Source organism: Copadichromis virginalis, linkage group LG14 (genome assembly GCF_057382275.1).
Source record: "Copadichromis virginalis isolate Kocher_CV1m ecotype Utaka linkage group LG14, C_Virginalis_male_GT1.1, whole genome shotgun sequence".
Classification (NCBI taxonomy): domain Eukaryota; kingdom Metazoa; phylum Chordata; class Actinopteri; order Cichliformes; family Cichlidae; genus Copadichromis; species Copadichromis virginalis.
This window is the reverse complement of record NC_140631.1, coordinates 8,010,942-8,083,030: the sequence shown is the minus strand read 5'-3', so window position 1 is coordinate 8,083,030 and position 72,089 is coordinate 8,010,942. Positions and strand designations below refer to the sequence as shown.

Sequence of the window (72,089 nt, the reverse complement as noted above, 5' to 3'; positions counted from 1 at the left end):
ATGCACTCTGCATCAGTTGATGATCAGGCAGAGATTTCACATTCACACCTGACACATGGCAGTCCATTTACAACACCACCATCTTTCTCATCAGGTGTACATGGTCAATGGTACACTTATAATTTCATAGAATAACCAGTTAGCTTAATATGCAAGTTGTTGGACTCTGGCATGAAGGCAGAGCACCAAGAGAGATATAGTGCTTTTTTTATTTATACAACATGCCTCATTCTCCCATTTAACCAAGCATTTCTTTCTACACCTAAATGCTTTCTATCTAACATCCATCCATCCATCAATTTACTTCCGCGTATCCTTTTCAGGGTCGTGGGGGGTACTGGAACCTATCCCAGCTGTCATAGGGCGAAAGGTGGGGTACACCCTGGACAGGTCACCAGTCTGTTGCAGGGCTGACACACAGAGAGAGACAACCATTCACACTCACATTCACTCCCGCATTCACACCTATGGCCAATTTAGATTGATCAATTAACGTAACCTCACTAAGTGCATGTCTTTGGACTGTGGGGGGAAGCTGGAGCTTTCTATCTAACATTCAGACACATTCATATTCTAATGAAAATATTACCAATCAACTTTGGTCAGTGTCTTCCCCAAGGATACTTAGGCACAGAGAATTGGGCAGCTAGGGATCGAACCACCAAGCTTGAAATTAATAGAAATTAATGTACACAGAAAGGCCACCGCTAACCTACATGTTCAAATCAGGAACCTTATTGCTGTAAGGAAACAGTACTAACAACAGCACCACTGTGTGCCCTAAATTCAGCTACAGTAAAACACAATCTAGAGAGTCAGACTTTTTGGAAATGACTGCACCATGTTTTTGTTTGGGGAGACCAGAGGTCTCTTTCCGTTTCTTCCCCCGTCTTTCTCCCTCTATCGTGCTCTCAGGTGGAGAAGTGGGCAGGCTTTTTTGTGAATCCTCCAGTGGGTGGAGTCTCCTCCTTCCCAGTCTCATACACCTGCCATGTGTTACAGACTGACAGGCGCAGCTGTTCTCTGACAGATTTTTGTCACCAGTATGGCGGTAAACTGATGTGTCTGAATTCTTGTGTGTCCCAGACAGTGAATCATTTTTCTCCTCTTTTTCCACATCCCTGCCCTAAAGCTCAAGCTGAAGTACCCAGCTGGAAATTCTCACGCTGTATGATTTTCCAGCCACACCTGCTGTGCTAACCCAGGTCAAACTGCTGAACAAAAAGCTAAAGACTTACCTGCAACTTATCTGATTCTCACTAGAATTCAACCCGCTCTCATTCCGCCAGTCCGTTTTCTGGAAATCTTCAAGAAAGAATTCTGAAGTGTGTCACAATTGTTGTAGTTCTCAGTCACTCCTGGGTCACTGCTGTTCACCTGTTCTCTTCTTCTACAGAAACCTCAGTCCCGTTCCCGTCAGAAGACCCCAGTGTCAAGTCATTTCCCAGTTTTTCTGCTGTGGCTTCAGTAACCTGTTCAGTAATTCACTTTTACCTGCCAACAGTTGTTTGTCTGCACCTTGGGTCCAGATTGCACTCAACCATGACATAGAAGATTATAATATGATTACTAATCAGGCTTTACCACTCTGAACACTTGACATTATGACCATCTTAAAGAAATGTAGCATGAATAGTAGTAATCTAGCTGTAAGTATATTCCCACATCATTTCATATCTACTAGATAATGTCACAATGCCTTGTGGCAAAAATGCCTGACTATTTCATGTATGCTGTTTGGTCCTTTTTATCTACATCCCTGCTGTTGTGACAAATGGTCCCTTGAGCTCCTTTTTTTTCAAGAGAAACTTCTGTCAGCCTGAAACCCTCAGAAACGCAACTCTTAATGCAACATGAGGTAAAGCCTTCTGTTTTTGAAGCCTGAAATGTTGCTTGTTGTCAAATTGAGCTCCCTTTAGTTCATGTGAAGTTTATCCATGCATCCTTGTCCATGTGTGAAATGAAGAGCTATAGTCAACTGCTAATTATAGCTGAGTCATAGACAATAGACTAATAAAATACTAGATAGAGCTTCACGATCCATAAATGACGCACTTTATTGAATAGTCTTTATCATATATTGATCAGATCGGCTTTTTTTCAGCTGCTCCCTTTTTAACATGAGGTCACCAGAGCGAATGGCTCTGCATATTTAATTTGGCAGATTTTTACACCAGATGTCCTTCCTGACACAATCCCCCTCCCAAGGGATTTGTGTCTCCTCCTGGTCTCAAATCAGTATCAGTATCTAGTGTAAGCAACTAAACTTTGAAGCCGCATGTATTGATCTGATAATTCCTTTAAAAATGTTTTGAAGGCCACCACCAAAAGCAAAGACGAGGCCAAGCTGACAGTGATCAGCTACAGCTGCCTTTGGACACCTACTAGCAGTAGCACTTTCTGTTATGTTTAAGGCCTGCTACCTAGAACACAATGAGTGGGTATCATCAGTAATTAGTAATGGTGATTACTAGGGCTTCCCTTGGAAAAACCCACGACCTGTTACAGTTTTTCTCGATTGCTTAAACACATTTCTTGAAACTATGCCTCATATTCACAAAACAGTAAACACAAATCCATAACATCTCACCCAATTTCCCAAACATCGCATTGTCAGATCAAAATGAAGCTCTACACTCAAAACCATTCACACACAAAGCTTCAAAAAACACACACCAAAACATAGTCTTACACATTGGAGCAATAAATGTAAAACAATATTCCCAAAACTGGCAAGTTATGTTGCTTGTGGTTCTTCCCCTCAAAAATCTTATCACATGATTACAGTTTTTCTCGATTGCTAAAACACATTTCTTGAAACTACGCCTCATATCCTCACAACAGTAAACACAAATCCATAACATCTCACTCAATTTCCCAAACATCCTATTTCCAGGTCAAAATGAAGCTCTACACCCAAAACTATTCACTCCAAACCAAACTTTGCCCTCAGACATCAAACACAAGCCCTCAAAAACACACACACTACAACAGAGTTTTGCACACTGGTACAATTAATTCAAAACAATAGTTCCAAAACAAATAGGTTGCTTATGGTTCTCCCCTTCAAAACCCTTGTCTCATGATAAACACAAAAGACGCAACCAATGTATGTACAGTGGCACATTGTCATTCATGTACTATACAGTACAACACACACCAGAAACATTATCCCACCTCAGCATCTTGTCTTTGGTCTGGGTCAGGCCAGAGAATCTCATCCACATCACAGGCTATATTGGCCCCAGCCAGGCAGCGGGGGTAAAATCCTCTTGCATGCCTGATCCACCCCTGGCATGCATCTACTGATATGTCTAGGCAGGCCTCTTCCATGGCCTGAAGGAGGTGAACACGGACATAAGGTTCTCGGTCATACACTTTCCACCGCCATGCCGAAAATAACTCCTCTATCGGGTTTAGAAAGGGAGAGTATGCAGGCAGAAAGATATTAGAAAACCTTGGGTTATTGGTAAACCAGTCACGAAACAGAGCAGCGCGATGGAAGCTGACGTTATCCCACACAACAACGTAGTGAGGCTGCTCTGGCTGTGCTGGTTCCCTGTAGTCCAGCTGGAACATATGTTGTCTTAAACCATCAAGAAAAGCAAGGAGAAGCATAGTGTTATAGGGTCCTAGTACGGCATGGCGGTGGAGTACCCCTCGTTGGCTGATGGCTGCGCACATAGTGACATTCCCCCCACGCTGACCAGGGACATTTACAATAGCCCGATGGCCAATTATGTTCCTCCCCCTTTTCCTTCTTTTGGTCAGGTTAAAACCTGCCTCATCCACAAAGATTATTTCATGGGGAACAGGCCGTCCTTCAATCTCAAAGATTCTCTGCAAAACACATAACACAGTAGAGTCAATCGGTACCCTGAACCACAGTTCAAGAGTGCTGAAATGGCAGCATAAACTGCCATGCTGTGATGGTACACAATACTTTATACAGTATCAAAACTCATACCTGAAAATATTCCATACGTTGGTTTTTCACTCTGTCAGAGTTTCGTTCGAAAGGGACTCGGTATGCCTGTTTCATCCGGAATTGATTCTTTCGGAGGATGCGGTCAATTGTGGAGAGGCTGATGGCATTTATGCCTCGAAAAAGATGATCATCCTCAATCACTCTCCTTTGAATCTCTTGCAGGCGGATTACATTATTTGCAATTACCATGTTTACAAGTTCCCTCTCTTGCTCCTCCGACAAAAGCCTTAACCTGCCTCCACCAGGTGGTCGTCTCTGTGTCCTACAAAAATAGAAGCACTCATTACTGTAACTGTCACACATTCATTTTACAGGCAAATAATGGAAACATACTGAAACTCAAGACACATAAGTTCAGTAACTTAAACGTTACTGTACCAGTCTTACTGCAAGTACACCTACCTGTTTTCCTCCCTGAAGGTTCTGATGATGGAGGCAACAGTGAAGCGACTCAAATTTGGTTGTACTCGTTGCCCAGCCTCCCTCATAGTCATCCCATGGACAAGGACATGGTCAGCTAAAGTGGCTCGAATTTCATCCGAGACTGACTGTCGTCTTGCCTTTGCTCTTCCCCTTCCTTGTCGCCGTCGTTCTCCACCTCCACCTCCTTCACCACGTCCTCCTCCTCCTCCACCTCTCCCTCCTCCTCCACCACCTTCCTGTTGTCCTAGGTTTTGAAATTTTAGTTTAGAGGCCTGGTTATAGTGTTTAAGCAATCGAGAGAAACTGTAAGACAAAAAATGCAACCAATGCATATCCAGTGGCACATTTTTATTCATATACAATATAGTAGGACATACATACCAAAAACATTATTCCACCTCAGCATCCTGTCTGTGGTCTGGGTCAGGCCAGAGAATCTCATCCACATCACAGGCTATATTGGCCCTAGCTAGTCAGTTGGGGTAAAATCTTAATCTTCTTGCATGTCTGATCCCCCCTGGCATGCATCTACTGATATGTCTAGGCAGCCGTCTTCCAAGGCCTGGAGGAGGTGAACATGGACATAAGGTTCTCTGTCGTACACCTTCCGCCAATATGCCGAAAATAACTCCTCTATCGGGTTTAGAAAGGGAGAGTATGCAGGCAGAAAGATGTTAGAAAACCTTGAGTTATTGGTAAACCAGTCATGTAACATAGCAGCGCGATGAAAGCCGACGTTATCCCAAACAGCAACGTAGTGAGGCTGCTCTGGCTGTGCTGGTTCCCTGTAGTCCAGCTGGAACATATGTTGTCTTAGACCATCAAGAATAACAAGGAGAAGCACAGTGTTATAGGGTCCTAGAATGGCATGCTGGTGAAGTACCCCTCGTTGGCTGATGGCTGCACACAGAGTGACATTCCCTCCAAGCTGACCAGGGACATTTACAATAGCCCAATGTCCAATTACGTTCCTCCACCTCCACCTACTCCTCCTGGGTGTCCTAGACCTCCTTCTCCTCCTCGACCTCTTCCTTTGCATGTCTTTGGATCCATTGTTTCAAACCTGAATGAGCTGAATTTGGCCCTTTTGTCTATCCATCAGAGTTTCTGATTGGTGTGTGATGCATTTTGACTCCTAGTGTTTCCACTTGGTTAATTGTGTGCTAATTGAGCTAAAGCTGTGCTGATGTGAGTTAATATTATTGCATGCTAGTGCTTTCTAAGTGACCACATGGTGTCAGCACTGACAAAAGAAGGGATTAGTGTGTAGAGTTTTGCAGTAACAGTTCACCACATCTGACTCATGTGGTAAAGCAGGGGCATGGTGTTTATAGCTCAGGGAAATGGGTGTGCTTTTTTGGAATTATGAAAACTGAGTTCACAAGATTGGTTATAGTGTTTAAGCAATCGAGAAAAACTCTAATCAAACAACATTGTTAGGGATATATATTGAGGTGCCAAACCTGGTCATTAAGAGTAGCACCAGGCTACACCAGCACTTTTAATATGGAAGTCTTTTGGGATTGGCTCGCTTTTGGAACCAGCCTCAAGTGGCCAGAGAAGGAACTGGCAGGGACACTGTTTTCATTGCCATTTGGATCTAAAGTGCATATTAAAATATCCATACTTGTAATTTCAACAAATCAAATTTGCAAAAACAGCTGTAATTTGATCTTTAGTCCAGCAGTTATGAATTATATAATACTGTATAATGTGAGACACTAAAAGGAGAGTTTCCCTGCCAGCCAATCTCAAGAGCTGCTGGAAAATGAAGAAAAGTTTTTAATTAAGAAAAAGCTCCAAGAAGGAGGCACAGGGCTAGGCAGTGACAGTCAGCTCTTAGAATAATTTTCATTGTCCATTAATCTGTCAATATTTTTATGATCAAAGGGGACATCTTCAAATACTCCATTTGTAATAGTATTAAACAAAGGTACTGTAAATCACTTCACTTTAGAAACTGAAACGAACACATGTGACATACATAGACAGCATCAAACATTGTTTTTTTGTGACTTTGTTATTTATGGTTCAGGTTGAAAAAAGAAACCCCCAGTCCTTCTGTCAAATGAAACCCTTTTTGTTTCATGTAGAATCAGCAGGCTAAAAGCAAAGCTTGTTATTCTTATTGTAGCAAAGATGACATTCTAGAAATGCAGGGCTTGTATTTAACAACAACTGTATGCACATATGCTGAGGAGTCGGTTTGACTTGCAGTCATAGTGAGTGGGTAATGTGAAATAAAATGATGTTATTATAGCCATCTATGCTGTAATTATGACCTTTTTATTTTAACTTAAATGTACTGCAGGTATGAATACTCTAAAACGATCCAAGCATATCTGGGTTTAGTCACACAGGAAAATGCCCGGAGGACTGTCAAGAAAATAATCACTCCTTAATATTCAACTCCTTAATGCTGTCTTTCTCATAAGTCACATTTGGCTGCAGGTAATCTCTCTTCCAGAGAGTTCATTTAGGCTCATTCTAACCTCAAATCAACTGCAGAAATTAAATATTTACACCTGAATTGCACCCACATGGACTTTCTGGAGTGATATGAGCTCACTATAAATTATTTCATTAAATTAATGTTGTTAAAGTTGAGGGTGGATATTTATATGAAGAGGCAAGGGGCCCAAGTGATAGGAGAGGCTACAGTGTTGATTCAAATAAAGTTTTATATGCTCTAGTTTTTAAGAACTGCCTCTAAGAATGATTCATTTCTACATTAGATATAATGTTTATTACCAACCTATAGCTGAACACAATGTCAGTGTTTGTTCTGTTTGTCAGTATGAGTTATGTTACTGCTGAAAACTGGTTGGAAACAATGAATGGTCTACAATAAGACGAACGTTGAATTCAGATCAAGGCATGAAATAATTATGGCTTCTTGCTGGTTTAGCTCGCTGGGTTGAGCTGGTGACCCATTTCTGCAAGGCCAACACAGAGACCTGGGTTAGAATCCACCCTGAAGCCTTTTACTGCATGTCTTTCTTTCAGCTTTCTAGTCTTTGTTCCTCTGTCCTAAAGGCTAAAAAAACCCCCAAACAATTATGTCGTCTCAAAGCTGCTGCTGGGTATTAACCACAATGTTTTCTTTGGTAGTAATGTGTGGCATGCTTGATTACAGTATGTTGCTCCCAACTTATTTTTCAAAACAAGAAAAAGTAGTGCCACTAACACTAAAAGACAGTTTGAGGAAAATGTTGACTGGCACATGGCAAATGCTAAAATGAAATTATGTGACATCCTGGGATGAAAATATATCTGCAGTTCATGCATACAGACCCACCAACAGTAGGAAAAATCTACCATTCATAAAAATGCAAGACTGATATGAAAAAAAGTTCAACTGCCAACCCAAAGGCAACCAGTGAATCTTGCTTTGATTCCCTCTGGAAACAGAAGCAGAACTGTTAGAAATTAGGTACGACAGATTTATGAACTGCATGTTTTGCGAAACTAAAGAATTCTGTAATCAAATGTATCATCAACAAAGCACTTTTAAAAAAAGGATGATGACTCGAATAGTAACACTTATGTAACTACAAAGTTGATTTTGATAAATCAGTTAAGAATCACATAAGATATGGATGCTGGTTAGAATGCTAACATTATCTGGGTAGATTGTGCTAACAAGCACAGTTGAATTTATAAATGATTTCAAGAACTAACAAGAAAATCCAACCTGTCAGTTGGTCAGATCAACTCAGAGAAAGACTAAAGTCGATAGGATTCATCCTCAGCAACAACATGTATACTGAGGCACGATGATCCTTCACATTGCTCTAGCAAAAAACCCCAAAAACAAACAAAATTAACAAAATGCCATGAGAGCAACAGTGGAAAAGTTGATCTGACAGTGAACATTCCTGGAAACATGTTGGTTGTGTGACTAAAAATATACTTAAAGCTGGATATATATGACAAAGTGTTAAGAAGGGGATTTGTCAGAATGTATCATTTGGCATGCGGTTCCACTTTTGTTCATGTCACCTTATTTAAAGTGCAAAAGATGCAAAAATGTTACAGATATAGTTTTTTCTTTTGTATTTGTTGAAAAAAAAGAATGGAGAACATTAGGGTCTATCCTCTGAAAGAGAGAAGGAATAAATTGTGATTTTTTTTAGGAACTGATAACACAGGACACTGTCACAAAATATCCTTTTTATTTTTTTAAATAAATAGTAGCCACTGCTAAGTTATTACCCAATAATGTTTTATATTGTTACTTTAGGTACCTGTACCTTTGAAATGTTTTCATAGATATTTGAAGATATAAATGTTATACCATCATGTAAAATATGCTTTGCTAAAACTTTAATCTACTGAAACATTAATTAAAAAAGTGCACAAAAGCACTTGTGTAACATTATTCAGTAGTAACTCTTGGAGACTTAGAGATTTGTTAATCATCTGTCTCTCGGCCTCACATTTTGTGCCTCTGACAAAGTCATTTCTACTCACTGATGCCATAATGTCATTCAGGAGAGTTGCTTAGTCACTTATGATGTCATAATAGAAGCAATGATTGATTTTTGCCATAGAGTCATAGATGCTGTAATTGGTCCCAAGAATAAATCTCCAAAGTGGGCTCATTAATTAAGACGAAGCGAAATGACTCAGCTAGAATTTAATGGCTTAGTGAATTAAGCCCCAAAGAACAGTTGAATACATTTTGAATACTTGAAGAGCATTGATTTATCTCAACTTCATATAGGTGACACATTTGCTGTTGTAGCAGTTTAAGTGTCTGACAAAAGAAACAAACACACTTAAATCATCTGAATTCTAAAAAGAGACTCCAGGGGCGGATCTAGAGAGATTAGAGTGGCGCAGAAATCAAATAGGGTGGCAAAATCAAAACCATTTCTTTACACTTACGTACATACATTTTGTAATCTGCATTATATATTATTATAAAATAAATATACACATGTTTCATACAAACATAGTCTGTAACTTTTTTGTTTTCTTTAGCCCACATAATTAAACATTTCAAATACATGAAACATGAATTTTGATTTCATGTACTGTATGTAGCTCAATAAGTATAAAATCTAGAAAGCTACATGTCGTGAGGTGGTTCAGTTACAAATACAAGTCTAACTCAAGTTTCACAATCTTTTTTTTTATTAGAAATAATCAAATTGTTACATGCTTAAATTTACACAAAATGCCAGAAATTTGCATTGTCTTGAACAAATTTTTTGATTTACTGGATTAACCCTCTGGGATCCAGGGTGTAAGAATCAGAATCAGAATCAGAATCAGAATACTTTATTGATCCCTGGGGGAAATTATTTTTTGTTACAGTGCTCCATTTTAAACCAACATTAGGACAAGACAGACAATACGCTAACTAAGAATAGTACAATATATACATATATATACATACATACATACATACATAAGTCACTTATAAATAAATATTTGGAAAACAAACATGTGTAGTTGTAGCAGCAAACAGTGTGTTAAGTGGATGCGTTGTACAGGGAGATGGCCACAGGCAGGAATGATTTCCTGTGTCGTTCAGTGGTGCTTTTCGGTAATCTCAGTCTCTCACTGAACGAGCTCCTGTGACTGACCAACATGTCATGGAGTGGGTGGGAGGTGTTATCCAACATTGTCTTTATCTTGGACAGCATCCGCCTCTCCGACACCACCTTGAGGGAGTCCAGCTCCATCCCCACAACATTGCTGGCCTTACGGATCAGTTTATTAAGTCTGTTGGCATCTGCGACCCTCAGCCTGCTCCCCCAGCATGCAACAGCATAGAGGATCGCACTGGCCACCACAGACTCATAGAAAATCCTCAGCATTTTCTGGCAGATGTTGAAGGACCTCAGTCGCCTCAAAAAATAGAGACGACTCTGGCCCTTCCTGTAAAGTGCTGTGGTGTTTTTAGCCCAGTCCAGTTTATTGTCAATGTGTACTCCAAGGTATTTATAGTCCTCCACAATGTCAACACTGACCCCCTGGATTGAAACAGGGGTCAAGTGTTTCCTGGTCTTCCTGAAGTCCACGATCAGTTCCTTGGTCTTTGCCACGTTGAGCTGCAGATGATTCTGCTCACACCACGTGACAAAGGAGTCGACCACAGCCCGGTACTCTGTCTCATCATCCCTGCTGATGCATCCAACCACCGCAGAGTCATCAGAAAACTTCTGAAGAAGAGGCCATTTTTCACTATTTTTGATTTTACCTTTATACTTCACCTTTAAAAACTATTTGCCCTTGTATCACCATTTTTAGCACAATCTCATTGTGGCGTGGGTGTGGTCTCTGGCCGGCTGCAGAGGAGGGGTGACGCCGGCGCGGCCGCATTCCCCAGCAGCTGCTCCGATTGCTGGCGAAGCAATACCAGCTGGTGGTCCTGCGTGGCAGCCTGACGAGCCGCCATCGCCGCTATGTCCAACATCATCTGGCCCAAGATCTGCAGCGGTTGGGCGGGTGGCTGGCCAGCTGGCCGGCTGGGCAGGCGGCAGAGCCGCCGGGGGAGCAGGTGGAGCGGGCTGGGGATCGGACATCGTGCCAGGGTTTTGGCACTAGTGTAACGTTTGTCCTGTAAAGCATCCACGGGACACAGGTGTGGGGACAGCAATACTTTTATTAATACTGTGGTTTCAGGTTCTCTGGGACACAGTCACTCCCGCTCTCTGCTGTCACGTCCGCTCTTCCGCCTCCGACTGTCACTACGAACATATTGTAGGTTCGCGGAGCATAGAGAGCGGGTGAGACAAACGACCGCGGATACGGCAAGAGAAGCCGGCTTTGCATCCTCTCACCGTTCAGGTGGCCGATAGAGCTCGTTGGGGACTTCTACAGCAGCTGGGGGTGTGGAGAAAGACATGCCGACGTATAGAGGCACTTTCCACGCTTCCATGAAGACCCCCAGGTATGATGGCAAGGCTGACTGGGAAGCTTTTTATGCACAATTTGAACTGTTGGCCAGGGCTGGTGGGTGGTCTGCTGAAGAGAAATCCCTGCAGCTAGCTATGTGCCTTACTGGCAATGCCCTGTTTAGCTTGCTGCTTTTGAGCCCAGAGGGCAGGGGGCATTATGATGCTTTGGTCGGGCTCTGAAGAGGCGATTTGGTTCTTGCTCTGCTCCGAGCCTACTGCGCTCCGAACTGTGCAGCCACCGCCACCGACCAGGAAAATCCATTAGGGACCTAGCTAATGACATTGATGGGCTGGTCCACCGCACCTATGCCCACATGCCCCCCACCATCCAGGGTGAATTAGCTTGTGACCACTTCCTCCAGGCCCTGTTACCAGATGAGCTGCGGATCCAGACACTGTTAGCTCACCCTAAATCCCTTCAAGAGTCCCTTGAGCTGGCTACAGAGGGAGAGTTACTGTGTGCTGGGGCTGCTAAACCCCTGACTGAGCTGACCAGGCCACCGGAGACGGGGTCTACAGGAGGGACTGCACCGGGCGCCGCAGAACCCGCATGGGCGGAGGGATTGACCCAAGTGGTGAGAGCTCACACTACGTGGGGTACAAAGGCCGAGAAGAGGGCCGAGGGTCTGCCGAGGGGGGGCAGTGGTGTTGTTCGGATGTTGAGGCGGCCACCCCAACCTGATCACCCTGCAGCCCACGCCCTTTCTGAGCTGGCAGCTGACTCCTCCCCGGTCCTGACTGGTAGTCCGGCCGCCCCCAAGGACCCACTTACACTGACCTCAACCGCACCCCATGCTGCTCCTTAAGGAACCTCCGGACAAGGGTGGTAGAGTTTCAGCTGTGAGGGAGGAGAACTGCGATGGACTGACTGCTGGCGAGCATGGCCTGCTCTGGCAGCTGCTGCTGGACTTCAAGGACTGCTTCTCCTTCTCAGAGTATGATATGGGCCACACTGACCTCATTCAACATGACATCAATACTGGAGATGCACAGCCCATTCGGATGAGGCCTAGCCACCAGACAGGCTGCAGCGGAGAGGGCTCTGCGAGAGATGCAGCGTGCTGGACTCATTGAACCATCCACCAGCCCCTGGCCCTCCCCGGTTGTTATGGTTCCAAAGAAAGTGAAGGATGACTGCCGGTTCTGCATAGATTTCCGGCCTTTGAATAAGGTGACAAAGAAGGACCCATATCCTCTACGGGTATAGATGAGACCCTTGACACTGTGGCGGGATCCTCATGGTTCTCCTCCCTAGACCTACGCACCGGGTACTGGCAGGTACTTCTTGCACCAGATGCCAGATCAAAGAATGCATTTATTACCAGCGGAGGCTTATGGCAATTTAAAGTTCTTCCTTTCGGCCTCTGCAATGCCCCTGCCACGTTTGAGAAACTCATGGATAAGGTGCTCACTGGAATTCCCCGCGGAGAATGCGTGGTGTACCTGGACAACATCTTGGGGCCCTCAGACTGGTCCTGGAGAGGGTATTGGCAGCAGGGCTAAAACTCAACCCAAAGAAATGCTGCTTAATGCGATGTGAGGTTGCGTTCCTGGGCCTGGGGGCCGGGGGGGTCGGCACCATAGATGATAAGATCCAAGCTGTTAAGGACTGGCCCACCCCAAAATCTGTGCAGGAGTTAAAGAGCTTCCTGGGCTTGGTGTCGTACTACAGACGGTTTGTAAGGGGTTTCTCCTGCATAGCCGCGCCACTGTTCCACCTGCTCCAAAAGGGTGTGACCTTCCAGTGGACAGTAGGCTGCCAGGTAGCTTTCACCTCACTGCAAGAAGCCCTAGTGGGGGCCCCAGTGCTCTCTCCGCCTGACCCCACTCTGCCTTTTGTCCTTGACACAGATGCCAGCAGTGTCGGATCTGGTGCAGTGCTAGCCCAGGTCGGGCCTTCAACAAAGCTGAACGCCGCTATTGTGTCACAGGGCGGGAGCTGCTCGCAGTGGTATGTGCCATATGCCACTTTAAGTACTACCTCGGGGGCCTCCACTTTACGGTCAGAACTGACCATGCTGCCTTGCAGTGGCTCATGTCTTTTAATAAGCCAGAGGGGCAGCTAGCACGCTGGATTGAGGAGCTGCAGGCTTATGATTTTGAGGTTGTGCACAGACCTGGGGCCCAGCACAGAAACGCAGATGCGCTTTCCCGCAGACCCTGTGCCCAGGACGGATGCCACTACTGTGAGAGGAAGGACGCTCAGGAGGAGGACCAATTGGTGCCCGATTTAAAGTGTGCTGTGACGGGGGGGAGGGGGAGCCATCGAGTCAGAGGCTGGTTGCTGTGGATGCAACGGAGTGGAGACATCAACAGGAGGAGGATGCTGACATCAAGCCAGTGCTTGGGTGTATTGAGGAACAGCGACAACCCCAATTGGAGGAAATCGCCATGTTGTCACGGGCCACAAAGGGACTCTGGTCCATGTCTAATGCCTTGCGGCGGCACGATGGATTGCTGCAAAGGGGCTGGAAGGAACCGGCTACGGGTGAGATGAGGTGGCAGTTGGTTGTCCCGTGGGCCCTGCAGTAGATGGTGCTTCGCGCAGTGCATGGGGCCCCAGGGTCTGGCCACTTTGGTGCCACCAAAACACTCCGCCGCCTCCGGCAGGGGTTCTATTGGGCCCGACATAGACGGGATGTAGAGGACTTTTGCCGCCGCTGTGACAGCTGTACAGCACGGAAGGGACCCACAGTCAAATCCCATGCCCAACTGCAACAGTTTCCGGCAGGGTACCCTATGGAGAGGGTGGGGATGGACATCCTGGGTCCCTTTCCCCGCACAGAAAGGGAAAACCGCTATATCCTCACAGCTATGGACTATTTCACAAAGTGGCCAGAGGCATACAGTTTACCTGACCAAGAGGCCGAGACAATTGTGGATGCTCTGGTGGAGCGGATGTTCAGCAGATTTGGGGTGCTTGAAGTAATCCAAACGGACCAGGGCAGGAACTTTGAGTCCCGTGTGTTCGCAGCCATGTGCGAGAAACTAGGCTCCCATAAGACCCGTACAACACCCCTCCACCCACAGAGTGATGGACTCATTGAGAGATTTAACCGTACACTAGCAGAGCAACTGATGCTAGTGACGGCTAAACGCCAACGTGACTGGGACAGTCATGTTCCCCTGGTCCTCATGGCATATCGTTCGGCGGTCCAAGACTCCACTTCGTGCTCCCCTGCCCTCTTGATGTTGGCCAGGGAGATCAGGACTCCAGCGGAGATGATGATGGGCCAACCCCCCGATGCTGATGGGGACCAACCAGGTCCTGACTATGCGAGGAAGCTCCAGGATCGCATGGAGTCTGCTCATAACTTTGCTAGGAGGAAACTGATAAGTGCGGGGGCGCGGCAGAAGAGGAACTATGACGTCCATTCCAGAGGCCGACATTTTAACGTGGGGCAACTGGTCTGGGTGTACAACCCCCAGAGGAAAAAGGGCAGATGCCCTAAGCTGAACAGTGACTGGGTTGGACCCTGTGAGGTTCTGGAATGTCTGGGGGAAGTATAGGGGACAGACTGGCCCCCTATTGGGGTGCGGCCACTTCACTGGCACAACAGAGTGGGCCGCAGACGGACCTGGACTCCACCCCTACAGACTCTGCCACCACCATTGTGACAGACCCTTCTGTGAGCCCTGTGAGCCCTGGGCCCACAGCCACTTCGGACGTGGCCCCTCCTCCACCTCCCCCTGGGCGCCCTCGCCCAAGGAGGCACCATTCACCACCAGGCCATCTGAGAGACTTTATCTGCCCTCGTGGGCGAGGGACTTTGAGGGGTTGGGGTAGTGTAACGGACTGGGTTACAAGTTAGTTGACTGTTGTGTTATCAGTGTTTTGTGTTCAGAATTACCAGTTACTTATGGCATAGTTGGACCACACCCGCAGCATGGTGATTTACTGAGTGTCCTTAAATGTGCAGTAGTCTAGAGGCCGGTTGGCCTGTCAATCAGATCAGCTACCAATGACTGAGAGTCTGGAGGAGAGCATGTGTGTGGTTGGCTGAGAGTGTTCGGGGGGCGGGGGTTGGAGAATGGGGGTGTGTGTGTGGCGGAAGAGAGGAGAGAGTCGGGGTTGTTTTTGTTGCTGGAGAGCCCGCTTTTTCCCTGTTGTTTTGGCGTTGGCTACGGCCCACAGTAGCCCGTGTTACTATTCTGAATAAACACCGATAACTGGAACGCTGATCGTCTGTGTCTTCTGTCTACAATATAAAGAGTGGCAATCACCTTCACTTCCCAGCACACCTGTTCACCCCGCCCCTGCGCCGCACCGGGAGCTCACTGCGTCACCCCTCCTCTGCAGCCGGCCAGAGACCACACCCACGCCACACTCACATGTCTGAATTTACAGCTATGTTTTTATTGATGTGCTGTATTAACACAATTGATCTAAAATCGCACAAAAAGCAGAATCAGAATCAAAATACTTTGATAATCCCTAAGGAAATTATGTAAAAGATAAAAAATTTCAAAAATTGAAACGCAAATATACATTGGAAATTTAAAAACCTATGTAGGGGAGACCGGGGATAGTTGTAACACTTCCAATCTCTCCAATCAGGGCTAAGTTTCAAATGATGTGATTCATGTGAAACATGAGAAAAATTAGCACATTTTGGCAAACACAGACAATTTAAGAAGAAAAAAAGTAATTTGTATGCCAAAACGTAAGTTTTTTGTTTGTTTGTTTTTTTTTACTTTATTTCAATGTTTAATAGCATTATCTGCTTTGCAGTTAAACTCATCAAACTTAAATCATGTTATTTGTATGAGTATGGGGATATATTCTGTGTAGGTCTTTAGTGCTAATGTTTTAGCCATTGGCTGTAATGTTAGCTAGTTCATGGCTATAGGAGTCTGGGTCATTTGTAACAGCAACAGTCTGGGTTAGTTGTAACAATAATGCAAATGTTACAACTTACCACACTACTACTTTAACTTATATTAAACAAGTTGGGGCAATGACATCAGCAGAGAGGTTCACTGGTCACCTTTGTATATTCGGTTAATGCCATTGGCAACACAATTCCTCCAATGTTTGTGTTCCCACGCATACATTATGCAGACCACTTTGTCAGAGATGGGCCAGTAGGAAGTATTGGTAGTGGAAATAAATCAGGATGGGTGCGAGAAACTGATTTCCTCATCTTTCTGAAGCACTATGCAAACCACACCAAGGTAAGCCATGAAAAAAAGTAATTCTTCTCATGGACATCGCAATTGGTGCACAACTACATTTTTTCAGCTTCATTGTTATGTTCAAAAGTTGGTGCAAGAGCTGTAGGTTAAAATACCCACTGAGCCAATGAGGCCAAACTCAAGGAAGACCAACCAAAATTAATGAAATATTCAGTTGTTGAAAATAAATAATTGTTGTTGAATAAAAAAGATTACATGTTAAGATTTTGTCAGTACCCATATTTCATTGCATTACATTTCACCCCAGGATATGTTACAACTAACCCAGACTATGGGGTTAATTGTAACATTTCACTCTTTGTGTTTGAGACCATACCATGTAATGGGTAATTGTGCTGCAGAGAAAATAGCTGTACTTTTTAGTAGCAGAGACATGTAAATACTTTGCATTACATTTTGAATCCACTACCTTAAAAGAGCTCCAAGCTACAGACAGAAATGTCAAAAATGTTACAACTATCCCTGGTCTCCCCTACACATTTTGCAAACAATCAAGTTATATTCAACTACCTAAAAATTTAGCCAATGCTTCAGGTGTTTTTTTTTTTTTTTGTACAACCATTTAAAACTGCTAAACCAATACAACTAAAATTAAAGAACAATCAGGTGTCACAGTAGGATGCCACACTAATTGTTTGTGCCACTTCAAAAAATAGGTTGTCCACAACGAGACAAAGGAGAACATCACAGGCCTGAAACCTGCAGGTCTAACAACAGGAGAGTGTATTGCGCCTGTTCTCCACCTGGATGCATCCATAGACCCCAGAGGTGTAATAATTTTCTCACCTTTTAGCTAGACGTGTTAATGCTATCTTGTTTTAATTAAAAAAGTCCAACACAGATGGCATAAAAAGTCTCCTATTTGTATTTGCAAAGAGCGGTGACAACGTTGCGTTTAAGAGGTGAAAACTCAACTCACTCATTGCATATGTATTTCTGGGAATTCCTTTCTATAGGCACAAAATACAGAGAGGGAATATTTAAATCCAGCATGCAAAGTGATTTACTAACATCTTACAATTTACTGCTAATTGCAACGATATTTAACAAAGAAAAAAAGCATGCCTAGCAAAACATTCCAACAACAAAGTGAAGTTATACAGTAGTGCTGAAAAGATGAGGAATGTCTATAAGCACGTCTTCAGGTGTAATTCAAACATTTTTCAAAGAGAACAAAAGAGTTTAAGAAAAAGGAGAACGGCATCACAATGTGCACTGTGAAATAATGCAGTACACAGCAAATTCTCTCAAGTCATGAAATTTACAGTTTATGAATTCTGGCACATCCTTTGTTCTGATTAGGGCCTCAGAACACTGTTTATTTATAAAAGAGGCAGGACTGCTCAGTAAAAGCAGATGTGTGAAGAAGTATTTGCTCTTATTAGAGAAAGTTTTCCATGCCAATCCATTGTGCAAAAGGAATTCAGGTTCTCGTGCATTAATAATATGCTATTCAAATTGTATTCAGTGTAATGAATAAAATAAACAATGTCAGCTCTTCAGCTTCTTGAATACTCAATGGTTGCAGTGTAGCTCAATGACTTGTCAGAAGCAAGTTCATATGGCTTAAAGTGGAACATTAATTTGTTTGTTTTAAACTAAAATTAGAAACGAAGCGTGTCGAGTGATGATTCAGTATGTCCATTACCCGTGATAACTAACAGTGATCTCTTGTCACAGAGTTCTACCCAGAACAAAGGGTATGCTGAGAATGTTTCCCATAATTTCTTTCTACACGTGAATGCTACCATTTTAATGAAGACACAACTTTCATAAACAAATCTGAATGCAGAGATCAAAAGTCTTTTAGCTGTAAGCAGTGTGGAATGGGATATTTCAAGTCATTCAATCTTACAAATCCTAGTCTCTGTCTGTGCTTTCAGACACCTGTTTCTAAGGCAAAAGTATGATCCTTTGTTGCTTACTGGGACTCTCTTTCCAGCCATTATCCCACTGAACACAAGAGTGAAAGACAGTTTTATGCCCTGGACTGAGCCCCCTGAGGATGTGCAGGGACTTAAAAGAAAACCAGAAGTCAGACTCTTCTTCTTCATCTAAGCTAGGGAATGCTTTGGTACAAGGTAGCTCCTGCTCTGTTAGGTGAAATGCCTCATTCGCAGCCTAAAACATCCCTAGAAATATATTGATATGAGCATCAAAAATGTTGAAATATTGCCCATCAATCACACAAATCACTACACCACTATGTACTGTGAGCTGCCACCTGTGGATCCTTTAGTGATTCCTTCTGTGATGGGAAAAGATGTTTCTCTCACTTCGCTTGCATGCAGAAAAAAGTTCAATACACAATGTCGATACATCTGATTTTAGATAAACTACAACACTCTTTAAAAAAAATATTGATGTGTGATATTACCTCTTTTTTTAAAATATACAATATATACAAATATATATATTAGATGTTTTTAATATTTTGGAAACATGATTTAAGCAATTCAAAGAGTGCATTTCTAACTCCACTTCATCCGTCATTCACTTTGTAAGCATATGACAACCTGTCTTTCTCTGGTTAGGTGTCTGATTTAACCACGAGGTGTGTGTTTGATCATCAAACGTGGCAGCTGGCTCCCAGAGGTGCTCCTGAAATCAGCTCTGCCTGGGGCTTCCTGTTAGCTCAGTGCTACGACAATACACAGTCCTCTCATGAATGTGCCAGATCAAACAGAGCCTTTTGTTGTATGTTATTATGGGATGTAACATGTGAAGTGCATGAGAGCTGTCATTCGTGGCTTTGGACTGAAGCTTCAGAGGTGAGAACAGTATTTGAGTGAAAAGCAGCACGAGAACTTGGATTAAGTCAAAGTGAGTTTCTTCTTCTTAATTTCTGTTAATGAAATACATGACTGATCCTCAGGCCTGGTTTGTAACCTTTTGTAATGTTTTTTTTATTTTTGGTGGAGGGGCGGGTTGTAATTGCTACTACAGATCAAGTCAGACTGGTTTCAGAGTCTTACATATGTTGTTTGCAGCCTCAGGACATGCTGCAGTTGGTACCTGTGGTATTAAACAAACAAAATGCATCAAACAAGTACCATTAAGTTTTCAGAATTCTGGCATTGAAAATATCAGCAATGGTGACGTCCCCAAAATCTATGGTATGTCTAGTCCTATTGCAGCGTAACTAAGGGAGGATTCAGGGTCACCTGATCCAGCCCTAACTATATAAAGCTTTATGACAAAGGAAACTTTTAAGCCTCAGAGGGTGTCTCTCTCTGGGATCCAAACAGAGCTGGTTCCACAGAAAAGGAGCCTGGAAGGTGAAGGCTCTGCCTCTCGTTCTCTTTTTAAATACACTAGGATATTAGTATTAGCGTGATATCCAATCACAGTGCTTTCTAATTCTTATATATGCTTCCTCTGCTGTCTGTCCTTGATCAAATATTTACTTATTGTTGTAAAAAAAAAAAAAATACAGTCCATAATGTGACCAATACATCTGTTTCTACCACCGCTCGAGGAACGCAAACAAAATGTGAAACCTCTTGTGAAATATCTGCTAGACTGACCAACAAAACCAGGCAGAATCGTCAGCTGTCCCAACTGTAACAACAACCTGAGTAAACTCAGTCCCACATTGGTGTCTTAAAAAATAAAATGAGAACAGCCATTACTGAACTAGACAACTCTTTTAAGTTTTATTCAAAGGGTTATTAAATCTTGATTATTTAAGTTGTTTCTATATTTTTATGAAGCAAATTAACATATTTATTCATTCATATTCCCCCACAGGACTTCCAGGGCCTTGTAGTATTTCATTATAAAAAATAACATAGATAGTTGGGATGTCTCCAATACTGATATTTACAATAACTTTCAATGCCTTCGATACCAAAATTCTGAAAACTTGATGGGGTTTTTTTTGTTTTGTTTTACTTTGTCTTGGGGTTTTTTGCTTTCAAATGCCACCGATACAGCAGGCCATATATGCACCAAGGCTGCAGTTTTTCCAGATGTGATAGGTGGCCTACAATTGTTCTAATACATCGTTACATGCAAAAAACAATGAAGAAAGATGTCTACAACAAATGCACAAGAACTTGAGCAATAGAAATGCAGTATCATTCTGTATATTTTCCTTCCACGTAGCCAGACTTTGTTGTACTTTTCATGAAGTGGTTTGGAATGACAGCTATCCAGGCTTTCTGAAAGTCATTACAAGTTGTTCTTTGGACTGGCTGCTTTTAATTTTTTTATTTTGTTAAACCATTTAACACTGGTGGCTGTCATTATGCTATTTTTAAGACCAGGACATATAAAGAAAAGGATGAGCTATTGCAAATTATCCAAGAAGTGGACTCAAAATCGGTGTGAAAGGTCTTATTGGGTGACATATTTGTCACGACCTGCAGGATCGGCAAGGCGCTGATCAGCATCTCTCCACTCCTAGCCCCCCTTCTCTTCTTTTTTTTCTCTCCCTCTCCCCTGTTTTGCCCGGGTGGAACTCATGGCAGGTTCACGCCCTCGGTTCACGCCTTCCGGGATCGTGCACACCTGGGCCTCATCAGACCAGCTGGTATATTAGAAGGAGGAGATCAGCTGTTCAACGCTGGATTGTTGTGAAGGCTGTTGTCAGTACACACCTAGCTCAAGTTTCCTGTGCCTCTGTCTCAGAGACTTAACGTGTTCCTTTGTTCCTAGATTCCCCGGACCCGTCCCCGTGTTTCCCCGTGTGGAGTGTGGACGGAGTGACAGGTCGCTAGCGGAGTGAAGAGAGGCTGTTCTGAGCGCATGTGTGATTTCCCCGTTTTCCCTGGAGCCCTGGACCCCTGCCCCTCACGTCTTGTATATAGCACTAACCTCGCACTGTCTGTACATACACTTGGTGAAGATCTGTAATAAACAATCTCTGTTTGAACGCTACCCAGGAGTCCTGCGAGTGGATCCTCTAAGCAACCCGTGACAACATTTGAAATTTCTGGTTCAAATCTCTGTCAATATGCATCTCAAGAGGTCAAGAGTGGGGTATAATAGTGATCTTGTCAAAACTGATGGAGAGCATCTGATTGTCAGTGGGTTCATTTTTCATCCCAAACATAGAGGTAAATCCTCTTCCATGTTCACCAACTAGTCACTTACTATGTGTGGTGAGAGTGGGCCATGTCCAGTAAGCTGAAAAAACATCTGCCTGATGCAGTGGAAAATGATTCTAGGACAGTCATGACAGTGAATAAAAAATGTAAAAAAAAACCTGTCTCTCAGATGCAGAAAGCCACCAACATGCTTTCGGTCCTGTGTCTTTGTTTGTTGGATGTCCGTCAGTGATGTTACGCAACAATGTTTTGGATCATTTAAGGCTTGATTGGTGTTTTTTTTTTAAATTTCATTCTATTGGTGAACTCATTCCTCTGCAATTTAAAAAATTAACACTACTGGGAATTTATTTCAGCAAACCAAACCCACCAAACTTGGACGTCAATGCTGCCCTCATGCGTAATGTATTTGCTCATACCAATGTGCATTCTCTGTCAATATTTGTAATATAACAGATGTCAGGACTGACAAAGGAACATACCGGGGAGCCGTGCAGCCTAATTTCTGCTTCTAATTAGAAAAGTATTGATTGATGAACAGAGGTACACTGTTTTCATCTAGTTGTGTTTGGTGTCTGGCCAACCAGCTGCATGCATGAATAACCTTTTCAGTCTCTGAAGGACAAGAACAGTTTTAACCCAAGTTGAAATAACTAGACTTGACAACGTATTTTTTAAAAGTAAGTGTTGTCAGAGATCACTCCCAGGTTTATCTATATACTCCCACTATATCCTTTTCCTTTATATTAAGACAGTTTTATTCCAGTCATGTTTTAACATCCTCCAGGTATCTGCATAAATGTGAAATGATTTTTTTTTAAAATAAACCTGCAGAAGCATACACCTCAAAGAACAGCTGGGTTATGACTGGACCCCTAATAAACCCCACGCTAGCAGAGAATTGTGTCCCCAGCCTAACTGAAAAAAAGATTTAAACCATTTCAGGGCAATTACTTTAATTCCAACACAGCCACCCATCTGAGAGATAAGGCTACAGTGATCCATCGTATCAGAGGGAGCACTGATGTCTAAAAACACTAAAATGTCAGAATCCTCAGAGTTAGTAATCAATAAAAGGTTATTTAAGCTTTTAAAAGTGCAGTTTCAGTGCTATGAAGTGCTTTAAAACACTGAATCAGTGTATAATCTCAATCAGGTCTGAGGCTGCCTCTGTCCACTGTTCACAGTTAAGTTAAAGTAATTCCAACACCATCTGCTCAAACTCTGGTGGATGTTGTTTAAAATAAAGTGGGGAAAAAAGCGCAACAAATCATATAATTAAGTTGGGACCCCAACATGTCCAACATGCAAGCTGAAGTAGGATGCTCTGCAGGTCATTTGCTATGGAGCGTTTTATTTTGAAATTTGTTATATTGAGTGAGATGGATGATCTCAGAACCTTTATGTTTTTACTATAAAATAACTAAAAATAATCTTGGTCTTTGTCAGAATCACAAACAAAATAAAATTACACTTAAAAAAATGAGATCAGACAAATAACTTGGATAACTACATGCTTGTTGGAACGTCAGTATCTCCTCTTCCCTGTAATGTCTGCTTCGAAGATGCGCTTCTTTATTAAACAGTAATTAAATTAATTTAATTAGAAATTAAATTAAATAGTTTAAAAAAAATGTTCACTGTAAACAGTTGACTCCTAAATCTACATCTAAATTCTGAAAAAGAAGAAAAAGGCATCTTACTACTTGACCAAATGTGTGTGTGTGTGTGTGTGTGTGTGTGTGTGTGTGTGCGTGCGTGTGTGCGTGTGTGTGTGTGACTGACTAACATGCAGAATCTTCAGGTGTTTTTAATCAAAGTGAGTTCAAAGTGGCCACATACAGCACACAGCGGCACACAGATCAATTCAGCTATGAATATTTGCTGCAGAAACAACATCACATATATCAGACCTCAGAGCAGAGTGACCCAGCTGAGTTCTTGATTATTCAAATATGATATACGAGTAATAGCGGGCATACTTCTCAAAGGTCTCAGTAATGTCTCCATGAGTCTGAACTTTATTGCAAGAATAAATTTCTTACCAGAGTCCTGAGCTGAAAAGAATCGTTGTGCCAATACCAACGCAGCTACAATGAATTTTAAGGTCATTTGGGAGTGAAGGACTTTGGCTTGCTCACTGCTGGCAGCCCGTTGATAACTTTGTTTTGTTTTTGGCGATTTTCAGGAGACATATGGTGTGTGTTATGGTCTAGACCTGTTTCTCCAGACCCATCAGCAATGCTGAGATCAAACAGAAAGCCGAAGAAGAACTCATTCTGCTGTGAGAGACCCCGCTCACTGCTCTGGGTCCTGTGCTTGAGTTGTGAGGGAAAGCAGATCAGTATGTAGCGATCTGTGAAAGTCACTTCATCAGTCAGCGCTGCTCCTGGGGGACACATTCTGGGCTGTACGTGTATAGAGTGGAGTGCAGCATGTGAAATTGTGGACATATGTTATTGCACTCAAGTGTGGGTGTGAATATGTATGACCGGTGTAATGTGAATATCAGAAAATAAGAAGAAGACGTCCGTGTGTGCGTATCATGTTAACATCAGAGGCGGACCCCGCTGCTGCTCCTCTGCTGCCTTGCATTAAAGTCCATTCTAGAGGAAACTATGCAACATCTGGAAAAGTCATCACTCACACACGCGCACACACACACACACACACACACACACACACACACACACACACACACACGTATATATCTCAGACTAGAGTCATGGACCACATGTAAAATTCATAAAACCAGAACGGTGTCTGCAATAATCTCTATTGAAATCATTTGGGTGGATGTGAGCAGTAGCAGCAGCAAGAACACTAACTGCATGTGTGTCAGTGTGGTCATTCAGGTCATTTAGGTTTGGGGGAGGGCTGCTATTGGTGTGTCTGACCTAAAGAGGCCAAAGGACGTTGCCTTTAAAGAGGCTTAGAGTCTTTGCAGAGTAGATCCAGATGACAGAAAACAATAAGTCTATTTTCAGTGCTTCTACAAATTTGACAAAATGTCTCATTAATCAACTATGGAAAAAATTCTAAGTGCTCAGAACATGATTTGGAGTAAAGAATTTTAAAAAGAAGGGTTGGGGAAATCCTGTCAAATTGTCCACACCTCATACACTGTGTTTTCTATTTAAATGTCTTTTGTTTTGTTTTGCTGTGAACACCGTTTAACAAGAGCATGATTCCCTGTAGTTCTGTCATAAATTCAGTCATTTAAAACAATGTCCAGTATTTATCAATTAATTATCTGAATACAGCATATTGTTTTGATGTCTTTGCCTCTAAGCAACAGGAAACAAACACTAATGCGCACCAACAATGACATATCAATTACCCTCACTCTGTTAAACACAGGAATTTTCCTGTTGGGTACAGTTTTCACAGTTTACAACTCCTCTGGCTTGTTTGGAAATGTATCAAAAAGCCCTTTTTTCCACTGTGGTCCAGTTGTGATCATTTGCACCTAAATGCGAATGCAGTCTCTGTTAGAATTCCAATGGTGTGTGTTTCCATGGACACAGTGAAGACAGTAGCATTTCTACCTAACACTGAACTTAGCAACACCAAATAAAAATCTCGACCTCATTAGGAGCTTTTTCTTACTCATCCTAACCAAATGTTAAATTGAAATGGAGCACCTGAGTGAGCCTGTTTATGTGGACACAGCCTATATATACTGTAAGTAGTCTTTGTTAGACTGAACTAAAGGTTCAGAACTATGAGTACTTTGAACAAAGTAGGTGTGAAAATAGTAACATAGGAGCTAAATTCTGACTGGACCTAAGGGTGTCTGGGACTTTGATGAAAGAAAGGATGCAGGAAGGGGGGGAAAGGAAACGGAGGGTGAAGGGCGGATGAGGAGTGAAGAGAGGAAGTGGAATTAGTGGAAAGGGGAAAGAGGAAAATAGAATGGAAGCAGTCATGGAGAGAGGAAAAGATGGAGGGAGGGTGTGTGTGTGCGTGTGTGTAGGAACGAGAGGAGTTATGGGCTGAACGAGGGATGGTGATACATAAATGAAATAAATGGGGTCAAAAGCAGAGGCGGTGTGTGTGTGTGAAGGGAGAGCAGGAGGGAGAGGGATGATGTGAGACACAGAATGCAAGTGAGACTTACTGTCTGTCTGTATGTGTGTGTGGGTCCATATATATGTGTGTGTGTGAGAGAGAGAGACAGATGGGGGAGGACAGAGATAGAGCAGCTACTACATGTGCGAGCGAGAGAGAGTTTAAAAAGGACAGAAAGCATGAGAGAGGTTTATCCAGAACTGTGTTTATCCTGTCTCCTCACTCGGGGCGAGAGGGGGCTGCCAGGCCTGCACTCAACACAACAGATAGGCAGCTATCAGCTCCCACAGCCCAACTCTGTGTGTGTCTGGCAATATGCTTCTGCTATTTATAAAAAGTGTGTATCTGCAATTCTAGTGTTTGTATGTATGCGCCTTCTATTGCTAAAAACATGTATCAGAATAGTGAATAGTTATGTGTGTAAATAAATCTGGTCATGTGTATTTTTCTGCATGAAATCCACTGGAAGACCACCCACATAAAAATGGTTTTTATTTATATAAAAATATATTTATTTATCATTCTTTTTGCACAGAAACAGTCATAAGTATCCAGTTCATCTATATACAAGGACAGCAAAAAGCAACCATACCAGTAGCTATCTGAGGTTTGAATGACAATTAAAATGTTTTAATTACCCTGATATAGATATTAGTTATATAAAATGTTTTAAAAATATATAGATTTTTTCCCTTATATACAAGCAACACAGCTCAATTGCCTTTATGGCATATAGACTATACAGTCCATGAACTGCATGTAAAGGAAAGCTAGTGAAGAAATGCCTTAAACAGACATTCTTTCCAGCAGGGGGCAACTTCTACAGTTAATCCCTCTGTGAACCCTGTGCTTTTGAGTCTATCATCTGAATGGTTGATTCGGTTAAAGTCTCATAACCTACAATATTAGTTTAATTAATATGATTCCCATTATAAAAAAAAGGCATGCCTCTCCCTAGAACATGATGTGATACTGTTACAAAGCTGTGTGCTAGTGTTCTAGGGTTTAGTTGACAAATACGAAAAAACTGCAGGGCCGCAGTTTGCACAAAAACTGCTTGCATGTACCTTGAGACTGACGAGTTCCAGTGTCCCTTGGGTTTGCTGCTATTCAATGCTTTTTATGTCTGGTTTCAAAGGGTTATGATTCCAAAAAGGGACTTTCCAGAGAAGTTGGTGACTTCTCTGTAACACTTTAGAGTTCATCAAAATAAAGTCTAAAGTGTTATCACGTAGCCATTCGCAAGGCACAAGAGGTTCTTTTTCAAAACTATTAAACAGTTTACGGCTTAGTCACACTTTAGGAAAAACACGATGACAACTGAGAAAGTCAGCAGTTGCTTGCATTGCATTGAATTTGATTGCATTTGACAACTAATTGCAAGTAGTTGTGGCAACTGACTGGTCACCAAGTGGATGAGCGTGCAACACTCTCAACTTCTGGGTGACCGCTTTGGATTGCAAGGCGGTTGCACTTGTCATTCTGTGGGAGACAACGTTTCCAAAGAATCACACACTGCCTGAATTCCCAAAACTTTCAGATTAGGATAATTGTTAATAATAATTTAATTATATAATTGTCTTTTATTTTTTAATGCAACTTATCTCTTTTCATCAGGGAAGTAGTAAGTAGTCACTGTGAAATTCTGTGTGTGCAGATGGCAGCAGACTTGTGACTTTTGCTGATTCATTACAGTGAATTTTCACAAACAGCTTGAATGCACAGTATATGATAGATTTGTTTGGGACTTTTAGACTATTGAAGCTGATATGAATTATTATTATTATTCTATGTCACAGGAGGGTTTTAGGGTATACATTGTACCAACATGCACGTTAGGATGACATACCCTCCAAATAACTTTTCTCATTCACAAGCATATATATGGAAAATAAGTGCTGCATTTTAAAGCTAGGAGATAGGAAGAGAGCTCGACTGTTATTACACCAGAACTAGATAAATGGTCAGGGTTATGTTAGATTCTATACTGAATCAATCAGGGCCTGAGTTAACAATCCCTGCCACAGGTGCTATTGCCTAACAGGTAGTCGCTAGAGACTATGCTACTGCTGACTGAAGACAAAGGAAGAAGAAAAGGGAAGGTGTGTTAGGAGGGAGTGAAAGAGAAGGAAAAGCAGAAGTATGGAGGTGAGAGTACGGACTTTACCAGTTGTACTTCTTACATTTAAAGGGAGAGAGGTGGCTAATATGATGGAGACCAGGAAAGTATGTAGGTAGAAGGAAAGCAAGGCCAGAAGCATTTGAGCTGGATTTAAGCTGTTCTACTATGGTGTAGATAGGAAAACAAGTATGAGAATACTGTGTAGAGGAGCATGAGACAGAATCATGTGTTTGAAGCTGGAAATCAAAAAGCGTTACGTTGAATGTTGTCAGTGTGTTTGCCATAAGGGTTTGATGTCAGTTAGAAAAAAAACGAGTAAGTTTAATGAAATTACAGACAGTGTCCCCAGGAGAGATTGTTGATTAGAGCAGAATTAAGTAAGCATAGGGGAAAGGAACAGAGACAGGGAACAGTGTTGGGCAGGTGTCAAGGGGAGAAATGTACAAAGACTGATGGCAGTGGATTTTATGAAAATGGTGAAAATAACTGTGGTCAACACTTACTTCAAGAAGAGGAGGCCATATCATGAAGGTCTGGAAAAGAGTTGTTGAAGCAGGGTTACGAAGAAGGTGACAATCAGTGAGAAAGAACACTAAAAATGATGTTGATGGAGAAGTATAGAGAAGGTCAGAAGGATCTTCACTTTGTCTTTGTGGATCAGAGAAAGCATGTGATAGGGTCAGGACAAGTCAGGACAAGCATAGATGTGAGGGAGGTGCAGGACATGTATGAGGGCAGCGAGACAGTATTGAGGTGTGCAGTGAAGGATGGGTTTAGAGTGGAGTGGGATTACACCAGAGATCAGTTTTGAGCAGCTTCTTGTTTGCAGTGATGATCGACAGGCTGACAGTTGAGGTCAGGCAGGAGGTGGAGGTTTTCTCTGGAGAGAAGAGGAATGAAATTCAGTAGAAGCTAGACAGAATACATGTTTGTGAATGAGCAGGTACAGGTCTAACAGGGATGCAGGCAGCAGAGGTGGTGAAGGGAGATGAGTTTGAATATCTGGGTTCAACTATCCAAGACAATGAACAGTGCACAAAAGAGGTGACAAAGAGAGTGCAGGGAGGATGGAGATGTGGAGAGGTGTGTCATAGAAGTGTCAGAGATGATTTGTGACAGAATGATAGCAGTAAATGGGAAATGGAAGGTTTGCAAGATGGTAGTGAGACATGCTATGACGTATGTTTTGGAGACAGTGGCACTGACAAAAAGACAGGAGGCCAAGCTGAGGGTGGCTGAGATGGTTTGGACATGTGCAGTGGTAGAATAGTGGATATACCAGGCAAAAGATGTTGAATTTGGATCTGTCAGGAAGGAAAAGAAGCAGAAGACCTCAGAAGAGGTTTGTGGAAGGAAGGACAAGCAGTTGTGTTGCAAAATGGTATCACAAATAAATATTGCAAATTGAAGATTGCCTAAAACATGGAACATTGTTGGATAACTTTGCAAATCAGCATGGACTTGATTTGATATGTGATGCTGTGTTTGAGCTACTTTGTCTCAAAAGACATAAATATTTTTTCCAGGTTTATTTCAGCAGATCTTTCTTTATTTGTAACGCAATGAGATCAGTCAAGAAAGAAATGCCCAAACAGCTCACTAGATGATCACACTGGATAAGTTAATGGAAGTAAATTAGGACTGATACCAGTGACCTTTGAAACTTTTTCTCAGAGAAGTAAAAACAAGCCCAGTTTCCAAACTAATTTCACAAAACTTCTTACTCGTCTGGGAAATTATGACTGATCTTCAAAACAGTACAATCTTTTCAGATCATACAAACAGTTGGGGAAAAAGTAAATAAAACCACCAGGCCTATGGAGCATTCATTAGAAACTACATCCAAAAACAGGGACAAAACAGTGCTCACAGCATGATGTTTAGTTGTATTTTCCAAAACACAACAAATGACAACACAGTTGACATACTGCAAACTGTATGAAAACAAACAGTACTAAAAAGGTCAAAGTACACGCATAGAGTATACATGAAAAGTCCATCATACTGTTAATGTAACTGCAGAATCAAAGTCATCAAGGGATTCATTTGCATCAGCATCATGTCTTTCTGCTGACCAGACTAAAGGAGAAATTGTAGCCTTTGTACACTCTATACACTTCATGTTTATTGCATTTGAGTAAAATGTCAATAGTGAAAACTGTTCATTACTCAAAATTAACACTGACTTTAACATCACTCTGTTTCTGTATTTGACTTGATTTCTATGGCGTGATCAAAAATAGCAGTTGTACTGAAAGAGGGTAAGAAAAGAAGATGATCTTGGGTGTAATTCTTAGTAATTAGTAATTGTTGTAAGTAGAGATGGACCGATCCGATATTACGTATCGGTATCGGTCCGATACTGACCTAAATTACTGGATCGGATATCGGAGAAAAATAAAAAATGTAATCCGATCCATTAAATATCACGAAAGCACCTCACAAAACTTGCAACACGCCGTAACTCACCTCAGAACGTTAGCACGTCGGAGCAGTATGCATCACGTGATAGAGCGGCTGTGGCATGCGGGACCTGTCGGTGGTCTGGATAGCATTTGGAGCTTCGCTAGCAACCCGGCATTTCATCTCCGACAAAGTTATCCCCGAGAGAAGTAAAGCAAGTGTGTAAGTCCATCTCTGAATGTTTGTAAAGCATTCCTGCGTTAAGCTTAACAAGCGATATATGGAGCGACTGCCTCTTCTTGCTGCTACTTCAATCATGAAACTGCTTAATGATCAGCTGATCGGCTTTTCTGTGCGAGTCCATCTCTCTGGTTTGTTTTTGGCCCACTTTGCACCAGAAAGAGGAAACCAGCGGCTAAACAACAGCAGCACGTTTAAGCTTGATCAGCTGTTGTTAGAATTTATTTATTATTACTTTCTACACCAGGATCTTTTTCTACGTAGCTGACGCTGGTAACTGTGCAGGGGCGGATCTAGCAAAGTTTAGCCAGGGGGGCCGATAGGGCATTAACAGGGAAAAGGGGGCACAAAGACATACTTTTCTTTCTTATTCTCATTTAAAATGTCTAGCTTTTAATAAATAATTATCCGAATCTTACACCGAAAGTTTTAATTTGATGTAAAATGAATAGAAGTCCATTACTGTATATAGTGACTATTAAGTCTAATATATATACCCTAGTAAGCTATAGTACTTTTTCCTTTGAGAAGGTACCATCTGTGCAGTCTGCAATTTTGTTGAAGAAAGATGTTGAATCTATTTAATATTTCTTGAAAAATAATTGATTTCTGTGCATTTTTTTTCACACTGCATCAAATTAAGGTTGATTACGTTGATTAAGCATCATGAGGTGGAGCGTGAGGGGTGGTTCCCTATTTTTTATTTATTTATTTTTGTTGTTGCTGGGAGTTGGAACCCTATTAGTTAGGTTGCTTAATATTTACGCTAAGTACTCTTTAAAATACCAGAATAGGGAGGATGGTGTAGGTTTAAGTTTATTAGATTGATCAGTATTGCTGAACTATAAATATTTTTTTTTTTGCATATAGGTATAACAGAATAGCTTTAGTGTAGTTGTTGTTTTAAACTTGAGTATGAACTTATACAAAATGCAGCAAGATATTTTTAAAAAAACAGTTTTATTGATTAAAACACACTATATCGGATTCATATCGGTATCGACAGATATCCAAATTTATGATATCGGTATCGGTATCGGACATAAAAAAGTGGTATCGTGCCATCTCTAGTTGTAAGTAATGAGTAATTACTTATTAGCAGCCAGTTTGAACAACTTCTTGTGATTGTGTACAAGCGATCATTTCTGTGCACTTATCATCTTCTGCCATCTTTTGTTAACACTATGCATCCAAGATGCACTGAAAAGGTGTTTCAGTCCTCAGTCAGGCCTAGAAACCAGACAGCAACCCCTTAGCAACGTCCAGTCACTAGGGAAAAGTGTATTCCTCGACCAGATAGTGAGTGGTTGTTGGATCTCACTGTGTAAATTGGTCACAAACAGGATGCTGCACCAGAAACCACCGTGAATTGCTTTGATCGCAAGCAGATAGCTACTGTAGCCCATTGTTTGTGTGGAAAACAGCAATCTGTATGCAAACACACTCACTTATTAACCATTGAGCTGGAGCGAACGTTGAAAGAAACAAAGACTGTCAAACATTCACTTTCAAAGTAAAAGTTGCGCTCACTGCTGAAACCCACATGTGTCCAGAAGGACATGTTGGTTACTCTGAAGGTTGATGGTTTCTTTTTCTGGTTTGTGTCACACTTATCAAGGTTTCACTACCACTAACTAGAATAATTGTGCAGTGTTTGCAGACAACTTGGCATCTTCCTTAGAAACTATGGGTGACAGTGGCAATGTACTAACAAAGCAAATTCAAGGAGCTGTCTGTTGTAGCACCATATACCTCTTTGTGACCAATTACACCTAGCAACAGCAACAACCTCCCACAACAACTTGCCACCTGGCCTGGGAATATACATTTTACCAAAGCAATTGTTGGTTTTTGACCTGTCTCTGAAACTGCTTGACGGAGGCTTTATTACCTGACTTCACAGCAACTAAGTGTAACCTCCGCAACCTCTCAATTAGTCAGGGAATACACTTTTTTTCCTTGTAACTGGGGTTACCAGGTGGTCACTAACCAGTCTTTAGACTTGTGAGAGTGGGCAAATAGGAATGTGCTAAAACTTTTGCACAAAGACATAAGATTTTAAAAGAATAATGCATGAAATCCTGTTTAATTAAATTAAATTTAGCCTGTTAGCATCTGGGAAACACTGTTGTAACTGCTTCAAGAACTCTTAGAGACATTTGCAGTTATGTAGTATTAGACATTATTGAAATGTATTGTTTGGCTCCCAAAGGTTAGGAATCCTTTTCAGCTTGAACACACTTTTGATGGCAAACCTGAACTCATGATGTCCTTCCAGGCCGATGCTTTATGGTGGTCATATAAGATGTACTGCATTGCCAGGGTGATGCGGTGCCTGCTTATCTTTTGCCAAGATGTCAGAGAAAGATGAGACCATTCCCAAAATTTCACTTTTTCAAAAGCAAAGATGTGTGTGTGTGTGTGTGTGTGTGTGTGTGCGTGCGTGCGTGTGTGTACTTCTCTGACGAATTGTGGCTTTGATAAGTGGCTTGCTCCATTTTTTCCTCAGAAAAGCAGAGGTGACCAAGTCCTGCAGAGATAGAGGGGTACGGGAAAGAGGTAGAATAAGGGACAAACAAAAGTTAGAAGGCACACAGAGTGTAAGACAGGTTTAGAGTCAAGAAACACAGATTAAAATACAGCACAAAATACACATATTTTGACTAAGGAAAAGAAACAGCATACAGTAAAGGTTTTAACAATACAAATACATTAAACAGAAGTACAAAAAAATACAAATATTTTTCAGTGTGGGTCAATCAGAGGCAAAAGCAAAGTAAGGAAAGACATAAGGCGGAAAAATGAGGCTGGTAAACACTGTCAGTGCCCTTCAGTCATATCAGATCCACTTAAACAAACACATTAATACACACACACACACACACACACACACACACACACACAGGATCCCAATGGAAATTTATTTTTCAGTGCTTTCATACCTTTGAGCAAGGCTCTAAAATGCATTACTGATTTTAATGGATTTTCCTGTGAGACAAGCAGATAACACTGCTTGTACTGTGATGTGGGCAGTAACAAAAGAAACAGTGGTACCCAGAAAAAAATGAATGATTAAACCTATTCTAAACTTAGATATTAGTTGGCTGGTCTTCCGCATTTATAACAGATGCTATGTACAGTACCAGTCAAAAGTTTTGACACAAGGATCCGAACTTTTAATTGCTACTGAACGTATCACATTTCCTGGGGCAATTTTTTGTCTAGTTAGGGTGTCACTGAATGTGTTACCTGACAGGATGCAAATTATACCAGAACACAAGCTTAAAACAAAACTTATCTCAACCAGTAAAACTGAACAACTGTAACCTTGGAACAGGGGTGTGAAACATAAGGCCTGGGGCCAGAATGAGCCCAGCAAAGACAACAATCTGACCCACTGGATGGCTATCGAAAATGTGAAAGAGGGCATAAATTCAGGACTTTTGGCTGTTCACATAAATTATGGTCCATTATAGCTGCAGGAAACACAACAAGACAGCAGCCAACTGATGCAGCCAAATGCTGAATGTATCAAATATGTTACAAATTAAAATTGATATGCAAATTAGTATTTAATTTATTATTTCTATAGGAATTAATTAATAATTCGAGCATAGTAACTGTAGTTTTTGGTAATTCTCCACAAGTAACACTCCTGTAAGATTGTCTTTGATAGCAGGGACATAATCTACATAGTTGCTTGCAAAGAAAAGTGTCTGGACTTCTTTAAGTTGCTTGAAGACGTTTCACCTCTCATCTGAGAAGCTTCTTTGACTACGATGACCTGGATGACTGAGAACCTTCACAGACAATCTACATAGTTATTTAGATTGGAGGACTTGATGCATTTTGGAAAACTGGAAAGGAGGCAAGGTCCATTTGAATCTATAAAAAACAACTAAGAGAAGTGAAAGAAAGTGCTTTGTGACTCCACTGGCACAACTGCTGGCATAATAATTTCTCTGTAAACATTTAAACCTAGAGGACAAACAGGGAACGATTTAGCAGAAATATTAAGGCACCTGGTTTCATCGCAGGAGATTTACAATTGTATCTGAATGATCTCAATATTTTAGTCTTCCCTACCTTGCCAGGAAGGCTGGTTATATAGCTTCTGAAGATATTGAATGCTGGCAGAAAATACTTTCAATCAGGGTCTTTAATCTAACAGCTCCAGCCTTAAAAAACAGTATCAATGGAGCCTCTGTGCTTAGAGCAGTGCTCTAGCTGAAGCAAACAGTAATTTTGTTTTTTCACAGCTTTTAAATTCTGAATCAAAATGTACACATACACACACACACACACTGGTCGACATAAAAGAGAATAAAACAGAAACATACACACATACAATGAAGCACTCCTTCAGGCAGGGCTATGAGCAAAAACAATATACAAAAAGGAAAGCTGAGAAAGATAAAGAAAAGATGGGAGAAGGAAGGAGTAACGATACAGAGAGTGTGCTGAGAAATAAAAGGAGCTTACACACATACAAAAGAAACTCAGAGGGCAAGAGGACAGAGACCGAGCTAAAGGATGACACAGGCAGAGTGTCAATTAGTCATAATAGGATCATGGAGGAAGGATGAAGATGATGGGCGATATGGAATTTGGATGTGTGTGTGTGTGTGTGTGTGTGTGTGTGTGTGTGTGTGTGTCTTGGTAGTCAGTGCTGAAGAAGGTAGTACTGTAGTAGAGGTAGTGTAGAGATGAAGGAGGAAGGTAAAGATATGAAACACAGTGACAAGCTTTCTACCTAAAACACTGAGAAAGACACTATAACATAGAGCATATAAATGGAAAGCCAACATATGCTGCGCACACAAGCGCGCACACGCACACACACAATAAACACACAAACACACAAACACACACACACAGATGCACAGTGCAAGCCGTTCTACTCTTCCCCAGGAGTCAGCTCAGTCACTGAGGGGTCAGCCATTTATCCTGTCCCATTACTGAGGACACTGCTGTGAAATTGTCCAATAAATCAGTGTCTCAGAGAAGCAGTGCTCCCCCTGCTGACTGACTGGCTGTTTGGCTGACTGGCTGGCTGTTTCTCTGCATTTCTGCCAAAGTTGCAATTAGGGCTCAGAAACTAGAAGCCTGCACATCAACAGAAAAAAGCCAGAGGTGGGATACAGATATGCAGCCATGGACCATTTCTGTGCTGACATTCAGTACTTTACAGGTCAATGATATGCAGTAGTTATGATGCTGAAAGATACTCTGTAGAACTCAGAATGGCTCTTTTTAATGAGAGCTCCCTGTTGACTCAAAAACCTCAAAGAATGAACCTTTGAACCCAACCATCAACTAAACATGGTACAAGCAAATTAGCAAATTAGTGTTGAAGGAGGGGTCACACTTGTTCTTTGTATATATATTGAAGTCAGATAAGTCAGATAAACTTGCAGTTCTGCTAAAGTTATGGTTGATAAAAAGTCCTTGTCTGTAAACAAAAAGACTGTAATTGCTCAAGACTGACTTCTTGATTTAAATATCGCTGACTGCTGATGCTTTATATCCGATTGTTCAGTCTGACGTCACTAGCCGTGTCTGGGCCTAAACTCCGCTGCAGGTCCATATATCAAATGATCACTGTGGCATTACTGAGAGTTAAAACACTGTCTTAAGTCTTTCATCTTTAATAAAATTATCAGCGTTCTGCTCTACCAGGTGTAACAACTGAGTTTAACATCCAGGCATCCATGAAAACGGAATTTATGACATTTAACGGAGTTAGAAGTTAGCAGGAAGTTAGCTCGCTAGCTTCCATCTAAATACAATATAGCATGTCCTGACTGCGGGGTTTGGAAACAAATTAAAACGTACAGCTTTCTTATCACTTCCAACATAAATGAAGACAGAAAACTAAACAGCAGTGACGTTTGTAGGGTTACTGAAGTTTGGCTAGCTGGTATATAATGATGTGCTACGTGACCGCTAGCGACACAGCTATGTTAGCATAATATAAACAAGATAACTTTTTTTCCACTCGATAAAAGTTAACGTGAGTGTTCTCGGTGGTCAGGAACAAATGCAATCGCATGGCAGGATGCTGTAAAAGGACCAAACTTCAGCCAGGAGAACAACTGAGATAATCCATCCACAATACGAGGTTAGTCATTCATATACTGCTGCATGGGCTGTGCTGTAGTTACATCGTAAGGTTTTAACTGAGCTTAAATAAATGATTAGCAGTAATAAAAGCCGAGGGAGGTCAATGGTGATCACTGACTTTTTTTAGGAGCTTTTTGAGATTAAATAGAAGAAAATACAAAGCATTAAACATGTTAACAACACAAAAGCCATATTAAATGCAGACTACTTTAGGCCCGGAAGTAGGACTCGTCACGTCATCACTTAATAATCGGACTGGCTTTAGCCAAACTTCAGACAGCATTTGTTTTTTTGCTGCAAAGACCAATGGAGGGTTTTCCTCTCATGTTATGTTTTACTTCACTTTAAAGTGCCTATAGTGGCACTCAGTTTTAAAAAGTGACATGACAATGGAACTCCACTTGCACTTTCACAATGGGACTTTTGCTAACCAGCAGGTGACATTAAATTCAGAACTTGTTGTGAACTTCTGAGAAAGTTTTACAGTGTTTTACATACTCTATTACCGATGCAGATAAAGTGGAAGAGGCAAAGAAAACTTTAATTTGCTGTCCAATAATAGCAATGGTTTTTGAGATTGCATTTTGGCAAATGAACTGTTTACTTGCATGCAGCCAAAGCCTGCTCAAACATGATAGTTCAATACAATTCAGGCTCCAAGCAGTTTACACACACATTAGAACCTCTCTTTAAAGCTACACCAAGAAATATCTGTGCTTAACAAAAGTACAGAAATATTTTTCTATTTTCTTTACTAGTTTTAGTTATATATGTTGATGTTTTACAGAATTTCAGCAATTTCTACTGCCATTTGTTGCACTCTAACAAAAATGTCCTACTTCCTCTGGATGATCAGACTCTGACTCAGTGATGTTGAAGGCTCATACCATGTGTTTCAGAACTCATTGTTTTGGGCTTGTTGTCCTCCTGAAGTATGAATTTGGAACGATCAGATGGCTCCCTGATGGTATTGAGTGATGGATAAGAATCTGAACATCTAAAGTACAAACAACACAATGTGTCGTTCATCTTGACAGGTCTCCTGGTGAACTCACAAGCTATCCAAAAGAATTTCTTGCTAACTAGCTGTCTCATATAAATCTCTGAGCTACTTTTCCTATTGTCTTAATGTCATGGTCCATTATGTTTCTTAGTGCTCTTAATGTTCATCCACATCACACTGGCATCATCACAGGCTAAAGATGAAAATACCATATCAAATGACATTGTTTAATGCTTTAATTATTTTATGTGAAATATTCAGAAAAGTATGTGTTGTGTTACAGAAGTGCTGTTGCAAACTGGCATGCCTGATGACAGGCAGGTTTTATTTTTGTCTTTGAATCTGCACACGGCGAGAGGAAAAGCAATGTGATGGAGCAGCTGTGTGTGAAAAACGTGCTTAGTGAGAGAGTGTGTGTGTGTCTAGACAGGAGATAAGACAGTTAGGCAGACATTGTTCATGAAGTATTCTGATAATGAATGACAGCTGCACACTGAGCTGCATCTTCTCCTAATTGGTTTTCAGTGTCTTCATTCTCAAATCTTTAAAATCCAGTGTTGTGTTTTGTTTTTTGTTTTTTTCCTATAGCAGTTTCCTTAGCAATTACTGACATCATGTGTGGTTCAGTTCAGCATAAGAAATATTATGTTTTGTTTTGTTTTGTTTTGTTTTAAGTAGAGAAAACAGATCACCATCCACAAGCTTTGGGTAGTGACCGAAAGGATGAGATCATAGAAACAAGCGGCTGAAATTAGCTTCCTCCAAAGGGTGGCAGGGTGTAGTATTAGAGGTATGAGGAACATTCAGCAGGGGCTCAGGGTAGAGCTGCTTCTCCTCCATATTGAAAGGAGCCTGTTGCTGTAGGCTGGGTGAGGAAGGGCTGAGTGTCTCAGCTTTAGACTGCTGCCGCAGGAGATGGATGGATGGATGGATGGATGGATGGATGGTTTCATAACATAATATATAAGTGGACGCAAGTATTCCTTGTAAGGTTGCTGGATATAAAGTCCTTGTCTGACATCACTCACAATTTATGCTCGTAGTCTAAACCTCATTCTGCCATTAAATCTTACAACACCACTCCCAGCATATTTCAGAGTATTAAAGAAAATCTTTGTGTGCCTACAAGATCTTAATCTGCCCCTCACTAAGGAGTAAACTACCGGTTGTCTGTTAGAACTGGACCAATGAATGAAAGAATGAATGAGGGAGTAATTTCCATCCCAGCAAGTAAACCAGTCTATCCACACACCAGGGGATTTCTCTAATAACACCTCTAGCAATACATGATGTTAACACTTCACACACTAGATCATGCAATGAATTATCCTGCATTCACACGACACTTGGCATCATTACTAGTTATACTTAAACATCCAGTACAATGGATTCTTGGCATAAAAATATGTCAAGTTAATGCAGGATAAATGCAACATGGTGAAATTGAAAATTTATTATATTTGCTGCTGCTGAGATAAATTCTAGATTTTTTTTAAACCCGCATAGAACTGAAGCTCAGTCTGTTCACATGTGTGGCTTGTACTGCTTTTCCACACTGTCTTTGAATTTTTAAAATAAAGGCAAAATCACAGTTAAGCTTGTGTACCCAGTATAACAGAAGGGCTGGTGAAGGTAATTACCACCAGTAAAAGCAATCAATTTGAAGACAGATGTGGCCTTGCACTGCACTGCAAGCTGAAAACATGACTCAAACCCATATATAATTCAAGCTTTGGTGCTGACTGATCAGTGGTTGTCATGTAGTGGAATACAAACCCAGTCATGCAAAGAACAGTGTTGGGGTCATTATGAATAAATAATTTTTAAAAAATGTTTTAAAAAGGGAAATGTAATAAACAGTATTTCTTTGTATTACATTCCCTAATTACTTCTTATATGATTTAGAACACTATTTTTTATATTATATTTGCATTGCTTTGTACTTGTTGAATCCAAATCCCTATCCCAATGTTAGCACTTAGTTAACAGCTGTCAAAGAGACTGACTGTTGTATGTTTAGCACTGTATGGGTCTGAGTTTGGTCAGGATTTGCTGGCTCATCAACTCCTGGGGAGATTGCGGCATTGTGTTAACTCACAGCTGAATACTACACCTGAATTTCTGCTTTAATATAGGTGGTCACACTATAAGTTTAAATTTCTTTGTCTTCAAAATTGTGTACATTCTTGTTGTGCGGTTTTATGGAGTTTCTAGTATGTTGGCCCCTCCATGATTTCACACTGGTCACATTGATGGCTGTCCAAATCTGACGCAGAAAACCATAAAACTTTTGGATGCAAGATAAAGTGACTAAAATGGACAGTGAACTGAAACAGCTATTTTTGCATTGTATTATAAACAAGGAGGTGTTATATAAGTCAGTGCTAAAAAATTAACCAAGTAGTTAACTAAAATAGTTAGCTTTGTTAGGACAAAAGCATTGAATCTGTTACGGTCTTGGGTCAGTGACCCAGGCTTTTGGAATTTGTATTACTTTTATTATGACTATTATTGATCTTGGGTTTATTTATGGTTATGACTTCTAGTGTTATGGTTTGTGTTTTGTACTTCCAGCACTCAATTTTTTTCTGTTCTATAAATTCTAGTTCTTAGGTTTAGCTCTGGTTTATTTTGAAGGTCTTGTTGCCACGTTTCTATGTGTTTTGTTTACACTTCCTTGTTGTGTCATTATGGGTAATTGTGTCAGCTGTTTTCCCATGTGTGTTCACTTTCCCAAATACCCTCCACTGTACTTAGGTCTCGTGTCTTTTACTGTTGGTTGTCTGGTCGTCTGCTTATGTTCTCACCCGTAGTCATAGCCACAGTAAAGGTCATAGTTTGATATCTCTATTCGGGTCAAGTCACAGTTCAGTTTTGTTCCTGTAATCAAATAAATGGTTCGGTATTGGTTCGCACCTCAGCTTTCCATCTGTGTCTGCGTTTGGATCCACACCTCTCTCTCTCCACACAATTTGCCTCCATGACAGAATCAAAGACAGGTTGTCAGGTGGTTGGCATGAGACTCAACATAAGAGTTTCGTTGTATTTTTTAGCCCAGTTGTTTAGTCATTTTGGTTTTAATTTTAGTATTGCTACTGTATTAGCTGTGAGACCTGAAATGTTACAAAACAATGTAAACTTTTGTTTGCTCTTATTAACTTTAAAAACAATTATTGTGTACAGCATTGTGTAACACAGCGTAATTAAGTTTCATTGCAAAGCCTGGCCAAGACAGTATGATCTATAAATAACATTTGAAATTCCTTAAGAGGTTATTCCAAAATCTCATCTCAAATTTAAAAAAAAATGCCAGAAACATAAATAAGATCTTCAGTGGTCCAGTGCTGTTTGAGAGAGAAAGCACTGATCTGTTGATTGGCATAGAACTATTTAACTGTCTTAAGTGCATTCATTCAGCATCTTCTTTAATCAGTTCTACCTTTTTTGCCTAACAGTGTGAAGTTTTTCTTGGTTCTTCCATGACCAACCATTAGGAAAAATTTCATGCAAATTCATTCATGTGTTTGAGAGACTCTCCGCAACAAACAGAGAAGAGACAGAATAAAAACATCACCCCACCCAATGTTTGCTGGCAGAGGTAATAAACCATTACCACATTAATTCTGGAACAAGGGTATAATCAACATAAACAAACAAAACAGCTACTGAGAAGACTGGCAGCTGTGTCACCGCTTTTTATAATGTGTCACCTGGTTTGATCTTATTGGTAAGATGATGGATTGCAGGATTTTAGGAGCAAAATTAGTATCAGGTAAAAGGAAAAGCAAAGAGGCTTCAGTTAGTGAGGAATGCTTCAGCAGCAGCAGCAGCAACAACAACAACAACAACAATAATAAATACTAGCAAAAGAATAAGAATCATAAAGTTATTTAAACAGAAAAATACACAAGAAAACAAAAAAATGGCACAAATCACACAAAAAATAAAATATGACAAGATATAAGAGCAGTAAAACAAATGATAAAAAATAAAGCAATCAAAATGCAAGTCCATGAACGTGTGATTCTATAATCAGCTGGAAGCAAGTCACTGATTTTATGATCCTTATCTGTTCAGGCAGGTCATTCCAGTGTGGAGGAGCCCTGCAGGTAAAACCCACTTAAAATTTAAGTTTAAACTTTGTAACAGCTTTTACAAAGGTTCCAATTTGGCTCATAAGGATGTCAAATTTTCTGCCACATGATGTATCTGTATGGTTCAAAGGTTAAGATTTGGGTTGTGATCGTAAGTTTCTGTCAACAGTCTTCACATTAGCCAAAGAAGAGCCTAGGACACATTCAGCTGACTGGTGTTAGTTGAATGATTAAACAGTAGGATCAGTTTGTTAGTGAAAAGTCCGTGCCACCCAGCAGCCGATATAACTGAGACAGTCGAAAACAGCTTTTTGTTTTTGTTTTTAATGTCCACCAGGTTTCAACAGTAGTTGTATATCTGTGTCATCTGGCTAGCAGTGGACAGAGACATTTAAAACTTGGAAGATTTGAACTGGATGAAAAGGAGAAATATAAAATAAAATGGGACCTAAAATCAAACCTTGTGGTGCACCACAAGTAATGTGAGATATATAGTAACCCATACTGCCCTTATTTAAAAAATTATAATGAAACAAATCAGTAATGATGATAACTGTGATATTTAAAAAATGAAGACGTATAATGTTAAGAAGACACCTACAGTCTTCTTAACATGATACAGCTTATATAAGCTCTTATGGCATTAATGGAACTTATCCTTTTAGCCCATTCTTGTCCCTCTTATAGCCACTCACTGAGACTTGATTAAGTTACGTCAGTTTGGTTCTCTTTGAGTTCTCCATTTATCAATGACATTTGTTGTGTTTTAGTGTCCTATATACACTTTCTTTGCCCTTCTTAGTTTTTTAGTTATCACATTTATTAATCTTCTTGATCCACAAAACCAGAAATAAATTAGATGATGATTCTGATGGAATGCTTAAAACATTCTTACAGGTATTTGTAATTATTGCTAATTATTCTGGCCATAATTGAGTTCAGATATCATAACATCTTCATTTTAAACCTGAATGCAAGCTTTTCCTTAGCATTTGTACCTGTGTGGTTTTGCAAAATTTCCCCAATTTGTGCTCTGGACTAGACTCACTTTAACAAAGTGTATCTCAGAAGAAAGAATACTGTGCTTCACTGACCACTGCTCGTGTGATCAGGTAGATACAAAAAGGTGTTCATGAGCATCGATTGAAGTGGCACACTGAGAAAAACACCACCGCTCATCCATTTCCCATCTCTCTTCCCTCCTCTGCGCTCACCTGTTAACCTCTTTTGTGAAATCCAACAGTGCCTTTCTGCCTCACTGCTTACACTGTCGTCTCCCGAGATGGGATCTGTGATGCAGGCACAGCTCATATTTACTGGGTTGGATTGTGACAGGAAGTGAAGGAATAGAGAGCAGTATAGGCCAAGTGGTGGAATGCAGTTTTCTCAGTAGGAGTCAGAAACTGATTAAATATTGAAACTTATCTTGTATAAACCTAAAGTCAGTGGATAGCAATATGAATAGGCTGCTTTTGGATTGAAGCTACTTTGCATACGGGTTGATTTACCTCATGAACGGTTTATATACTATACCAATGAGCTTTTCAGTTTGCAAAAGTTCATCATTCAGATATATATATATGTATATATATATATATATATATATATATATATATATATATATATATATATATATGATAAACTTTATCATATCTATCATGATTTTGACCACACTAACACTGAAAAGTGATTGTTTTTAAGAAATAGGCTGATTAAATATTGGAAACTGAAAACTACTCCTAGTTATTTGCATTGCAAGATATAAAGAAAGAAGGAGAAATGAGGAGAGGGATGCTGGCCACAGCAGATGTATAAAGGACAGGTTAAGAGATTTGTGGACAAGGAGAGAAAAAGAGAGCTATAATAAGATGGGGAATGACTAGGAGTGATAGAAATGAGAGAAAAAGAGAGACAGCAGGACACATAACAACCGAGTGCAATAAGAAGAATGGGACGGAGACAAAGAAAAAAGAAGAGAAAGAAAACAAGAGAAATCGGGAGATGGAAAGAGAGAGAGAGGAGGAGCAGGGAATACCTAATGGAGAGTGGTGGAGTCTATCGATCTGCTCGGCAGCGCAGGCTGTTTCATTTGGTCATTCAATTATTCAGTCATTTGGTTGATGTTGTTTCCCCATGCGAGGGTTCAGGCCGCACACTCAGACATCCCATGCAGAGCGACCGAATCACACTCAAAAACAGCAAAGTTATGATTCTGTGGGTGAGTGATAGAGCAATACAGAGCTGTAGACTGGAAAATGGATGGCTTTAGCAGGTTTAGATGTGTCTTTAGACGTTAGTCCCCAAATCGCTCCAATTCAGAGGTTGTCATAGTTTCTCTTCTTCATACATTTTTCATTTTGTCTCCCATTTTCTGGCTCCTCGCATTCAGATTACCGACGAACAAGTGTGTCTCTGTAGTGAATTGAAATTCAAAAAAATCCCACAATCGATTTGTGACTAAAAGCTTTCTAATCCTTACTCACAAAAATGACAGCTTTAATAGAAACACTTAGTTCCAAATAGTTGCTTGGAGAACATTTTTGCTTTAATAAAGAAGTGTTTATGAAAGTTCTCAATGCTCTGAATAAGAAATACCCTGCAAATATTTTGATGTTTAATGATCATTAACTGAATGTGAATTTAAAACATTGCGTCAAGGTTAAAATAAAGGTATTATCCTGTTGCCAGGTAGAATAAACAGTGACAAACAAACTGTACCAAATAGGAACATGAAGCTATGCAATAAAACATTCTCCCAACCTGGTCTCATGGCAGTTATATATAGTCACATTTGGAGGTTGGAGGGGTGGTCGAGCATCAAGTCAGGTTTGACTCATGTGTGCCACACCTTCTCACACATCATTTGTCTGATTTTCGAATATGTTAATAATTATAAATATGTTACTTTGTTGGGATTAAACAGCATGTTAGGTTTAGAAAAAGAAAATGGTTTGGTTTCATGAACTACTATTAGGTTCTCTGATAAGCTACAATCATTACTGACATCGTGTCTTAGACTACTGAGCTCATCACTGTCAAAGTAAATCTGCTACGAATGTGCTGATTTTGAGCTGTCCCAGATGAAAGGTGACGGGTGTTGAAAGAACTGTGAGGCGATATCTAGTTTGGCTCCAAAAGAATTGTTTAAAGATACTATAGGACAGAGTTCTGACAATGTCATAAATTTAGGGTGCCTAGTTTATAATGTGACTACTATAACCTTGGTTTACTAAGGCTACGTTCACACTGCAGGCGAAAGCGCATCAAATCCGATTTTTTTGACCCTATGCGACCCATATCCGATCATGGTATGACAGTGTGAACGGCGCAAATCCGATATTTTCAAATCCGATCTGGGTCACTTTCGTATGTGGTACTGAATCCGATACATATCCGATGTTTCAGAAAGCGACTGCTGTGTGAATGGTCATTTCGCATTAAATCCGTCTTTTACGTCACTGACACAAGACAGACGCCAATTATCAGCGTCGGAGAAGCGCCCGATAAGACATTGCGAACGCTTCCTGGCCATCCAGTGTAGATGTTAGTGAAACTGTTGGGAAGACAACGTTGGAGAAACGTGAACATTTTATTTGTACTGTATAATCTGTAGATTCTGACAGAAATCTGCAACTATCCTTTGAAGCACCGCTCCTCTAAAACAGCAATAAGGATCATTATTAGGTTATTTACATTATTATGTAAATAACAAAATAACTTAAAGCAAAAATTGGGAAACGTAAAGTCGGAAGTCTTTATATTAACGGCCATCAGTCAAACAATATTGTTTGCTCAGGGTATAACCGGAGTGCGTTGTGTGTGACGTCTTCTTTTGCGCATGCGGGCCGCTTTTAGCGTTCACACTAGAGCGCGTTTGCTGTCGCATTTTATTTGTAGTGTGAACACGCAGACAAAAAAATCGGATTTGATCAAAAAATCGGAATTGAGCATTAAGACCTGCAGTGTGAACGTAGCCTAAGTGTCTGTGAAGATTCTCAATCATCCAGGTCATCGTAGTCTAAGGAGCTTGGAAAGAAAAGCATCTGGACTTCTTTAAGTTGCTTGACAACGTTTTATCTCTCATCCGAGAAGCTTTTCAGTTCTTCAGTTGCCTTAATGCCCACTCACACCCTGGGCCACCTGACCTCAGGAAATCACAGACAATATTTCACAATGAGCTCACCTGAAACCCTGGCTGATTGTGACCCACACCCATTTTCACACCTTGGCTCATGTGATTAGGTAGAGGATCATCAGAGGGTCCTTTGTCCCTCTTTGGGGGGTTACTCCCAATGGGTTTAAATCTGGGACTCTCCACCATTTGACCTTTAGAACTGAAGAAGCTTCTCGGATGAGAGGTGAAACGTTTTCAAGTAACTTAATGGAGTCCAGACGCTTTTCTTTCCAAGACTTGGTTTACTAACCAATCAATAGAAAGACAGCGTGAATTGACATATTGGTCAACTTCTGAAGCAGCACAAAAAAACAAGTCTTGTTTATATCTTGTATCCTCCAGCTGTTATAATAATTGAGAAAAAAAGAGGCATACACAGAAAGAAATTCAGTGACTTGTAGCAGTAACAGGAGAAATGATCACTACCTATGCAAAGCAGGCATTTCCCAAGTTAAACTTTTCCTAGCTGTGAAGTGACTTCCAATGGGAGGAAAAGGATACCGTTGATTGATATATGAGGGGGTGGTAAAGACATTAGAGGGCTATAGCAATGGGATCCTTGATATAGAGTGGAAGCAAATAGCAGGAAAATCACATCCATGTGTTTGGCGTGGGTCTTAGGATCCAAATGCAGATGCAAAGGCTCAAACAGAAAAACGAAAGTTAGCTTTGCTGAAAAGCCAATAGACCAGCAAGAATTAAAGATTAGCAGAAGGCAAAGCACCAAAACAAGCAGAAACTAAGAACTGGGTAGGCACAGAGGATGAAGAATTATCCCCAATGCCTACCTGTGGGCATTTTTCTTCTAATCTTCAATGTAATACAAAGGACAAATAACACCAGGACATGAAGACTAATACTAAACAGATAATAGAGACAAGTCAAAACAGAAAGTACAGGAGGAAATATCACAAATGACTAAAAGGTCCACTGCAATTATAAGACTACATAAATCAAACTTACATAGCTTCCCATCGTAATTATTTCAGATCCATGTTACAGAGTGTGCTTTGCACTGCCTTGCTCAAATCATATAGTGTGTAGGAGCCTTTAAGAACCAGCAACACGGGTTCATACTGCTGATATATAAATGGCAAATAGAAGTTTGACTGTTCACATTCCCATACAGTAGAAATACACTCTCCAATCCATACACAACAGGATTGGAATATTACATGGAATATAACATGTCCTGCAATGTCCTGTTCCCTCAATTACTTACTAAAACCATTAAATGTGTGTTGACAACCTGCTGACAATAGTCAACAATAGTTTTCCATTTTTTATTTATATTTATATTCTTATTCTGTGTAAATAATCATTCTGTACAATACGATAATTTTTAATTCTACAACTGTTTATAACCTGCATAGTTCAAATTTCTGTATAGCTGTATATCTCATATTTCTGTAGTTTTTTTATTTCATATTCTGTAGTTTTTCATATTTATATCCTGTTCATAGCCTGTACATAGCTTGTACTCAGTACAGCCTCTACATACTTATAGTTATAGCATATTCATAACATACTTCATACCATGTACATTATAACATACCATAATAGACCCATTTCTGTAATATACTCACATATCTATATTATTGCTAATATATATTGTAATATATCTATATCATGTCTAAAGCACTTCTGGATGGATGCAAACTGCATTTCGTTGCCTTGTACCTGTGACATGTGCAATGACAATAAAGTTGAATTCTATCCTATTCTATTCTAATTCTATTCTATTCTATTCTATTTTATTTACACCTTTAGGATGAAATCAACCTGATAAAAAACAAATGTTTGAAGCAACCTTGTCCTTTACATTCGACAATTCCCAGGCAGTTTCCTCAGTTATTACCAAAGTGTTGTTTCCATTTTCTTATAACACCAACAACCGGATTGGAGAGTTATTTATTACTTATAAAAAAGGCTGAGATACAACACCTCCTATTAAAACACAACATTTTAAAATTCCACCTGGCCAGTGACCCTCCCAGTGATTACAACAGGTGCCTTGAATACCTGAAACAGCACATACCTAAGCTAATCAGCCGAACATAACATGAAAAATAACTTACAGCACTCAACCTAATCATATAGCACTAACAGTAGGCCTGAGGCACAGACTGGAACTGTGCCAGCACTCACAACCCCTGGACACGATGCCAGCCACCATTTACATTACTGCCCTAAACTACACTATAAAAAATATGTAAAAAACAAAAAACAAACAGAAATTAAAAAAACACCTGGAACTCCTGGTAGCTTTCTACAAATGCATTAATTTGATGTAAGCTAATGGGCATTTATGTAAATGAAAGTAAAAGAGAAAAATGTATATGGACTACTCCTTCATTTTAAAAACAGCCAGTTAGGTATCATGGTCTGTGATAGTCTGATATTGTGAATGTTCTTCAAGTTTAACCTTTAATTTAGGATTTTCTGTGAGGACTCCTAGTCTTAGTTATTGTTTCTTTGAAATCTACGTTCTTTTAGCTTAGTGTCTGTGTCAGCATGTGTTTCCTGATTCCTTGAGTTTTGGTACTGTGCTTTAGTATTGAGCAACAAATTTTTTAAATCAGTTCGTAGTATAAGAAACATAGGAAGAATAAAAAAAAATCTGCTTGTTCCAGCCTTGAAGCCCGTGAGTGTCACTGACCAACAGGTGATATCTGAAAATCTTCTGATATCTGTTGGTTTGAAAAAAATATGCAATATAGAATAGAATAGAATAGAATAGCCTTTATTGTCATTGTACAGAGTACAATGAAATTGGAGTGCCACTCCCTTGGTGCAAGATTCAATAATAAATATAAATGTAAAATATAATAAGTACAATAAAACAATCGCAAGTACTCAAACAATAGTAAGTACGATATATACAGGATAGCAGCATTAATATAATGACAGTGACGGTATGGTATAGCTAAGCAGGTTCAATTGTTTTTGTGCTTATTTACTACGGTGATAGCTCTGGGAAAGAAGCTATCCCTGAATTTGTTTGTCCTGGTTTTATGTGACCTGTACCGTCGGCCTGACGGTAATAGTTCAAACAGTTGATTGCTGGGGTGAGAGTGGTCCTTGATGATATGAAGACAATGGTCTGGTCTATGAAGTTGTAATATTTTTTAAAACTATTTTCTGACATCAAATGGTTTATCAACAAAATGTATGCTTACTTTTAGCATTTAAGAAAAAAAAAGACTTGATTGTGATATTTTCTAATCGGCAAAATTATCTGAAAAGAATCTAGTTTACAGGTGGCATTGTTCTGGAATAGTGGCTGGAAATGGCAAAATCAAACTAAAACTGAATTAAAGTGAATTGTTTAATGCCTAAGAGTCTTAAGTTTTTTTGTATTTAGTTGACCTGGTCCAGATGTTCTTTATCATCGGCTGTCAGTACAGAGCTACTTCCTTCACTGTGGAACTTATCTTTATGTGTGCAGTCCCTTTCGTTTATCCCTAAACTGTGCACTGACATACTCCCCTGACCTTGAATACACATGCTGCCTTAATGTTTAACTTGGTCCTGTTGTCATTTGCCATTAGCTTCACATCAGTCCTGTGAGATTTGTGAACTGACCCCTCATCAAATCATTTACTTCAATGAATCAGTTTCTCCTGTCACACGCAGTATATTAATCAGCTGGCTTGGCTGGCTTAATGGCTCAATCAAAGGCAAAGGAAGGGGCGAGAGAATTAGAGCGACTTACTGAGGTCATGATGGAAAAATACTATCCTTAAGTAACCTTCTGCTGTCTGCGTGTATATTTCAACAGCTTTGTAATGTCTTAGATTGCAACCTGAGATGAGTTTTTAAAAAAAGACATTTTGCTTATAAGTGCAGAGCGGTTTTGTCTCATATTCTTTATGAACCATTTTGTGGTGCATGAATGACTAAAAATGTTCATATTCTTTTCAAAGTGTCTAAATTATTGTCATTCACATGTCTTATAATAGATCTGCATGCAGAGAAAAGATCACAGTAAAGGCAGTTTAAAACGGGCCAAATCAAGCCAAAACTATCAACTGACCTGCTAACAGTTGTTTAATTAATAAATAATTTGAAACTTATTTAGCCTGGAAGACTTAAAGTTAGTGTGAAGTGTCCTGACAGCCAGAGATAACTTTTATACTGCTCACGGCTGTTAATATTGTGAACAATATTACTACAGCACTTGACCCCAGAGGCACGCTGCCAAACATCATACCTGCTTAATATGGAGCTGAGATGAAGAAAATTATTTGATGCCCTGGGATGAGAAAATATGAATAAGCCGTATAAACAGTTCTAAGAGGAAGATGTCTTTGCAACTAGAAAATCGAGCTGACAGCATGGAAAAAACAACGTTATCAGCTTTTTCAATGGATGAATGAATGATTAAAGCAGACTACGTTATGATGGTCCCACACTCCACATGGCAGCTATCCAAAGCTTTTGCCTTCAGTGCTTTAAAGACATGAGTCAGAAGGTGTCCAACCAGACCCAATCTGAAATCTGAACATCATCGTCTTTCTCATGCTACTAAAACTGCTTTACAAGCACCACCAGCCATTTTCCATCCTTGGAACATTTTTTCAGCTCATTCATGCACACAATCTCATCTGTGCCATGACTCCAAACTTGTTATTTAAGGTGCTGTGAAGAGACATTTTTTAAACCAACTTTAAACCTATGTTTAGTGCAAAAACTTAACCAGTGAGTTTATGTGAACGTAAAAATGAAATCAATCAATCAATCAATCAATCAATCAATCAATCAATCAAATAAAACTGAGAAAAATGTATGAAAAGAAAAAGGGTCAAGGATTCCAAGAGAAAAGAGACCATTGTGAATGATCCCCCAAACTCTTTTAAACCTCTTAATGCTTAATGACTTTGTGGTGCCCAAACAAGCCCACCCAATGTCTATACAACCCTCCCATTTCTGGGCAGCTGACTACAACAACAACTAGTTAGAAGAAACATTATGCCAAGTAATCTTAGGCTTGAGTGACCTAAAAATCTCTCTTTCATTCTGAGAATGTTTCACTAATGCCGGCTAGGAGCAACTAACAGAGGCAACAGCTTGGGATATTCTCAACAGTTTACCTCAGCATCACTAAGGTAACTCGCTCATCAACTAATACTCACGAGTCCTTTCATAAAGTTTTACAGCCTCCTCCAGAGTAAATACGTGTGGACTCTAGTTATATTGACAGCAGAGCACAGAGAGCCTACACTCACTATAGGTGAATTACTGTCGGAGTTGTTTGTTCTACAATGACCATGCTACCTAAGAATAAGCACTTGAATTTGGAGGGACAAAAAGCAAAATTCACTGCAGTCTATTAACATCTAGAGGCGAGATTTTACACACTAAACCTTTTAAACCACCCTCTAACCTCAGTATGATTAATGTCCAAACATTTGTAGACCAGTACAACAGAATAAAAATTTAAAACATTTTCATTTTTGATTAGTTTCAGTCACTTATCAAATCAAATTTCAAGCTAAAATAGTTTACTGTTGACAAATGTATAAATGGATCTAGCATGTAAGGGTTAACACATTGGGACCCCACCATTTTGCCTTTGGTCCAATCAAGTTGACAGGTCAAAACATCATTGAAGTAATCAGGTCTTTACATCTGGACAAGCATCATGGCTTAAAGCGCGCTGTCATTGTAGGACATAATTTGCACCTAATGTGTAAGTAGTCAAAGCTTTATCTCTTCAGCCTAACTAAAGCTGAAAACTAAGGCACCACTATACAAACTACAACTTAAGCTAAAAATCATATATTTTATCTTATATGTGTTATTTATCAGTTTCTTTATCTGCTGTATCTGAAGTTATCTGAGCACAAAAACTTAAAAGTGATGTCTCAAAAAGCCAGGACCTGCAGATCTCACACGCTGTGGAGCTGTGTAAGATCTCCAGGTCTTGTTGACAGCCTGTTCCTGTGCTCTGTTATTTTGGTCTCTCCTCCCTCTCCTTCTTCTCAGCATCCACTCCTTGACACAAACAAACATGGCTGAGTTGACTGCTGGCAGCAGCGGCAAACAAAGTCCTGTGTTAACACGCAGCCTCGCACGCCACCTCATCACGGGCTGTTAATTCATTGACTGATGGTGGCGTTTAGCGTCGTCCATCCATCCACAAGCCATCCGTCATTGCTCTCTCCATCTGTTCTTACACTCTCTCCATTCTTCTTTTCCCCTCCTGTGTTCTGTCTGGCTTTATGGAGTTTTGGAAATGCAGGGCTGGTTGCAACTTTGCCAACACATCTATACGAATATCCACAATTTTTCTCACCAGCCACCCCCAACCTCCTCCACTTGCCCTGTCATTTTATTCCCATCTTCATTCTCATGCACCCTCCTCTGCTTCTATAGTGAATCCCTTGCTTTCTTCCTCTCATTTCCTCCTCCCCGCTGTTGGAGAGGCATCTCACAGACGTGTGGAAAGCCCCTCTGTCTGGCGTCTGGCTGCACTGCTTTCTTTGTGTACAACAAGCCTTCACCATCCTAATCTTTGGCTCGCACTCCGTAGGGGCCCGTTAACAACACATGCCTGCTTCCATGTAACACCGCTGTGAATAGGGGAGATTACACTCACATTAACACTGCGAGCTAAGACACTGGCTGGCTTTCAGCACTTAGACAACGTAGCGAATTCCTATCCAGCAGCTACAGTATTCATAAACGCTTTGTCTAAAAGACTGCTTACTGTAGGTGAGAGGGTGTTTTTTTTCCCAAGTGTGTCTTCAGAAGGTTGAACACCGCTTTGTTGGCATTTTACTTTGTTCTTTGCTGTGTTGAGATACTAAATGCAGTAAAGATATTTAGCTACTTTCTCTGTTTTCAGTCCTGTTTGTTCATCTCTTTCAAAGCTGTTCCAAACATGAACTTTGGGCAATGACAAGAGAATGAGGTTCTGGCATTTTCCAAGGCTGCCCTTTCTCACATGTGGTACACAACAGAAGATCTGTGTCTGTGTCAGGGGGGATTCTCAATTCTAGAAATACTCATTTAGGTTTTGGCAAGAATGGAGCACACAGGTGGGAGGACTCATGGCTTAAAGTCACCGGCTTGGAATTCAGCGAACGATTATCTGTGTTCCTACACAGGTGCGATCAGAAATCACAAAGACTTTGCATTACGGAGCAAACGTTGTTTAATGTTAGATCTATTTGGACATTTATGCTGTCCACAGTCAGCAGAAGACCAACCGACTTTGACAGGGGGGCATTTAACTCAAGTCACTTTGCTGTTACAAAAAAGTAAAGAAAAAAGCTATGCATATTTATAACCATACACACAAAGTACAGTCACAGAGAAATATAGCCAAGTGTGAAAAAACATCTGTGTAAGATTATAAAGACAAACAGGACATTGGCTCTGGGTGCAGACGTGGATCGATGAACTCACCACACACACTATGACAGTTGACTGTGAGACTGTGGGCTTCATTCACTAACAGTGTGAGCGCACACATCTGAGCTGAAATTATGCAAATGGTTGTTTCACACAAAATCTGTAATTTATTAATGTTTTTGTGCCTGAGTTTGTTCTTACTTTAGGAACAGCTTCCTTCTGACAAATGAGGCCTGGCTGCCTTAGGAATTTAAGCACAAGTCTTTAAAATGAATACTACTACTTCTACAACAAATAATACAAAATAAAAATGATTATTGTTTTTATTATTGCCTTTAGATTAATTATGTACAGTTTTCCAAAACACTTTAAGTCACAAAATTCTCATAATTACATTAAGAAAACAAAATACTAAGATTTGTAATATAAACATGTTAAATAATTTTTATTGCACTCTAAATGTTCTTATCTTTAAATAAAAATGACTTCAATATGATTTCTTGACACTGTCCAATGGATCCTGGGGAATCTGATTTTTTCTTTCTTTCAATTGCAGTAAATTTCTGGACGAGCTGTCTCGGACTGACAGATCAGCTTCTCCTCGTCCTCCACCTGTTTTCTTCTTTTTCTTGTGTCCTAGTATTTTCCATTTCAACTTTTTTTCTTTTTACTTGGGCTATCGTGAGTGTCTCAGGGGAAATGATATTCAGCACTCCTGTTATTTCAGCCTGAGCATCCCTTTTTAAAAATGTATTTATTTTATATATATATTTTTTTAAAGCTGTCATCACTCCACTCCACTTTGGGAAGCTGGCTTCTTCCTTGGACCTCGGATACTATTATTATTCAGTTTTCTCCAGTCACACTTAGACTTTCTTGACTTACAGTGCAGGCCTCTCTTTTACAACATTGTCACATCTTTCTCCGCTTCACCTTCAGGTAAACACGTATAGAGAAATGGGGATGCAGCAGTATGTAGATAGCATGTAGCATGCATACTGTATGAACATTGCGATTAATAAATTCAACTCATTTTTTGCACTGGGTAATACCGATTCCATGCAAATATTAGTAAATAAGAACCAATATCCTCAACACATTTCCATGTGTTTTGCAACTTTTGAGTAGTATCTTGCTTTAAAACTAGCTCCAAAAATTGATAAATGGCCCCTTTAAATTCAAAGAGACACAAGGGGTACGTCCCATTACTTCCAATGGTAATTTTCATGCTTTCTTAAGGTATTTATACATTTATACAATTGCTCACATCTGAGCAATAGAGGGAATAAGAAGTCTGTCAACAGCTGGCAGAGCACTCTGTGCTCCAATTGGTGAAGCACAGAAGGTTAATCTCCATCCCCCTAAACCTCATTCTTGTCCACTGGCAGATTTTTATCACTTTTTCCAGTTTGTTCACTTTTTTTTTCTTTTTTCTTGTTTTTTGCATGATCCCATAATTGGATCTAAAAGAGACCATAAGAGCAATGGGAACCACAGTTCTATATGATTAGCCTTAGTCTAACTGTGGACGTTATTACTGACATGAATATGCAAAATCAACATTACATAGTGACAAAGTCTGCGGTCCACTAAACATGAACCTTTAACAAAAAATACTGATGATCAGTTTGAAATTGAAATGACTGACAGCATTAAGTGTTAAAGCATGACTAATGTGAACTAGTGGTTACGATAATCATCACAACAGGTTAGGACCTCCGATGTTAACAAAATAGCAGTTTTAGCTACGCTGCCTTTAAGTCGTCATAGATGGTGAGAAGTAATCTTACTACTGACCCAATGTTTTAGAGAACAACAAACAGACTTTCTTAATCATTTCAGTTACTTTTTTTGTGTGTGTTTTGTTTTGGTCTTTTTTGTTGTCCTCTGATTGCCAAGACATTAAATTAAAAAAACACCTATTTAATATAAGGTTAGGGGACTTCACTGGATTATGTTTTTCCTAATTTAAGGTTTTGTAGAATCCGTCTTTATTTAGATGCAGTAGACATATGAGGAAAGAGAGCAGAGGAAGGTGACTCAGCTGTGTCCAGCTGGCCTATTTTAGTCCATGTGGTATTCAAATATAATCACCTTTACCTCTTCCACATGAGATTTCTCATGTGGAGATTTCTCTCTTTTTAACCTAAATTTAATCAACACTTTTTGTCAGTCTGCCCCAGGGCAGCTGTGGCTACAACTGTAGCTTGCCTTCACCAGTGTATGAATGTGAGAGTAAATGAATAGTGGAATTGTAAAGCGCTTTGAGGGGTCCCGAAAAAGCACTATATAAATGCAATCCATTATTATTATTATTTATTTATTTATTTTTTAATCTATTTTGCAGCAATGGTGTGTAAAGATTTTCAAAAGCAAACGATGCTGTCCTCTCTTCTGACCCTTGTCCTGTTGCAACACATGCATTTTCCCAGTGTGAGATTAATAAAGCCTGTGTCTGTTTCCTGAGAGGGTCAGAAAATACTTCTATACATTATTCTATACAGCATGCAGTTGTTATCTACAGAAACGTGCTTGTCTTTGGACTGTGGGTGGAAACCTACACCTTACAGAAAAAGGCCCATCGAGCGATAGGCAGTATAAACCACAGTACATGATTACTGGTGAAGCTTGTACTCTGATTTAGATGATCTGATGATGCATGAATCTAATCACAGGTTGAAGATAGCAAACTAATGGACTTGCCCCAAGATTAAGTATTGATGAGCAAAAAATTAATAAATACATAAATAAATAAAAGCAAAAGTGCTCAGACTCAAGAGACCAAATGAAAGGAGAAGAAAAGTATTCTGGAGTCTTCTCATAACCCTTTTCATGCCGACAACCCAAAAATGTCAAGCACCCTCCTCATGCAATCTTAATCCTCCCTGGCACTTCTCATAATGGCTATAATGTTTATGTTGTTCGGCAGCAGAAAGCCTCACTAACTTTGTTACGGCAGGACCATCCATTACAGGGCAGAGCTTGCTGTGATTATTTATGCACACTTAAGCCCGAGTGCGTTGCTGCGTAATTCACTGTAAGCAGGCTTCATTGGAATTGCAAATCAATGCCCTGGTACGCTTTACCTCAATTCCCTTTGGAACCATCCCTCCATCACTGAAACCACACCTCTCCCTCCTTTTTTTCCCCTCCCTCCAGCGATGCATCCCCCTTTTCTGTCTCTATCTGGTCCCAGCCTGTATTGGGTAGTTTGTCTTCCAGCTCCCGTCTCGCCAGCAAAGTCGGCCAGCACTTGTTCCCGGGCAATTGGCCAAGGCCAGTCTGAACAGTTTGCTGAGGGTAGACGGGAGGAAAAGCGATAGAGGGATGGGAAAGAAGCGACCAGAGTACAAGCTGCACCCCGGCCCTCTCGACTTCCAATTTAGAAGTTGATTTTGGTCTTTCTGTTTAGTTTTTGCAACAGGTAGCGCGGAGGTAGCTTCCTATCTGGTGATGCTTGTTAAGAGTCACTGCGAGCGACAGATGGGGGTGGTGTCCTATGATAAGTGGTGAGAGGCGGGCGTGGGAGGTTACTTTAAGTGCTCTACTGGCATGTGGTCTCGTGGTTATGAATTGATGCAACATGGTTTACAGTTAAAATGTCTGGGCCGCAGTCCCTCTTTCCGCTCTCTTTGATCATCCCTCTTTATTGAAAAGACATCTTGCTTTCAAGGTTACCATTTCAATAAGTGCGCAGACTGTAGCTGAAAGAGCAAAATGCCAGAATTAAGAAGAAAGGGGAGCAGAAGACGAGGATGATCTAAAGGCACGATGAAGGGAAGATGCAAAATGAGAGAAAGAAATAAAGAATAGAATGGAGGAAGACTTGGGGTGTTTCAAACAAGAGGAGTAGGAGGAGATGCAAAGGGGAACAACCCTGGGAAAACTGTCTCTCCTCCACCACTCCATCACTTTTTCAACTCTGCCACTTTCCCCCCTTCATCACCTCTAACAGAGTGTATCCTTCAGGCTTCTTTGCAACGATCTCCTCACCACCCGCTGTATTAGAGGAACCTTTTACTGCTGCCTCGGCTGAATCAGTCACACTCGCTTCCCTCGCTCTTGCACATAGTTTCTTCCCTCTCTCTCACACGCACAAACAGTCAGAAATTCTCCTCAGTCTTCCTCTCTTCTCTCAAACACTTTGTTCGTCACCATTTTCTCTCCACACCACATTCTCTCCAATCTTTACCTCATCATTCTCTCCCCTTCCGCTTCATTCTGTAATGCCACCCTTTGGTTCACCTTCCAACGTGCAATATCTTTCTATCCTAAGAACAAGCTGCTATCTCTCCGCTTATCCTTCCTTTAGCCCTATTTACTCTTTCAATCCATCCTGCCCTGAAGACACATTCCTGGTGATCCACCTCTACTCCTTTGCTTCCACTCTGTCTCTCCTACCTTCACATCTTTCTCCCTTCCCTTCCTCCCTTTCGATTTTTCCCCCTGCAATTTCCTGTCATTTCCACACATTCGTTCTCTCTCCTCATCTAGCTTAAGTCCACCATATCCCTGACACTTTTTTACCCTCGTATTTGGTGCCATTTTTACCTCCACCGTCTTGTCTCCCCCCGCCTTCTTGCTGCTATTCACTTTTTTTTCCTATCAAGGAGTCAGGCCTCCAGTCCCGGAGCCAAATGAGATTTGGAGGCCGAGGCCCGTATACTCTTCGCCTTCTTCAGATTGGAGTCAGTTACTGTAGGCTGCATGCAGGTATAAACCATTTATGCTTCCAAGCACTTCTTACTTTGCTGCACACTCAGAGGAGAGAGGGAAGGTATGCTTGTTTTCGTTCTCTTTTCCTGCCAATTGTTTCTGCTCAAGTCTTTCTCCTCTGCATCTCACACATGAAAACTAGCTGCACGGAGCATTTGTGAAAAATAGCTTAAACTTCAATACTTGAAGCCAAATTCTGCACTTGTGGTACAGATTTCAGGACACACACTCTCCAGATGTTTGAAATAAAAAGCTTTTTACTTAAGTTTTAAATAAGTTGGCCAAAATTGTGAAAAAATACATATATATTTGTTTTGCCGTGCTAACTAGTGGTGTGCAATACTGCAAATTTTGGTATTGATCCTATACCAGTATTACTGATATCAATGCTTATACCGATACTTTTTACTTTATAGGCAGCTTATGTAGGGGAGAGCAGTGTGTCAGGATTTCTGAGATGAACACATTTCAATGACCACAAAATTGCTGTGACTTTTACTTTCTACAACAATCAGTTAACACAGCAAAAGACACCTTTATGTATATTTAAACTGGGTTTTTTTGGACACATGGAATCTAAATGTACCTGCCATTGCTAAAGGACACCGGGCAATCTTATGTTGTTTAAGATTTGCTATAGGGTAAAAATAAAATAGATATGACAACATACATACAATACAACAATTATTATTATCAATATGTGTTAAAAGAATGCAAATGTGATGCAACATTTTGTGTGTTTCTCTCATGTGTCTTGTTAAAAAATACACCCTTACGTCACTTAACCGTCATCAAATTTGTTTGGGTCACCACTAAATGGGGAATGAAGAATTTAAACAAGCACCATAGCCCTATGATGCTGCATATGTTTGCTTCACTACAATGCCCGCTATCAATTGAACTTGGATTACAGAGCTTGCCCAACAGGGGGCGCTTGTAATATAACTCATAATGAAAAAAGCTGAAAGGGGAAATGTATTATTTACACCTACACAGCCCACATTTTGCTTAATTTTCATGAATATATGTCAGCTACAGAGATGGGCAGTAACGCGTTACTTGTAACGCGTTACAAGTAACGCCCTGATTACTTTTTTTCAGGTAACGAGTAAAGTAAGGGATTACTATTGCAAAAACGGTAATTAGATTACTGTTACTTTCCCGTAGAACTCTGCGTTACTGCGTTACTAAAACCGTGATTTTTTTGCGAGAATGTCTCATGACAGTCACGTAAGCGAGTGCGACATTCTTGACAACAGCTGTGTGCAGATCAACAATGGATCATATAACGAGTGCGGGAGAGAGTATGAGCGTGCAGCGTTTAAAGCGTGGAAGTACTGACCTTACTTTGAGTTTGATTCCATAAAAAGTGACAAAAACATTAGTGTCCGTTGTGCGTGGGAAGAAAACTTGTTTTTACAGCGAAAAAAAACCCCTAAACTTCCGAGCAAGCACTGAGTGCGCTACCACGTAATGGGAAACTCACAGAGAAACTCACGGACTCTTTAACTGACCACTGCAGCACACCTGCACCGGGGTAAACCTCCGCCTACCCAACTCCTGCTTTACAGGTGAAAATAGAGCAACAGGACCGCTAGTCTTTGATGTTATTTATTTTCTGCTCTGTTTTATATGCATCTATTTGAAAGAGTGCGTGTAAACACAAAATATATATATATATATTTTGTGTGCTGGAATGTGCAGAAAATAAGTTTAAATGATAAACAAATTTCTTCCAGTCAGAGAATGTTGCATATAATTAAATTTTTGCTTGATGCATAAAGTTAAAAGGTTAAAACTAATAAAACAAGTTTTAAAAAGAGACTTTTCCATTTGATTACATTTTGTATGATGGATTATGCAGAAAATGTAGAATTGGGCTGAAAGATAAAGGCATCTTTATCACCTATTCAGGTTGTAAATCGTGTTTTTAAAAAGTAACTAAGTAACTAAGTAATTAATTACTCTTGAAAGTAAGTAATCAGTAAAGTAACGGGATTACTTTTTTGGGGAAGTAATCGGTAATTAGTTACTGATTACTTTTTCTTTTTTATGTCCCATTTTGATCTTTGTGGATCATCATGGCCTTGCCATATTGGTCCATTTGATTGACCTTTATTATAATTATGTATTTATTTTATTTTTGGTTGCTACAAACGGGACAGACATGACTGGGGGATAGGACAGGGAGAAAGAATGAAAGAAAGAGAGGGAGAGAAAGAAAACCAAAGGGGAGAAGAGACGGTGAGAAGGGGGGGAAGAAAGAAAACAAAAAGAAAGAAAACAAAAACAAAAAAACAAACAAAACACCTGGATCACCTGTATGGAGAAAAAAAAACAGAAGAGAAAGCAAACAACAAAGAGCAACATAATAAAAAAAGAAAACAGCACCATCACAATAAACTAGCTAGCAGTAGATAACAGTAGATACTAAATAATAAACGATATTGTGCAGCACGCAAGATAGACAGCGCACAATGTGCTTTGAGGCAGCAGCCAAGAAAGGTGTAGTCCGCGTCTGTGAACACCCGTGTGTACACCTGTGTGCATACCTGTGTGGATCAGCATGCTTGTATTCCAAAGGTTTCTCCATGTAACGATCTGCTAGGGAGTGTGGGGAGCCACAGCCCCGTCCACCAGGGTATGAAGCAGGTATGGAGGAGATCCAGGCCCCAGATATCCAGAGGCCCCAGAGTACAAGGACCCGAGGAGGACCACCAAAGGGGGGGGGGGGTACCGTGCCACCCTCCTGGGAAGAGCTGAGTAGAGCCCCAAAGGAGAGGTCACCCCGCAGCTACGGAGCAGAGACCAGAGGGGGTTGCAGTGGCGTGCCCACGGGCTCTGCCGGCAGCCAGCTGTGCCAGAGAGGACCGAGCTTCAGGCCCAGAGGCCTGAGGGCATCCCACCCCCCGGAAGGAGCCCAGCTGGGCCACAGGCGCCCGGCCCCACCAATCGGCCACCAGGAGTGAGTACATACATGAGCGCCCAGCCCCAGACGACAAAGACCACCAACACACCAACGTCTGAGGGCATCAGCCACCGGCAGGGAGTGTGGTGAGGGGAGATAGGCCTCCGTACTTTAGAGGGCCTGAGATGTACCCAGAGAGGTTGAGTCTAAGACCCAACCTGACATATAGACACAGACGAACAGGCACACGCAGACACAAACGTGCATTCCCACCCCATATGCACAACCAAATACTCGGCACTCACCCAACGTGTAGACAGACACAAATAGACACTGCACAGACAGTCGCACTCCCCAAACATACTCTATATCCCAGGTCCAGGTACCCCCGCCCCCAGAGGGGCAAGCCGCACCTAGACCCAGGAGATGTAACCCTTCTCTCTGGGGTGGAGGCAAGCGGACCACCTCCTTGTCTGCAGTAGCAGGGAGGCCCCACATCCCAGACCCCAATCTGACGGCCAGCACCTCCTCCCAGCCCCCCAGCCCTGACGGCTAACAGAACCGGGGTGAGTGAAGAAACTCAAACCTCCCTATGCCTGCTAGTGATGGGTCGTTCGCGAACGAAATGGCTCTTAGAGCCGGCTCTTTGACGTGAACGACGTGAGCCGGCTCCTTATCGCGAGCCGTCACGTGGGTTTTTTTTTTTTTTCTTTCTCTCAGCCTCTCTCTCTCGCACTTTTTTCCCGCTTCACTCTGCACGCGAGCCTTGTGCTTTACGCTGGGCAGAGGGGGGAGGGGCGGTAGTTACACTCAGTAGCACAGGAACAGAGCCAGAGAAAGAGAAAGAGAGGCAGGGACAACAACATTAGAAAGGTATAGTAATCATCCACAACTATTTTCGGTTGCAGATGATAAAGGATTGAGAAAGTTTATTCATGCAGGTCCATATGACAGAGAATATGCATGTTCTTTTAGTTTTCATATTATAATTTATATTAATTGTGTTGTGGTTTGCAGTGTTTTGTGTTCTTTTCACTTTAAATTTGTGAAAGGAAAAAGCTGAAAATTTAAATAGTTAAAACTTGAAATGTGAATAGTTGATTTTTGTATTATATGATTTATTTATTACATTTTATGTGGAGTGAATAAATAAAAGTATATTTACGGTGGCCCCTAGAGACAAAGCACATACAAACTTCAAATCACGTACGAACTCTGAAGCATGTACAAACTCCAAAACACGTAAAAACACGTACAAACTCCAAAACACGTAAAAACTCCAAAACACGTACAAACTCCGAAGCACGTAAAAACTCAGAAGCATATAAAAACTCAGAAGCACATAAAAACTCAAAACACGTTTAGGGGCCACTGCATATATTTATATATAAACATATATAAACAAAACCACTTGTTTTTACGTTAGTAATTCCTTTTGTGCATAATTTTATATTATTGTTAATAATAAATTAATTAAAGCAACAAAACAACCTGAAGAGCCGGTTCGGAGCCGAAAGAGCCGGCTCTTTTTAGTGAGCCGAACCAAAAGAGCCGGATCTCTAAAAAGAGCCGGAAATCCCATCACTAATGCCCGCTCATATGTAGTGTTGCTGTGTGCTGTTCTAAAGTGCATTTAAAACTCAGGAGAGCATGTTAAAACTCAGGAGAGCATGGCTGATTGCTGAGACTGATTACTTTTTTCAAGTAACTTGACCAACACTTTTCCGCTACAGCAAATCCAGCATGTCCAAATTAACACTGTCGGATTTGATTTCAACACTATTAAAGTGTCTATATGGGTCCACACCAGAGAGTGTTAATTTAACTCTTTTTGGAGAGTTGGTACGTTAACTCTGATTTAGTGTTAAACACCAAATCTGTCTGGAGTTGATAATTTAACACTTGGTGTTAAGAGTTTATATATTAACTCTCAAAGAGTATTTTAGTTTAACTACGTAAGAGTTTTCTTCTAATTAATTCTAAAAAGCGGGAATTTTACTGTTCTGAACTTCTAGAAATTTCTTTTGGAAATAAACATTTACTAAAAAGATGCAATGGTTTTTGAAAAACATTTATTCTGAACTGTGCACCACAATTTCAAAACATTTTCTGAAAGATGTAACAGTGTACATGTTCTCACTTTCATTAGAATTTTGTTTATCAAAAGGTCTGACATAGGTGAGCTGGCAAATGCAAATAACAGCATTCTCATCACTTATTTCTTCAATACAATATGCATGTCCTTCATTCATCACTTTGTGGAACTTCAACGCACTTCTGCTCTCTCCCATATTCCATCTTCACAAGCATATCCTATGTGGAGATTGAATAAAATTTAGTTGACACTAATTAATGGCAGAAATAATCCAGTAATCAATTGCAGCACAGTAAAAAAAAAAAAGAAATCCTTTTTGAGCCATTACTTGTGTAAAGTATTTTCCCAAAAGACACAGGCAACAGGTAATACTGAACTAAATGTAAAACCTCAACCTTTTTCATTTTTACCTAAACCGTGTGCACAAAACTCTGGAGGGATCTATGCTAACGTAGAACCCAGTCAGGACGCCTGCTACTGCTGTTTGCTCGTTTTTTTATGGGAGATCGTTTTCAGACTTCAAGTAGCACCATTATACCAACATTTCACATTCTAGGCATTGTTTTAGGTGTATTTGACCAAAAATTTGACTGAAAATTCACATGCAAGCTTTTTTTCAAGGCTGTGGTATTTGCCTGCAAACAATACCTTTCAGCTAGCTAAAACAGAATATTATGCTATCACCGAGCAACATGGCTAATGCCTTTCACACAGCTTTGTCTCAACTCCAAAGAGCCACAGAAGTAAAAGCTAATAATAATAATTGAAACAATCTTTGAAAAAATGACTTACCAAGCATGGCAAACAACTCAAATATGTAGAGCAAAATGTTCTGAAACGGCTTCACTTCAGCTTCGATTGGAGCCTATGGTGATGGGGGCGGAGTTTGTGAATTTACTCTATTGGTGTCATAGCCCCTGTAGGAGTTCAGAGTTAAGAGGTCAAGAGTTAATGTTTCCATTGTAACACCTCCAGATTTGACATAGAAACACTCATTTTTAACACTCGATTTTAACTACTATCATTTTACACCTCAGAGTTACATTAAAAGAATGTGACTCTGCTTAGAGTAAAATTAACTCTACTTTTGCAAGAAGACTACTAACACCAAAACATTTAACACTTTTGAATTTGCTGTGTACATGTCAGAATTTAAATGAAGCAACATTTATGTCTTGTTTTTTAAGGTAATCTGATACTACCAGTGAAATTAATTTTCAGCTAATGCGTGCTGATTGGTCAGGTTAACAACAGGACAAAACTCCCTGACAGCACCTGTTTAAAAACTTGAGCAGCAGGGTGTGGTGATTGGTGGTGACTGCTCTACTGCTTGCTTCATATGTGAAATCAAAATATCTGAGATGACCTTGGCTTAAGATTTAAAGTGTGTCATCTACTAAACAGAAGGTCCAGTAGTTTGATTCCTGACTCCTCTAGTCTATGTGCCACATTACCCTTGGGCAATATGACACTAAATCCTAAGCCCTTGTATCAAAAGCACAACCAATCAAGCTTTTCAGAAGAATTATGCTATCAAAATTTACATTTTGGGGCTATGCCGCATAGGGGTCTGTTCCTTCTGGAAGATCTTATCCGCGTCCCCTATTTAGTCAAGAGTATTTAGAGGTTTTTTGACATTACCAAACCTGAGAAAAAGAAGTTATTTTTACTTCTTAGACAATTAGATATTAAACAGAAGTATAGAGCTAACCTTGATACAGTCCAAGACAATGAAGATGCACCTCAACTAATTTTGTTATGACTTTAGCTTCCAAACAGAAAATTAAGCTGATGACATCATAATAACCAGTAATAAACAGCTGCTGGTTTAACAGTCATGGGGCAATGCTAAAGCTTTTAAAATTTCTTTCTCTGCTAAATATATATTATTGTCAGACATATGTTGGGTGTTCAAATTTAATGCTGGTTCCAACAAGACCAGGGGTCTTCTCCTCTGTCATGATTGCTAGCAGAGTACAAGTTTCCACCTTTCTGAAAAGACTCTGTATTTTACATGCACTTACTCACACAGCCACGAGATGTGTGGGTCAACAGTGGCCAGTTTGCCCACACCGACAAGTAAAGTTAAAGCTAAAGCCAATGTTGTTTTAACAGCATCAAAGGCATGCCAGTTGATCTAGTGTTTGGTCATGCAGACCTTTCTTTCTGTGACCTCTCTTTTATTTTCCACAGAGCTGTGTTAAAGCTAGGACGAGTATAGAGTCAAGTCAGACAGCAAACACATCTTTTTTTTCTTTTTACCATGCCTGTGCCTCTGAATAAGACAACTTGAAGTACTATCAGAACAACAAAGAGTACATACTCTACTAATTTCTCTCTGAGTCAGAGGTACTGATTCAATTCTGCTTTTTTATTCTCCTGACTGTTTGTATGTTTACAGTAACTGTGTGTGTACCTGTAGGTGGTTATATTTTATTTGTATGAGCTGTTTTCTGAAGGTTCCATGACCAGTCCTAACATCAGTATTCCCAGCACCACTTGAATTGTGCCTCTATACTGAGCGTACTCCACAATGTAAGCAAAACAGTAGTAAGCTCCCTCCAGCAGGCTCCTGCCCTGAGTCATTTGAGAACTAACTGTGCATGACAGGTCATGGTGGAGAGGGTGTTCAGTGTGGGAAAGTGGAGCATGTATCCATATTGGCTTATTTAGGTCAGAAAGAATTGTGGGACAAGAAAGGCTTTTCTGCACTGCTGGTTACAGTGCTAAGGGAAAAAAAGACAGCAATGCTTACTGTGTGGATCTGTACAAGTAACAGCAAGTGGGGAATCAATAGCTATTTTTGGTGATATTTTGATAGACGGACATCCAAGCATTCATGTAAAGAAATGGGCAGGGACGTCTAACCCTCTCCCTTTTTCCATCATGGTAGTATTACTGTAAAACAGTAGGACTGAAAGCAGTTCATGAGCTGAAACAATTGCTTTTCTAAACCTTTACTGTATGTGCTATTGATATGGATTGGATGTGTCCATTTGTGATTTTTGAATTTATGAAGTTGTGAAGCTTAGTTAAAATGCATGGTTAAGATTGCAGCTATCATTAACAGTAATGACAGTATGTACTGACCACACCCAGACTACAGTCTCTGAAGAGAGGTCTAGCCCAAACTGTTTTTTAGTTGATGTATTTACAGTGGTGATTCCCTTTTTTTCAATTTTAAAGATCCAACAGCTTCATGCTATTCCACAGTTTTGTAAAAAACTGTAAGTTGTGTTTTGGTGTAGGGTATTACTGCTGTGGAAAAGATTTGAAAATGTTTGTCTGTTGTTAGCAGAATGCTTTATGTTATAGTCACACCAGGGATAAATATGATTGTGGCTCAAACAAAATTACCGTGACTGTGTGCAATCAATATGAAGTCTTCTTGTTTGCAACTAAGACTGGAAGCAGCTCTGCGACCGCTCACAGCCAGTTGCCATCTTCAAAGTTACTTGGTGCATCAAGACTGAAAAAAGAGAGCAGAGTCATTCTGCTCTAAGTCTGCTTTCACTTTACAATTGCGGTGAGTTTGCAATTAGATGCAACCATTATTTCTGATAATATGGCAATTAATTGTGATAAATTCACTGATATGTTGCCCTCTGTTGCAAATTGGTTAGCATCTATATGCAAAGACATTCACAAACAGAAATTCACGTTAACTACTTGCGTTACAACCTCATAGATTTAAAACAGTTGCTGTAAGACAGAGATTTAACTGCAGAATGGCACAGAAGCTCAGTGGCCTTACTTTCAGAGTGGAATAACCAGAATAGTTGACAGCCAGCTGAGACGAGTCTCTTGTCAGAAAGAGAAGCATCTGAGATGAGTTGCACTCATCTCTTCTGACTGACTCAGATTGATGGCAACCTGTTGGCAAGCTGTCTGTGTTTATAAATTCCAAATTATTTGAATTTGCAATCAGTCTGACTCAGACTGCAATTGTTTGGAGATAGGTTGCCTGATGTTGAGGGCGCAATCTTTGGGCAACAAGATGCCAACCACAAGTACTTGAAATCTGTTGGCAGAGATGAAAAAAAGCAATGCAATCACTGGGCAACCGCTGATTTTTCAAGATACTCAGAACAATCTATTTTATTGTGAGCTCTTGACCACCAGCGGAAATAATGTATAATTAACTGCAAAATGGTTTGCATAATGAAATCTGGCACTTTGCTTTGGCAGTTCCCCATAGTGGCCAAATCCCAATTTAATGAACAGATTTGGAAACAAGCAGCATTTTTACTTGCGTGCAGCTTGCTGACAGAAGATTTTTCTAGGTATTTGTTTGGCTATCGCTGTGTAAATCTGGTAGAAGGAAGATTTGATAGCAACCAATTTTTTCGTGCTCTAAGGCCCTGTGGACCTCAATCAGCCATGAACATAAATGAACCTCTGAGATGATGACGTAACAATGTAAATATAGCACCAGCTCTAAGGTGACTTTTTCACAGAGAGTTGCCTACATAATGCGATTAGCTGATTAGCTGTGACTTGTTGCAAGTAGATGTGTTTTTCCTTTTTCTTTCCATGTTCGTCTCCCTGTTCATATATTTATATCTGTTTTCTTAAAATTAGCAGAAAGTTTGGTGATTCATGACAAATATATATATATATACATATATATATATATATATATATACATATATATATATATTTTACATTACAGTGTCTGTCTCTCTCCACCTCCTGTGACTTGGCCTCACACTGTCTCTATTTCCCACTTCTCTGTTCCTCAGCAGGAGGCTGATGCACTGAGCCAGAAGCAGCAGGATGCCAACTTCGCCTATTGCCAGTATAACTGTTGGCACAGCGGGTCGGCCCTATGCCACCTCATGCCAGGAGAGAAGATTAGAGCCACTTCACCTCACCCTGCTGGTACACCAGCTTTACTTCACCTCAGTTCCCTGCCTGCCGGTGAAGAGGTGCCAATCCAGCTGTGCCTAGCCCCCTTAAACACTTGCGTGAGTGTGTGTGTTTGTCTGTGTGTGTTAACAGATGAGTGGATTAGTGGATAAAGAGGTCACAAAGACGAGGAATAAGACAGTCCATTCTTAAGCTGTAAAGATGTGAAAGTTCCTAATGTTTACCTTTAATGTGAAAGTTAATGAGATTTGATTTATGACATACTTATACAATAATTAAATTCCTGAATGGCATCTATGGGTAGTCATTTATCATGCATATATGCATGTTTTATTAACCCAAGCCAGGTTTCTCTGCACAGTGAGTATTTACTGACTGAATTTTTCAGACGAAATATGCGTGGATCACCCATGTATGGATTTAGTAAATTGAACCCCTTCACCCTGGAAGCCCCTGTACTAGAACACATTGTGTCTATACAGGCAGTGTTGTGCAAGTTGACACATCGCTAAAGCTGGCTCCCAGTGTAAATCCAGTTTCATCCCCTTGCAGTTGTACCTGTGTGATGTAATGTGGATTTCCTCCAGCGGATCAGAACTGCAATCCTTCAACTTGATTTTCACTCTTAGAAAGTAGATGAAGTTGCAGGGATGCAAATTGGGCAATCGGGCAAGAAGGGTAGGTTCTTACAGTGTTGGTGTGAACAAACAACTCTGGGCACACAAGGACATGCTGGCATTAGCCAAACTTCAGATTGTTTCTACTTAGATGCTTTGGGATATTAGAGTAGAAGTCTAGGCTGACAGTTTCACCCTAGTGGATAAATGTACGGTGCACAACCCTGTGAATATGATCCTCCAAGTGATCTCAGGAAAAGGACCAATGTACAATAGGAGAGGACACTATGGGCTAAGTATTTTAAATATAATTTAGCAAAAGACTATCACTGAATGAATTTACAACTAATGTGGCTGCATTGTCTGGCAAAGGACTGATGGGAACATGTTTTCTTAAATATACTGAAGACTGATTAGTTGATGAGAGACAGATGTGTCGCCAGAGTTCCAGCTGAGACGGGTAATTGAGCTTCATCTGACAGAGACTTCACGAGACTGCAAGGACAAGAAGGCTCAGCCAGCTTTTAAGAATGGAACCAGTACACAAGAACACTCTCTGGCTCTCTCCCTCTATGTCTCTCTCTCCCTCTATGTCTCTCTCTCCCTCTATGTCTCTCTTTCTCTCTCTCTCTCTCTGTCTTACCAAAAATGTTCTCTGTGTTACTTTTCAGCATTTTGTCTGTGATTTTTACAACTTTTGTTAATTTATCAAACAAATGACACTTCTGTCAGAATCAGAATCTTATTCATGAACCTTCTTGAAATATTAATGTGGACTGTCTTTAGCAGTGGTAGCTGTGCTGTATGAAACATGTGTGGCATCATAACTGCTAATGTTCTGTAGCTAAACACAGTACTCCCTCGGTTAACTGAAAACAATGTCTTGAGTGGCACAGTACTGTGTACTGGTTCCAGTTTTAATAGCTGGCTGAGCCTCTAGGCATTTAAAAGGTTGCATAGCACTTCTATGATTGTGCTTCATGTCTGTCACGGGTCTGGGTCCGTTGGACCCAGTATGTGCAGTTTCATGTTTTTGTTATTCCATGTTTGAGGTTATTATGTTTTGGTTTTGGTTTGCATCAGGGATTGTTTTCTTGTTCTCTTGTTGTGTTTATGATGATGGTTATGATGTTTATTATTTGAGGTTCATGTTTAAGGATTTGTTCTCGGTTGTATCTCACGTTTAGTTTAGTTCAGGTTCCATGTGTCATTCTGTCTGTCTCTCAGTGTCAGGTCTGCATCTTGGTGTGGTGTTCTCATTTCCTGTTCTATTGTGAAGGTCTGGGTCTCATGTAAGTGTGTTCGGTTTTACCTTTGTCTCGTCTTGTTGATTATTCCCAGCTGTGTCCACCACCTGTGTGTAATTCCCCTGTGATTCTCTGTGTATTTAAGTCATGTCTTCCGTCATTGTAGTTGCTGGTCCGTCTGTGTATTCCACCCTGCCTCATCTGCGTTTCTACCATGTCTCACCCGTGTGTTCTCCCTGCTGTCCGCCGTTAGTCTCTTCTGGTCGTTCTCGTTAAGGTTTGTGCTCTGTAGTTTAGTTGATCCCAGTATAGTTTAGTTCTAGCTCCATTTGCCGTTTGTATTTACTTTCATGTTCAATAAACCACCTTTACACCTTCACGACTGCCTGCATTTGGATCCTCCTTCATTTCCTCCACACGGCTCACCTCACTCGCCGTGACAATGTCTGTTTCATTTTCAATCATGTTTTTTGTTTTATCAAAATATTTAGGGGAACGACATTTTCTGGAACTGATGCTGTTAAGGTTTTAACTGGAACTGGCAGACTCAATAATCCAGAACACAGGGTTCTAGGATTTGGTAAGATTTTCTAAAGAGGGTTAGAGGCCTTCTGCGGCGGGAGCAGTAAGGAGTATTGGTAAGGAAGCAGGTAGATTTCCGCAGCGAGAACAAGGACACAAGGAGCATCACAGGTGAACAGCAGGAATCACAAGAATAACATGGAGCATGAGTAAACCTGGATGTGCTGTTGCTTCAACCACTGTGGCAATCTTGTGGAGGCTGGGTGGATGAGCCACTCCTTAAATACTGCCCCACAGGAACAAAAGAGAAAGCCAATAGTAAGCTTATAACAACCTGATCGTTGGTAGCAAGAAGCGAGGCAGTGATGTGATGTAGATTTGCTTGTTTCTTGTATGACTTTCTGTAGCAACAAATGGTGGTGTTTATACAGAAAACAATGCTGTTTCTGATATAAGTGGGCAGACAAATCCAAATACTTACAGCATCGATACTAACCCTGGTATTGGTATCGGATCAATAATAGCACAGTCAGATCTGTTGTAAAGACTCCTCTTTCAGCACACTCACTCACTTCACCAGATTCGCCTTGTTTTCTTTCCCTCACCTTTGATTGGGTGTGGTGCTTGCCCTTAATTGCACTCACCTGTCACACGTTATATAAGGACTGCACTCACCTACAGCTCACTCTTTCTTCACTCCCACATGGGGTGGCAGCTGAGGTGATTTTTGGTTTTGGTGTCCTGAGTTCATCTATTATTTTAAGTTAATAAAATACTTAAATCACACTTTATTTCGTTTCAGAGTTGCCGGTCCATGTGTGTCCTTTAATACTGATTATTCAAATGAAACGAGAAACCTGCAAGTGATTGATGATTGTTCATTCTCATTCTGACCGGACGAGCCCATGATGGTAACAAGCTCCAACTTCCTCTGAACCTCCTCCTTAACAGAGCAATAGTTTTGTCCTCTAAGCTCAGTATGTAGTCACTGGATTGTTTTCTTGTTGTTGCTGTTTGTTTGTTTTTTTGTTTGTTTTATTTTTGGGAAATAAAATATATACCTGCACTATGAAAATATCTGAATCTGGTTGTGTTGACTGTCACGTATATTTTATTTATAGCTGCTTTGGAGACAGGCATATGAATATATATTCCAGATCTAAAAAAACAAAAGCAAAAAAACCTGTGGAAAGTAAAACTCAGTCGTCATTAAAATTAGTTCAGAATCTGCAATTTGATGATGATGATTTATTGATCATCAATGACACACTGCTCTCCCCTACATAATCTGCCTTTATAGATTACAGTATCAGAATTAATACCGGCAGCACTGGTCATATAGTTACTCTGTATCAGATCGATACCATCAAAACCAAATTTACATTATTGCACACCACTAATTTCTGATGACATAACACTAAACTACATTGTAGAACTCAGGGAAACACCGAAGGAAATAAAAGTCATTTATGTGACTGCTTTGCATATAGTTTTTAATATATTAAAGGGAGCGTGCCCCCTGGTAAGTATTCGGCCATCTGTCTTTCTGATTGGTGCTGGCCCAGTTTCACAGCTCAACAATGAGATAAGACACAGTCCCCACAGTGCTTCTTGAGGGGAAAAAATGGTTAAATGTTCAATTACTTGAAGAAAGCTAGAAAACAAACAGGAAATTGAGCTCTTGCTGCCTTCCCAGCCATCAGCAGTTTGCTTAATCACACGTGGAAACCTAGCTGACCCGTATGACTATTAACAATGGTCAACACCATTTGTTTATTAGTGTGAATGCTTGAAAAGCATTCACAGTATTGTTATTCGAATCTTTATTATTATTATTATTATTATTATATATTCCGTACGTTTTTTGGCATCTCACTCCTTCAAAACCGCTCAACTTAGAAAAACCATTCAAACACCGTTAGATTCCTATTCTTTTGGACATGAATGCTTCTACTTT

General features: G+C 40.5%; 2 long non-coding RNA genes across 3 annotated transcripts; one reads left to right on the top strand and one right to left on the bottom strand.

The window, feature by feature from the left end:
• The first annotated feature begins 61,613 nt into the window (after window positions 1-61,613).
• LOC146693353 (uncharacterized) lies at window positions 61,614-71,193 on the top strand. 2 transcript variants are annotated; one of them, XR_014923854.1, is made up of 3 exons: window positions 61,614-61,655; window positions 67,623-67,844; window positions 70,935-71,193. It is a non-coding gene; the product is annotated as an uncharacterized LOC146693353 (long non-coding RNA). The 2 variants fall into 2 exon arrangements; XR_014923853.1 differs by having other exon boundaries at window positions 67,620-67,844.
• On the bottom strand, window positions 62,838-63,740 carry LOC146693354 (uncharacterized). The gene is made up of 2 exons (XR_014923852.1): window positions 63,670-63,740; window positions 62,838-63,095 (listed from the first exon to the last, which is right to left on the bottom strand). It is a non-coding gene; the product is annotated as an uncharacterized LOC146693354 (long non-coding RNA).
• Window positions 71,194-72,089: the final 896 nt, after the last annotated feature.